Source organism: Dendropsophus ebraccatus, chromosome 10 (assembly GCF_027789765.1).
Source record: "Dendropsophus ebraccatus isolate aDenEbr1 chromosome 10, aDenEbr1.pat, whole genome shotgun sequence".
Lineage (NCBI taxonomy): Eukaryota > Metazoa > Chordata > Amphibia > Anura > Hylidae > Dendropsophus > Dendropsophus ebraccatus.
In genome coordinates this window covers 79,262,828-79,334,916 of record NC_091463.1, presented here as the reverse complement: position 1 = coordinate 79,334,916, position 72,089 = coordinate 79,262,828, and the positions used below count along the sequence as shown (strand labels likewise).

The following is a 72,089-nucleotide window of genomic DNA, read 5'->3' as shown; positions in this document are numbered from 1 at the left end:
GATAGAGTTGTCTTTCGATCTTCAACATGCCTGGGTCACCTGGTGGCCAAGTCTAATGCTGACAATAAGAAATACTTGCCAGTAGACCTATGATACTCCTGATACCTGTACTATGAAATTCGGAACCATATTTGAGGAGGGGGAGAGGCTTATGCAATACTCTACAATAATTTTATCTATCTATCTATCTATCTATCTATCTATCTATCTATCTATCTATCTATCTATCTACCGTATATATCTATTTCTTAAGAAAGATATAGGATAGGTGAGCAGGATGTCAGATAGCCAAGGCTTCAAAAAGCTCCCATTGACAGAGCGAAACGTTGCTGGTCTTCCTGTGTGTTCGCACATGCAATAAATTTTTCACCTTGTTTTTCACCTAAGTCTGGAGTGCTGCGGTCATTTTTTAAAGATTATTTGGCTACACCTGTGGATCAAGGTGGGACGGCAGGCACACAGCAGATACTCTCATCCTTGAGTGCTGCAGAATATTGTTTTTTCTAGATAGATAGATAGATAGATAGATAGATAGATAGATAGATAGATAGATAGTCAGTCAAAGGAATACTGGCAGCACTACCACGCAGCAAAGAAAGTCTCAGTGCCAGCAGGAACGGTCCTGACCAAGGACCCAATTCAGCTAAATTAAGGAATTTCCCACAGCACGTCTTGAAGTGAAGGAAGCTTGGTAATTAATTTCCTCTCACGAAGAAAACATAAGTGCAGCACAGCAAACCGAGGTATGATGCATCATATCATGTTTCCCCGAAAATAAAACACCCTCCTAAAATAAGACACCCCAAGTACTCTACCCTCTAGCCTAAAGTAAGGCAACCTCCCAAAAATAAGGCAACCCTACTCTAAACTAGGGCACCACGAAAAGAAGGCCGCCTGTTGCCACCCGCCGCCGCGACCAAGGACTCACCTAATTTCCTCATGGACCTCCGAAGTCGGCGGGCTGCAGGCAGCCTGGTCCATGGCCCCCACGTCCTCTGCACGTCCCAATGCACGACGCCGCTTGTTGGGGGGGGGGGGGGGGGCAGGGGGAGAAAAATAAGACATCCCCCAAAAATAAGACATTATAGTGCCTTTGAGGGGGGGAATAAGGCACTGTCTTATTTTCAGGGAAACACAGTAGCATAGATAGATAGATAGATAGATAGATAGATAGATAGATAGATAGATAGATAGATAGATAGATAGATAGATAGGAGATGTCTTCTAAAGGCCCTATTCCACGGAACGATTATCGTTCGTATTCGGCCGATATCGGCTGCTACGGACGATAATCGTCCGGTGGAATACAGTGCAACGATCAGCCGACATTGTTCATGTCGGCTGATCGTTGCAGTCGCTTGTTTTTCAGCATGTTGAAAAACAAGCGACTCATATAGCAGCGATCTGCTGCCGTTGCTCCGTTGAATAGGAGCATCGTCAGCAGACGCTGCTATATCTTATGGGCTGCCCGGACGGTGAGCGGGGAACGAGGAGCAAACGAGCGCTGAGAGCACTCGTTTGCTCCTCTAAACGACCTGTGGAATAGGGGCATAACCAGGGGTGATTCTAGCCTCTCTGCTGCCCGAGGCGAACTATAGAATGACGCCCCCCCCCCCCCCCCCCCGGTCAATCCGCCCACATTATAATCCACTACTGCCCCCCCCCCCCCCCCCCACTGCTGTCCCCAATAAACATAATGTTTGGTCCCTTGCTGCACAGAGGATGTCAGGAGAGGAGGGGGCTGACTTTATAGGAGAGGTCCCAGCAGCACAGAGGATGTCAGGAGAGGAGGGGGCTAATCCTATAGGAGAGGTCCCAGCAGCACAGAGGATGTCAGGAGATGAGGGTGCTAATCCTATAGGAGAGGTCCCAGCAGCACAGAGGATGTCAGGAGAGGAGGGTGCTAATCCTATAGGAGAAGTCCCAGCAGCACAGAGGATGTCAGGAGAGGAGGGTGCTGATCTTTTAGGAGATGGTCCCCCTCTTCCCCCCTTATAGATGGTCCCCCTCTTCCCCCCCTTATAGATGGTCCCCTCTCCCTTATAGATGGTCCCCCTCTCCCCCCCTTATAGATGGTCCCCCTCTCCCCCCTCCCTTATAGATGGTCCCCCTCTCCCCCCTCCCTTATAGATGGTCCCCCTCTCCCCCCTCCCTTATAGTTGGTCCCCCTCTTCCCTCTCTCCCCCCCTTATAGATGGTCCCCCTCTCCCCCCCCCCTTATAGATGGTCCCCCTCTCCCCCCCCTTATAGATGGTCCCCCTCTTCCCTCTCCCCCCCTTATAGATGGTCCCCCTCTTTCCCCCCTCCCTTATAGATGGTCCCCTTCCCCCCCTATAGATGGTCCCCCTCTTCCCTCTCTTCCTCCCTTATAGATGCCCCCCCCCCCCTTATAGATCGTCCCCCTCTTTCCCCCCTCCCTTATAGATCGTCCCCTCTTTCCCCCCTCCCTTATAGATGGTCCCCCTCTTTCCCCCCTCCCTTATAGATGGTCCCCCTCTTTCCCCCCTCCCTTATAGATGGTCCCCTTCCCCCCCTACCTTATAGATGGTCCCCCTCTTTCCCCCCTCCCTTATAGATGGTCCCCTTCCCCCCCTACCTTATAGATGGTCCCCCTCTTTCCCCCCTCCCTTATAGATGGTCCCCTTCCCCCCCCTATAGATAGTCCCCCTCTTCCCTCTCCCCCTCCCTTATAGATGGTCCCCCCCCTTATAGATGGTCCCCCCTTATAGATCGTCCCCCTCTTTCCCCCCTCCCTTATAGATCGTCCCCCTCTTTCCACCCTACCTTATAGATGGTCCCCCCCCCCCCTGCACATCAGATAAAACAAAAACAAAAAACAGCACACAACTCACCTACCCTCCGTTCCCCCGTCGAGCCTCTCTGGTCTGGTCCCGGCTTATGTGCGGCTGCCCGGGGTGTCCCGTCCTGTCCCCGGCAGCGCGCGCATCACAGAGCTCCCCGTGCGCCTGTGACTTCCGGCGCACAGGGAGCTCTCTGATGCGTGCGCTGCCGGGGACAGGACGGGACACCCCCGGCAGCCACACATCACCCGGGGGACTAAGGCTGCATTCCCACGTTCCGTGATCCGTCTGCATGTACTGGAGCCCCCCCCGCGCCCGGGCAGTATCTGTAATGAGATGCTGTGAGCGGGGGGGACTGTATTCATAAGCGCCGCGCTGTAGTATCAGCACGGCGCGGCTGATTTAGTACAGCGGGGCGCTTATGAATATAGTCTCCCCCGCTCACAGCATCTCATTACAGATACTGCCCGGGCGCGGGGGGACTCCAGTACATGGTACAATCAGTGGCGGATTATAATGTGGGCGGCCGCCCGAACCGCCCATATTATAATCTGCCACTGAATGCCGCCAGAGCCGTTTTAATACATTGGTGGGCCCAGTGCACAGCCCTCAAGAGTGGCCCCCCCCTTACCTTTCTGCACATTGTATAATGTACTGAATTTGCCCCCACACTGTATCAAGAGTCCCAATACATACAGTAGTTACCTTATAACACTATTTCCACAATACAGTGATTACATATTACATAAAAACTGCACTAAACAAAACAGAAAGATATTACCAATGATACCATTACATAATACCGCCACATCATGACCCCTAACACTACAATCCTATAACAGAGTGCAGTTACATCCAGTGACTCACCGGGGGTGTTTTCTCCAATCAGAGTCTGTCACCTTTTCTTTTTCTCTCCATCCAGCCTGGGCCACCTTGAAGTCTTCTCCTGGCTGTGAATCTTCTCTCCAGAATCTGCCAGACAAATATTTTAGGCTCCAACACATCCAGTAGTTAGGTCCCTTGTACCCCTATACAGTAGTTACACCCCTCTGTACTCCTACATAGTTACACCCCTCTGTGCCTCCATAGTTTTAAGGTGTCCCTGTAGTATATAGACCCTCATGTGCTCCTCCAGTTATATACAGCCCTCCTGTGCGCTCCCCTATTAGTATATAGCCCCCCTGTGCACTCTCCCCAGTAGTATATAGCCCCCCTGTGCTCTCCCACAATAGTATATAGCCCCCCTGTGCTCTCCCACAATAGTATATAGCCCCCCTGTGCTCTCCCCCAATAGTATATAGTCCCCCTGTGCTCTCCAATAGTATATAGACCCCTATGCTCTCCCACAATAGTATATAGCCCCCCTGTGCTCTCCCCCAATAGTATATAGCCCCCCTGTGCTCCCCCCAATAGTATATAGCCCCCTGTGCTCTCCCCAATAGTATATAGCCCCCCTGTGCTCTCCATAATATATAGCCCCCCTGTGCTCTCCCCCATAGTATATAGACCCCTGTGCTCCTCAATATGATATAGCTCCCTGTGCTCACCAATAGTATATACCTCCCCTGTGCTCCCCAATAGTATATAGTCCCCTGTGCTCCCCAATAGTATATAGCTCCCCAGTGCTCCCCCATAGTATATATTCCCCTGTGCTCCCCCATAGTATATAGCCCCTCTGTGCTCCCCAGTAGTATATAGCCCCCTGTGCTCCCCAGTAGTATATAGCCCCCTGTGCTCCCCAGTAGTATATAGCTCCCCTGTGCTCCCCAGTAGTATATAGCTCCCCTGTGCTCCCCAGTAGTATATAGCTCCCCTGTGCTCCCCCATAGTATATATTCCCCTGTGCTCCCCCATAGTATATAGACCCCTGTGCTCCCCAGTAGTATATAGCCCCTTGTGCTCCCCCATAGTATATAGCTTCCCTGTGCTCCCCATAGTATATAGCTCCCCTGTGCTCCCCCATAGTATATAGCCTCCTGTGCTCCCCCATAGTATATAGCCCCCTGTGCTCCCCCATAGTATATAGCCCCCCTGTGCTCCCCCATAGTATATAGCTCCCCTGTGCTCCCCAGTAGTATATAGCCCCCTGTGCTCCCCCATAGTATATAGCCCCCTGTCCTCCCCTATAGTATATAGCCCCGTCCTCCCCCATAGTATATAGCCCCCTGTGCCCCCCCATAGTATATAGCCCCCTGTGCACCCCCTAAACCCCCCCCCCCCGTAGTATATAGCTCCCCCTCCCATATAACATTGAAAAAAACAAACACTGTTACTCACCTAGGTCCTCGCGTTCCTCTTCTCTTCCCTCCTGTGGCCGCACTTCCTCCGGTCACAAGAGGCTGCACTCCCCTCACCCTCGCGCCAACGCTCCAGTGACGTCGGCCGCTAGAGGGAGAGTGCGGCCTCTTGTGACCGCAGGAAGTGCGGCCACAAGAGTGACTGACAGGGAGGGAGCCAATGGCTCTCTCTCTGTCAGTGTCGCTGCTGCTGCAGCGCTGAAGCGCCGCAGCAGCAGCGGACGGGGGCAGCGGCGGACGGGGGGGCCCTGCAGGGGGCGCCATGGAGGGGTAAGTAGATTACCCATCCATGGCGCTCCCCCCTGACAGGCTGGTGGCCGGAGCCCTGTGCGACCGCATTGGTCGCACATAGCAACGGCCGGCCTGCTCGGGGGGGGCCCCTTTAACCAGTGGGCCCGGTGCACGTGCACCATGTGCCCTCTGGTTAAAGCGGCCCTGAATGCCGCCCCCATGAAGATAGCTGGTGGCGCCGCCTGAGGCAGACGACTCAGGTCGCCTCATCATTGCGGCGCCCCTGGGCATAACTCACCTCTTCACCACTTTATTGAACATAAATCTCAAATTGAAATGTGCCTTTGTTCCTGACCTCTGACCCCACCCCGATCTCTTCTTATATAGTATATCCATATATACAGACGCACAAATGTGACATAGAGTACCTGCTGTTTGGACCACTTTATCAGTTACCTCCACCCATCCTGTTTATCCCTGTCACAGTAAAGCAGCACTTACTGCCACCGCCTAGACTGTGACCTTCACTGTGGGGAATGAATGTGTTTGTGCCGGGTGATGATTGGGAGCAATATTCTGATCTCGGGTGTATCCATATGCAACATGTCCAGCCAGTGACAGCGAGCTCTACAGGATGAAAAACGAGCGGCGCCAGCTAAAACTAGTGAGGCTGACAGGCTAAATTAATGGTTGGCTCTTAAAATTCACACAGCAAGCTGAAGGTCACACCTTGGAAAGTGGAATTGAGAGACAAGAGGTGCGGAATATACCAGAGATAATAATGCATGAATTAGCCATGGAGAGGTGGCTGCGTTCAGGACTTAATCGTAACAATAGCGAAATAATGATTCCAGAAAACCACAGAAATCTCATGACGGGGACCTGTAGAATGGCTGAGGCTCAGCACTTTCGAGGAATAAAGAAGCATCTAATGGCGGTGACACGTTAAACGTTTTCTACCCATCGCTGCTAAATACAATATTATATTGGACAGGGTATGTGAGCATAAAGAGTGGTCTGTAACTGTAGGGGATACACAGGTCACAGATGCAAAAGGGGCCTGGTGCTTTAGTAGCTGCCAAAGGCCTACAAGAAGGCGCCAGTATTATAAATGGCACATAGGGGAAGATTTAGCAAACTGGTTTAAAATAGAATTGTCTTAGTTGCCCCTAGCAACCAATCAGATCTTACTTTTCATTCCTCACAGATTCTTTGAAAAATTAAAGGTGGAATCTGGAGCAACTAAGACAGGGATTGGGTACTCAGAACAGTATATGGCTTTACACACACCAATGGTTCTTGGGCACCCATGACCTTGTTGCCAGTTTATCAGTTGTCCTTCCATTAGTAGGTACTAGCAAGTCTAAACTAGGAACACCCTATAAGTCCTATAGTTTTGGGGATACTCTGACTAAAGGCCCTATTACACGGGGCGATTATCACGCTAACAATCGTTATATCATTTGAATTTAAACAACAATAGTTTTGTGTGTATGCAGGCAGTGATGGAAAATACATTTGTGTGTCGTTGATTGCATCTTTTAAGCTGGCCATAAAATCATTGTTAATCGTTCGCTAATCTTTCAGTGTATGTTCGATAAATATTCGCTAATTGTACACATAGGGGGAGATTTATCAAACATGGTGTAAAGTGAAACTGGCTCAGTTGCCCCTAGCAACCAATCAGATTCCACCTTTCATTTTCCAAAGAGTCTGTGAGGAATGAGAGGTGGAATCTGATTGGTTGCTAGGGGCAACTGAGCCAGCTTCACTTTACACCATGTTTGCTAAATCTTCCCCTGTTACGGTGAACAATTTCAGGTAATTCCCAAAAGTTCTTGTTTGCAATTGTTTATCAGTATCAATAATTGTTAAAAATTGCTTCATCTAATAGGACCCTAAAGTCCCTGCTACACCAAGTGATTGTGGTTTAAAGATTGGCTGTAACGATCGCTGGCGATTTTATAGCAAACGATTTACACCTTATTGCTGTACTGAAAGCTCATTTTTGCGGTCGTTAAATGGGCACTTAATCGTTCTTTTTTATCTGTTTCTTTTTATAGAAACAGATTAGCAAATTATTATTGAAAGACCACTAATGATCACTAATGATCTCTTTAACGGGTTTTTGAACAATAATCGCTCTGTGTAACAATTGCTCCATACTAAGGCCACTAAGACCCTTAGGGCTTTTTCTCATGTTCCGTTAAACATGGAACCTACGGACGGGTAAGCTGTGTAGTGGACTGTATGTATTGATATGATGCCGGGTGGGGATACAATCCATTAGACAGCTTACCCATCCATAGGTTCCATGTATCACGGAACGTGAGAATAAGCCCTTACACCTGTCCATCCTTCCTTCTTAAAACATCTCAACTTCAAGGACTGACTAACAGGACTGCGACCACCACCCACCAAACCTTTATCGTCCCCTAATAAACACAACAAACATATTAACTTTTATGGGCGGTATGAAAAGGCCACAGCTTTATTTAATGTCGTAACTCTCTTTAACTGTTTAACTGCCGTTTAACTGCCAGACTGGAGGTTCTCCCCCAGGGTATGCCTGCCGCCGGTCCCGACGGGCACATCCGCCTTCACACCTCTTGGGTAACTTGAAATAAACCGCCAACAGCTGTGACTTGTTGAACATTTCTAACAAAAGAAACATGTGTTAACAAAACACTGACCACATAAGGGAGGGAGGGAGGGACGTCCTCGCTGTCTGGGCAGGAAGAGGATCATACAGGAAGGTGACTGCACTATACCTCCCACCACCTGCCTCTGATTGGCCCGCCAGCTCCCGCCCCCTTTACTCCACATCCTATCCCCAGCAGCAAAGGGGAGAGAGGAGGACCAAACAACATGACTGGGACGATTAACCCCTTGGCTACCCAAGCAACCTCCTGCCCCCCTGTTAGTCCTTGTGCCACCTCCTTACACAGCTCGTAGCCCACATGACAGGCACCACTGTCACAAGATAATCAATGTTATTTAGGTCATTTGGTTTTAATATTATGGCTGTATAAAAATTAAAAATGCTTGGGGTGATTGAGGGGTGCATGCTGCACTATTCTTTAAAAAAATGGCAGAAAACCCAACAACAACTACAGACTGGCCTTAATGCTCCTTTACATCATACTGTATAGATACTTTACATCATAGGTGTAGCTTTAGCTGTGACTGTCCAGGCATGATGGGAATTGTAGTTTTGCAACAGCTAAAGGGCCACAAGTTTTACACCCCTGTCATCCAATATGACTGCAGCAATTCTCCAATTACAAACAGCAGAGTTGGACTGGCCCACGGGAGAACTAGAGAATCCTCCGGTGGGCCCCCAGCTCAGAACCTGCAATAACACTGACTGACAGGTTCTTTCTCACTGGTTCTTCATTGGTGGACCCCAGGATCATTTCCCCTGATGGGCCCCAGATACCCCAGTCCGACACTGACAAACAGAGAACTGCAGCCATGCCGATAATTCGGAATCCCTTGCTAAATTAAGAGTCAATCCTTTTTCTTCCTAGATGTGCGCTGTAATGCGTCTCCTCCCAGGTCGGCTGTCAGGCGCAGAGTTAATGCTCCTCGCTCTTGTCCGCTCTCACAGATGGATAAGCATTTTTTTTTTTTTTTGGTCTTTGAGTCCTGTGTCAAAACACTGGAATAAAAACAGGCCTGGGAGAGGTGTGTGACAGATCACAATTTGTCTTCTGTGGATTATGTGCAGTGACATTAAGGCACAGTATGAAAGGACTGACACTCGGGAATCTGTCACACAATGGATAACCTTACACTGCAAAGAGCGCCTTTTAACTGAGCGCAAACCCCATACGTCACTGTCACATCTGTATAATTCTGTATACATCCGCCGCCCCGGGTGCTTTCTCCGCCTAATAATATTTAACATATTAAACAGCGGTAAATAGAAAAAAAATCTCCTTATTACGACCCGTTAATTCACTAGGGGGGCACCACGAAATGCCAGCCAAATGGAGCCTGCGCTACTCCATAATCTCCTGCCCGCTATGTATATTATATAAATAGCAAGATTATATTGTTTATTGCTTTAATTACTAATACGGACAGGGAACAGACCCAGAGCGACCAGAATTAATCTAAATACAATGCAGTGTAAAGAGGCTGAATGGCTGGATTAAAGGCTCAGTACAATGCAATGTGACACAGCGGATGTCTGGATTATTATTCATTCACAATGCAGTGACAGGCGGGAGCGTAGGGTTAATACCCAGATACAATACAGTGTAAGGGAATGCATTGCTGTATTGGCGCAATACAGGGGGATCACTAGATTAGAGGCGCTGTACACCGCACTGGATGAATTACACGCCGCACAATGCAGCATGGCGGAAAACATCTGTGCCTTACTATCTCTGCACGACGCACTAAAACTCTTCTTGATAGACATATACTGCTTTAGAGGCGCAATTACACTAAGGATTACCCATTACTTTGCTGGGCCCTGTACATGAACAAATGCAAAGGAATTAAATTAGGTTTTTTTTATACTGTTATCAAAGAGCATCCAAAGGAACCAAGTTTCTTAAACTCATGCCGTCAAAACCAGTGCCAATTTTTTTTTTCTCAGTTTTCTTAAAGGGACTCTCCAGGCTTCCTATTTTTGAGGCCTAGTATCCTGAATCAAACAACAACTGTTTTCCAATGACTTAATAATCTGTTACTTATAAGCATTCTGCTCTTATTGTAATAGAAATCATGGGGGAGATTTATCAAACATGGTGTAAAGTGAAACTGGCTCAGTTGTCCCTAGCAACCAATCAGATTCCACCCTTCATTCCTCACAGACTCTTTGGAAAATGAAAGGTGGAATCTGATTGGTTGCTGGGGGGCAACTGAGACAGTTTTACTTTACACCATGTTTGATAAATTCCCCCCCCATGTTTCCATGCAATGACTTCCTGGTGGGCTTGTGTTTATACACAGCAGCCAATCAGAGAAGGCAGAGCTGCAAAAGATGGGGTGGAGCAGTAGCATGAACCAATCATGAGACAGCAGGAAATACAGCAGCGGATAAGTACTGGAAGGTATATATATATACAGTATATATATATATATATATATATATATATATATATATATATTTCTGAAACCAGTTGATTGGCGGAGTACCTCTTTAAGCACTGTTCACAGTCCTATTAGGATCCCTTTCGCTGACTCTTTGCTATTCATGACAGTAATGCCTTTACTTATTACTTACTTATTGCTATGATGTCATATACATTGTTCATGTGATGCTGTAGCCAATCACCGGCCTCAGTGGTCACATGATATACCAGACCTGAGGCAAAGTATGTGACATCATCACAACAGTAATGTCAGGGGACACTAGAGCTGTGCCAATTGTAGCGGTAAGCAGAGATCTGTGCAACTCAGGCATGCTCAAGTCCGATCGTTCAGCATATGAATACCGATGCCACCCTAGGGAGTCTGGGAAAACATGGATACAGCCATAGACTATAGGCTTCATCCATGTTTTCCCGAACCTCTTCAGCTACAGTTTTTTAAATGCCGAACGATCAGACTCAAGCGTGTCCAAGTTATGCTCATCTCTAGTGGTGAGTAAAAAGAGCAGTTTTTTTCTTTCTTTTTTTTTCGTTTTTCTTTTAACCCTGCTCTAGCTGCAGGCAGGCAGGCTGTACTGTTTTAAAGGGAACCGTCCATCACTTTCATACTGCCTGAACCACAAGTCATTTGGGTGACCCCTTGAGGCTTCTTCTGCCCCCACCAGTTTGGAGTGACAAACACAAACAATAGGATCTATCACTCAGGAAGGACCCCTATGATGTCCTGTGGTTCGGGCAGCATGAAAGTGATGACCAGTTGCCTTTAAAACAGTACAGCCTGCCTGCATTTTATGACTGGGCTGCATCCTGCTCCATGTAGCCGCAGCATCTTGTAGCACAGCGGTAAGCGGCATGATTGTAGGGATTATTACCTTCAGAATCGGAGTGTGACGGAATAGCTGGAATATTATCTCGGTACAATTGTGTCACGATCACTGGACTAATTCCTCCGTACAATGAGGTTTGTCAGGAAACCTTGCATAGTGCTTTGGTGCATTTCAACGTGACAGAGTTATTACAATAATACAGGGAGGGCGAAACGGGCGCAGCATAGTGCAGCCCGTGCATGACAGGGTGGGTAGGAAGGGGTTAACTAGGGAAGCTGACGGCGAGCAGGGTTGCTATAGTGAGGGGGCAGCAGCCGGTCAAAAGTGCAGGGTGTAGGAACGGACCAATAGGGGTAGTGTTAGGAGCGTGGGGGAGGGCCATGGCTGGGGGGGTAGAAATAGGTTGGGGGGGAGGAGTTACCTTAGTCTGCAGCGTCCGGACCCGAGACAGGGAGCAGAATGTCACGTCCATCCGGCGCAGAAACTTCATTCCAAGCATCCCTGAGGGATGCTGCGGCACGACATGGGGCTGCCTGGCTGCAGGAGCAGCTCACACAAGCCATTCAGGAGGCGGGGGTAGGTCCGGGTACCGGGGGGGGCCGACCGCCCGCACGCCGCCGGCGCCCGCCGGAGCGGCTCAGTCCTGATGTGCCCCGCCGCTCCCGCCGTGTAGGGAGCCCTCTACAGGACCCTCAAGCCCCCTCTGACCAGCCTGCAGCTCCTGGGCCCAGGAGGGAGGCTGGGAGGAATCCCTCAGCACGACGGGCTTCCGGCCGGCGGGGGGGGGCTCACCCTGCTCCCTCCTCCTCCTCTGTGCCGGCATCACCACCTGGAGCAGTTGCGGCTGGCCCCTCACAGCAGCGCCAGCAGGGGGCAGTCCGGCATGTGAGACGCAGGGAGACTGGCTCCCAGAAGCAGCACAGGCAGGGGAGGCGGGGCTTAGCCCGGTCACGTGATCCCACCTTCCCTGTGCCTGTTCCTGACAGCCGGGGGGTTAATATTCCGCCCCTACCAACAGTGCCTGCACGAGGGGGGGCCCACAGATCTGCAGCCCGTGCAGAACAAGTGCGACCTCCCACAGCCCGCTCTCCTGTCAGCGTCCGCCCAAATGTGCAGGCGCAGGGGCGGCGATCTGCCTCTCCTGGCGCCCTTGACGTCGGGGTTGTCGTGGGGCCCGAATCCGGTGGAAGTGGCTCAGAGAGCCTGGAAGAAGGCGAAGTTTCGCCCAGTACCGTCCCGCTGCTGGATTCCACGGTCGCGGCTGTTCCGGCTCCTGTCCAGAGTCAGCCTGGTGAGTCTCTCCCTATGTCCGTGTCTTCTGTCTTGTCTTCAGCTGTGTCTGGAATGAGTGGCAGTGGTGTGTTAGGAGGTCAGGGGGGAGTGAGTGGGGGTCTGTTTCCGGGTGTGAGCGAAGCGGTGGTTCAGTTTTTGGCGAGCATGCGTGAATTTGTGCAGAATGCTAACCCTCAAGCTAACTTGCTAGTACCTGGGGGGAGTGCTCCTGGCGTGCCGGTCGTTGTTGGCGCGAATGTGGTGTCTGGTGCGCAAGCGGTGTCTGGCGCGCAAGTGGTTCCTGGCGTGCAAGCGGTGTCTGGCGCGCAAGCGGTTCCTGGTGCGCAAGCGGTGTCTGGTGCGCAGGCGGTTCCTGGCGTGCAAGCAGTGTCTGGCGCGCAAGCAGTTCCTGGCACGCAAGCGGTGCCTAGGGCGCAGGTGTTGGCTAGTACGCAGGCAGGTCCTGTGGCACAGGCGGCTTCGGGGCAGGCGGTGTCGGGTCAAGCGACACCGGCTTCCGCGTGGCTCGGGGGTAGTGCGGTACCGGGTTCGGCGGTTTCGGCGGCGCCCGCGGTTTCAACTACGGGGGCGGATGCTTCACTCCGGCTGGATGATTCGGCCAGGGGTGAAGTATACGTTTGCTTTGATGGCCCCTTGGGGGCGCACCTAAAGCAAGAAGTCCGCAAAAAAATCTGGCGCGATGAATATGTAGAAATATTCTCCCTTCTCCCACTGGAGAAGTTTAACATCGACAAGGGCAAGGCTGACGAAAGCAAAAAGGAGGAGGAGGAGAAGCGCCGGTATCGTTTGATACCCCGCACGTTCTCCAATTGGTTGCAGGCTTTCGCCATCCTCGCCAGTGTTGTTGGGGAAAGGGCCCCTCAGAATTGCTCGGCTCTGTTTTGCTACATGGATTCGATAGGCGAAGCCTATCGAGTCTATGGGGGTACAGCCTGGCTGAGATACGACGAGCAGTTTCGGCAACGAAAAGCTGTTCGGCCGTCGCTGCGCTGGGACCATAAAGATATTGCTTTATGGATGCGGCTCATGGCGGCGGCACGCGCGCCGTCCCAGCCGTTTCGTTGGGGGACCGGGGGATCGGCCACTTCGGCCGGGAACTCGGTCTCTCAGCGCCCAGGGTGCTGCTGGCAGTTCAACGAGGGTCGCTGCCGCTTCAACGCAGACTGTAAATTCAAACATGAATGCAGTATCTGCGGGGGTAATCACCCCCAGTCCCGCTGTTTCAAGAGACCAAAGGGGCGGCCCACTGAGGCTTCACGAAAGGGGTCGGACGCCAGTGAATATCGAGGCGATGCTGCCTCATCTAAGTAGGTACCCCGACCGGTCGGCGGCCCTACTCTTGCGTGAAGGTTTTCAGTTTGGCTTCCGGATCCCTTTCTCTCCTGGAGCACCAATTTTCCGCCCACCAAACCTGAAGTCGGCCAGGGTTCGGCCCGACCTGGTGAGTGAAAAACTGGCAAAGGAGGTAGCCCTGGGGCGTATGGCGGGCCCATTTGTGGATCCGCCGTGGCCTCACCTGCGGGTTTCTCCTTTAGGCTTGGTCCCCAAAAAAGAGCCCAACAAGTTCCGGCTGATCCATCACTTGTCCTACCCCTCTGGGGGGTCGGTCAATGACGGTATTGATCACGACACTTGTTCCGTTTCATATGTCTCATTTGATCGGGCGGTTGCCTGGGTGCGGCGGTGCGGACCGGGGTCACTAATGGCCAAAACGGACATTGAGGCGGCTTTCAGGTTGTTACCGGTGCATCCGGAGTGTTTTCACTTGTTGGGCTGTATGTGGGAGGGGCAGTATTATGTGGATTGTTGTCTGCCAATGGGGTGCTCGATCTCTTGTGCTTACTTCGAGGCCTTTAGCACTTTTGTCGAGTGGGTCGTACGCGAGGAGTCGGGTTTGCAGGCCGTCTTGCATTACTTGGACGATTTCTTGTGCGTCGGCCCGGCAGGGTCTACTGTGTGTTCTGTTCTGCTACATACAGTCGAACGTGTGGCGGCTAGATTCGGCATTCCATTGGCACCGGACAAAACCGAGGGCCCGGCGACAGTTGTTCGTTTTTTGGGCATCGAGATTGACTCGGTTGCAATGGAATGCCGCCTACCCCAGGATAAGCTGAGGGACTTAAGAACGGTAGTGGGCTATTTTTTGGGTTTGCGCAAAGTGCGCTTGCGCCAGCTTCAGTCATTGTTGGGCAAATTTAATTTTGCCTGCCGCATCATGCCGATGGGGCGCATATTTTGCCGCCGCTTGGCCTCCGCGACGGCGGGCGTCCGTTCCCCCCTTCATTTCATCCGGTTAACAGCTAGTCATCGCGCTGATCTGCAAGTGTGGTCAGAGTTTTTGGAGCGCTATAATGGCCGTTCGATGTGGATGGATGATTGGGTGGACAATGTGGATATGGAGCTGTTTACGGACGCGTCAGGTTCCGTCGGTTTTGGTGCTTACTTCGCGGGAGAATGGTTTGCAGGAGAGTGGCCTGAGGTTTGGCGTGAGTGTGGCTTCAGTCGGAACCTGACTTTGCTTGAACTGTTCCCGATTGTGGCAGCAGTGGAGGTGTGGGGATCCCGGTTTCGCAGCAGGAAGGTTCGTTTTTGCTGCGATAACCTCTCGGTAGTCCAGGCGGTTAATAGCTTGTCTGCCTCCTCTCCGCCCGTTGTTAACTTATTGCGCCATTTGGTTTTGCGTGGGCTTGAGTTGAATGCGTGGCTTTCTGCTCGTCACCTGCCGGGTGTTCAGAACTCCATTGCTGATTCGCTTTCTCGTTCACAGTGGGATCGTTTCCGCGAGTTGGCCCCGGGAGCGGATCAGCAAGGGAGGACCTGCCCGGATTGCCTGTGGAGCATAGTCTCAGGAACGCCTTCTGTCTGATTGAACGTGCGGTTGGCAGGTCTACATGGAAGGGTCGTGTGTCGGCATGGCAAGAATGGTTGCGTTTTTGCAGTACGGTGGGATCGGATGGTCTGAGTGGGGATCTTGTGCCGCTTTTGTTGATGTTTGTGGGAGATGCTTTTAGTGAAGGGATTTCGGTCTCCGGTTTGGTTCGAAAGCTTTCAGGTCTGTCTTATTGGTTTCGTTTGCTGGGAACGCATGATGTGACAAGGGACTTTGTGGTGCGGCAAGCGGTTGCCGGGTACAAAAAATCTAGAATGTCGCGGGATGTTAGACGACCGGTGTCTTTTAGTATTTTGGTGAGTCTCCTGGGCGTGTTGGATGGCTTGTGTACGAATGGTTTTGAGAGTGCGTTGTTTCGGGCCGCTTTTTCTTTAGCCTTCTTTGGGGCATTTAGAATTGGCGAGCTGATCAGCCGGTCGTGTCTGTCGGATGATGGTATGTTGTGTGCGGATGTTTCCTGGGCGTGTGATCGGGTGTCCTGCTTGCTTCGCCGCTCCAAGACTGACCAGGCTGGGAGAGGTAAGACGGTGGTACTTTACCCGGTTGACGGCTCCCCCGCCTGCCCAGTCCGTTGCGTGGGTGATTACTTGGGGTTGCGGCCCCGGGGGCGGGGCGGCTCCTTGCTCGTCCATCAGGACGGCAGGGCTCTGTCACGTTTTCAATTTATTGCAGTATTCCGACAGGGTCTGGAGCGGCTGGCCTTACCGTCCCGTGAGTTCGCCTCCCATTCCTTCCGGATTGGAGCGGCGACAGAGGCAGTCAGATGTGGTCTGGATGAGTGTGTGGTTCGGCGAATTGGGCGGTGGGAATCTTCACGGTTCCGTTCGTATGTTCGTCAGGATTTGCTGTGATAGCTTTGTGTTCTTTCTTCCCCATACTTGTATTCGTGTTGTGTGTTTTGTTTTTTAGATGGTGCCTGCTTGGTGTGGATACTCGGTCACTCATATGTGCGTCGTGGGGCCCGGCGCGCTGACATTCGACCCGAGGGCCGGCAGTTAGGCTTCCCACGAAGCGAGGCGCACATTCGATGGATCGGTATCGGGGGGATGTTGTGGCGGGGGGTTCTACCAGAAATTCATTTTTATGCCCGGTTAGATCGCGCCCCTGATATTTTAACATTGCATGTTGGAGGGAACGACTTGGGTGCCCGTTCCTCCAGAGACCTCATACGAGACATCAAATTTGATCTGCTTCGGCTGTGGTCCCTGTTCCCGGGCATCATCGTAGTATGGTCCGAGATGGCGGCGCGTTTTGAGTGGCGCCAAGCCCGGTCCGTGGATCGCCTCAATAGTGCTAGGGGACGGGTAAATAAGGAAGTCTCCCGCTTCGTGGCGCGCAATGGGGGAATTGTAGTCCGGCACAGGGACTTTGAGGTCCCTAAGTGGGGATTTATGGACGGGGATGGTGTTCACCTCAACGAGGTTGGCATGGACCTCTGGTCGTCTAATCTCCAGGATGGCATTGAGGCGGCGTTGAGGGTTTGGAGGGACTCGCAACCCCAAGGAGTCGGGCTTGCTCGCGGTGGCGGAGGGGTGGTCACGGATGGCCCTGAGTGAGTTGGCTTCAGGGGCCCATTTAAAGTGATGGGAAACCCCTGTTTTGTTATCTGCAGTTCGGTTTGGGATTTGGTGCAGGTGGTTACCGCTTAAGCGGTTATTCTGAGGTTCCATAGGAACCAGGTGGATAGCAGTACATGGCATATTTGCCATCCCTGAGCCGGCGCGGTGCGACTGGGGGTTCTATAGATTACACTTGTACTGCTTGGTTGGGCTATCCGTTACCTCCCCATTTTTGTGGCTACGTTTACAAAGTGCAATTGAAAGTTATATATATATAATGTTTACAGTTATTTATGTTTTCTACTTAATAAAGAGGCTGCTGTGGCCAGCATTTTCCAATGTTACTCAGTGTGGTGTCCGTTATTGGGGTAGGGGTGGGCAAAAAGGGAACTGTTAAAGTGAGGTGTAACGCTGGGTATGGGGGTTTGTTCTTCTACCCCGTAATCTGCCTTACCCGGGTCATGGGGTATAATGCAGGCTGACAGAATGGCGGTGCGGCTGCAGGTGACAGGATGGCTGGAGTAATGCTGAGAACATTGCAGTCTTACAGAATGAATATCTTATCACTCCCATACAGTGTGACAGTATCACTGGCGGAGGAAGATTTGTTACGGTATAATGTGACAATCGCTGGAGTAAGATCTCGGTACTGTGCAAATGTCTCTGATCCCGACAAGGTAATGCAGGAGGGCGGCCATCAATCACAGCCAGTGTGCGGGTGCAGCTTCTATGGGTATGGATATACAAGGTAACATGCTGCCCGCCCACAGTCACTACTAAAGTATGTGTACATAAGAAGTATTTCTGGCCATTGACTTCATATGCAGCCAGCTTAGTGAATGGTTGGAGACTAGCCTCGATGAGGATTCCTATATACTACATACACGCAGGGGTTCTGCTCTCCTACCTCAATGTAGCATACCTTCAGAAGTAGCAGCAACACAGAGGACATTATAGAGCAGTACTTAAACAGTCTAGATTCATAAGCTTATATCATTCATGTCTCTGTTTAATCCTCCCCTACTCCCCCTCCCCTCTTCATAGACTTCTATAAGCTGTGTAACCTGATCTCTCAGTGAAGCTGTCTTCACTCCAGTGTACAAATCCCCTTAGGGATGAAGAGATACTTTAAGTATCCTCTCTTGGCTGCAAATAGTTAGCATGTTATCTGTGTACCCTCAACAAAACAGTGAAGTCATCCTATAATGCCACAGTGTTACCAGAAATTGTCTGTGACTTTAGGTCACCATGGAGTAGTAGCACCAAAATACAAAAATAAAGAATCTTGGCAATGCCTTTTATAATCTCCTCCCATCTAATGATTCTAAGATGTCTTTTATAGTGATCACAGCTGTAAGATGAGTCTGGCTGTAAGGCACCTGACTACTGCAGAAGCCCTCCCTCACTGCACTGTCTGCTATAAAATCGGTGGCAGAAAGTTATCTAGATTTGGAATTTACTACTATTTAAAAATCTTAAGTCTTCCAGAACTTATCAGCTGCTAGATGTCCTGCAGGAAGCAGTGTATTCTTTCCAGTCTAACATGGTGTTCTCTGCTGCCACTTCTGCCACAGGAACTGTCATATGTTGCCGCCCATGGTGAGACTAACAATTCATTCCATACTTATGCTTGTACTTGTTATTATATATTCAGTCTCCTTCTCCCAGTTCTGAGTTGCTGCTTACTGTTTAAGAATGCCTTCACACACCTGATCCGCAGCGGATTTCGACGCTGTGGATTCACAGCGAAATCTGCTGCGGATCAAGTGTCAGTTCATCCCTATGATAATACATACTCACAGCAGGATTGACATCCTGCTGCGAGTATGTAAGTTAACCCCCCGGTGGCCAGAGCATACATCACCTCCTCCCCACTCCGGCTTGCTTCGGGTTCCTGGCATCTGCTCGTCCAATCAGCCAATCAGTGCGCTGCCCCACCGCAGCCACTGATTGGCTGAGCGGGACATCCTGCTGAGAACCCTCGAAGCAAGCCAGAGCGGGGTGGTGGTGATGTATGTTCCGGCCGCCGAGGGGTTAACTTACATACTCGCAGCGGTATGTTTTATCATAGGGATGCACTGACACTTGATCCTCAGCAGATTATGATGCGAATCCGCAGCGGGAAGTCTGCTGCGTATCCGGTGTGTGTGAAGGCACCCTAAGACACAAAAAACTGTGTGAGCTTTTCTCTGTCTCCCCCTCCTCCCCCTCCCTTCTGAGACAGCTGATATAAACAAGTCCCTAACTGGCTTTATCTGCAACATTGTAGCTTCTTTGTAATGCTGGGAGGGTAAATCACAGTGAGTTCATCAGCAACTTGACTTCAGATTAATCCTCCCAGCATTACAAAGAAGCTACAGTGTTGCAGATAAAGCCACAAAGTTGCAGATAGGGACTTGTTTATATCAGCCGTCACAGAAGGGAGGAAGGATGGAAAGAAAAGCTCATACACAGATTTTTGTGTCTTCAGCAGAAAGTAGCAGCTCAGAACTGGGGGTAGGAGACTGAATAGATAATAACAGCTATAAAACAAATTGTTAGTCTAACAATGGGCAGCAACATATGAAAAGTTATGTCTGAGTGGAATACCCCTTTAACACTGTTCTTCTCTATCCTCCATTTCTATGTTCACTGTTCCTTTATAGTCCAGTAAGTTTGTAGAATCCATCAGAACTGTAATTCCTCTGCGCGCTGACAATATAAGCCTCATCTTTATGCTTCTCTGCAAACATCGGCCAAACTTTGCGGCATGTAAGTAACCAATGACACCTGGATATTGATGCATGAGCATTGTGCGGACTGTCCCCTCATTCTTCCATCACCCCCTCTCTCGCTCTCTCTCTCTCTCTCTCTCCCCCCTGGATTTCCCTCCATCCCTCCATCAATCTCTCACTCTCTCTCTCTCGCTCCGTCTCCCGTCCAGTCTCTCCTAAAGCATCATTATTATAGAGATCAGCCTCACACAAGACATAAGTCATTCTCAGCTCCCACGGTTTACGTTGTCACACTAGTAAATTAAATTTTTGCACTCTGGCCCGGCATAAACAGAGCAATGAATCTCTATATTATTTACAAGATGCAGCCTCTCATCTTCCATTCTCCAGGGACAGGCGCGGCGGCGACACATCTTCGCTTCCCCTAAATGCAGATATCTTGTGTTCTCGAAAATCTTTCTAGATCAAAGCGGCATAAACATGTGTCTTTTTTTGCCAACCTGTCTCTAGCTGCTGTTCTTATCGTCATAGCAGAGATGGATTTACATATAGGCACAGTAGGCTGGCGCCTATGGGAGGCCCCTGCTGACAGTATTCCTATAGTGCTATGCATTAATATTTAAATTATAATTATGTAGATGGGAATTGTCGGGGTGCTGAGTATTGTGTTGTATATTCCATAGGCCGATAGACATTGTTTTATCAGTATCATGTAAGTATGACGTTTGTGAAGTCCTACAGGATGAGAAAACAGCCCCAACATCTATCCATAGGGTGTCTCCAACATAGCATCTCATTTGAAGTGAATAAGATAAGGTGCAATACCACCCACAACCTGTGGACAGGGATGGCGCTGTTTATAAAAGCAGTAGCTATGGACAGCCACTTTAAAGGGGTACTCCAGCAGAAATCTTTTTCTTTCAAATCAACTACTTCTATTTAAAAATCTCCAGTCTTTCCATACTTATCAGCTGCTGTATGTCCTGCAGGAAATGTTGTTTTCTTTTCAGTCTGACACAGTGCTCTCTGCTGCCACCTCTGTCCGAGACAGGAACTGTCCAGAGCAGTAGCAAATTCCCATAGAAAACATCTCCTGCTCTAGACAGTTCCTGTCTCGGACAGAGGTGACAGCAGAGAGCGCTGTGTCAGACTAAAAAGAAAACAACGTTTCCTGCAGGAAAGTACTGAAAGGCTTGAGTTGTTTTTTTTTTTATAGAAGTAAATTACAAATCTATATAACTTTCTGAAACCAGTTAATTTGAAAGATAATGATTTTTCACGGAACAACCCCTTTAAAACATGTCACTTTCTGATACATCACATATTTCTCTTTTTTACTTCATGGTCTTATAAGAAATTATCAATATATGAGCAAAGCAATTACACACTATAAGGTCGTGTTGATGCAATGTAAGATATCGGCCGTTCCGTGACCTGGCCGTGTCACGGAACAGCCGGTCTCAGAAAGGATAAAAATTATCTTGAGCACCGCAGAATTCTAATGCGGGTGCATCTGTGTGCGGCCGCATCAGGACTCCCCACTGCACACTATGGAGCGAGCGGCCGGAGCTGCTCGCTCCATACTGTGCACTGACAGGGTTTTCTGCGGCTGCTATTCACTGAATAGCGGCTGCAGAAAACTAACATGTCAGTTGTTTTCAGCGCCGCTAAGGATCCTGGCCGGCGCATATACCATGTGTTTACGTTCTGGCTGGTATCCCATAGACCGCAAGGTAACATATATTTTCGTAATAATCACGGCCATTGTTGCAATGTGCAACAATGGCCGTAGGTTTACGAAAATATACATAGTGTGAACATAGCCTTAAAGTGTTTTTTAAAGGTTGTTTTTAAGGTTGTTTCTTCCAAAAACAGATTCAGTGAGTGGAACTGGAAGCTGACAGCGCTGAACATTGTGTAGTGGCAATGCTGGGTTACTGCATTAGGCTGGGTTCACACACAGTATATTTCAGGCAGTGTTTGGTCCTCATGTCAGGTCCTCATAGCAACCAAAACCAGGAGTGGATTAAAAACACAGAAAGGATCTGTTCACACAGTGGATGAGTGGATGGCCGCCATATAACGGTAAATAACGGCCATCATTTCAATATAACAGCCGTTGTTTTAAAATAACAGCAAATATTTGCCATTAAACGGCAGCCATCCACTCAATTACAACATTGTGTGGACAGAGCCTTTCTGTGTTTTCAATCTACTCCTGGTTTTGGTTACTATGAGGACCTGACATGAGGACCAAATACTGCCTGAAATATACTGTGTGTGAACCCAGCCTTGAAGTGAATGGGAGATAAGGTGCAATACCAAGCATGACCACTACACAAGCTATAGCGCTGTCTTCTTCCAGCTCCATTCTTTATGTATGTAGGCTAATTCGAAGAGATGCCACTAATCAGATATTGATAGGATAGGTCAGTAATAAAAAAAAAAAAAAAAAAAACTTTTAACATAAAACAATGTATACTGTGTAACATTGCACAGTCTCTTCTCCATCTCCTCCTCCATTCTGCCCCCCTTCCTAACTAGCAGGATGACCCGCCGGCATATTATCAGATGTAACATTGCTACAGGGTATAACACAGTCATCAAAAAACAGCTGAATCTTCAAACGCTTCTTCAATGCCGCCATGTCAGTCGGGTGACAGATAAGAAGCATGTATCGGCCTTTCTTCTCCAAGACTTTAGTGCTGGAGTAAATTTAGATTCTCCCGGATTCCTCGCCACATTCCTACTGCAGTTCGCATCCTTTCCGCCAATTATCTATGGACGTCTTGTATTTGTGATGTGTGAGCCGTTTGCTGAAGGGTGAGAATCCATGCAGACCCATGACATGCGGTTTGCTATGTATTATTCTCCCGTGAAGCCAGGCAGCGGGCGAAGTGTGGGCGGTAGCATGGCGGGCAGATCTATATGTCTGCAAGAAGTCAGTAATAAAAGGCTTTCCTGCCTCCCTCGCCCATTGTCTTAAGACTCTCTCACTCTCTCAAACCTCTATAGAAACGTTCAATTTTTCCATTTGCCTGGAGATAGTAGGCCGATAGTAGAAAGAAGATATTGATATTTTGATATGATATTTTTCTCTCTCTCATGATGGATATAAAGTCCAAGGGAGTAAATTGAGATCTATTATCCAAGATCAATTCCTTAGGATTACCTTCTCTGCTGCAAACTGGGAAAAGAAATGTAATGACAGCGGCAGAAGCAACATGAGCGGTGAAAGCAACCTCCGGCCGTTGCCTTATGTACCAAGAAATGAGCTAAATGACTGCATATAATTTACTTAAAGGGAAACTATGAGCAGGTTAGACTAATCTCACCTGCTGAAATGTCCCTTTTGTGCATGGCGGGCTGAGGATGAAGGTATATCTCTTACCTTCATCCTCTGCACCATTTCCATGTAGTTTGTAGTTATAGCCTTAGGTAGTTTGGAGCACTTGGGGTGAGACTACTGCCCCCACAGCACTGATACCTCCCCGCTGGCCCACCTAATGAATATCAATGAAGCGGGATGGAGCGGTGCTCTGGGGGCAGTAGTCCCACCCCCAGTGTTTCAAACCGCCCGATGAGTCTAAGGGTCCTATTACATGGAGCGATTTTTAACGATTAACCACTAACGATAAACAATCGCAAACGAGATTGTTTATCCTTAAACTGAAATCGTTCACCATATTACACAGAACGATTAACAATAATTTTAGGTTCAAATCTAAATCAACAATCAACGACATATGAACGATTTTTTGATCGTTGCCTGCAATCACACAGAATGATTATTGTTTAAATTCAAACGATATAACGATTTTTCTCACGATAATCGTCCAGTGTAATAGGGCCCTTAGTATCTAACTAAAAACAGTGCCGAGGATGAAGGTAAGAAACTTACTTCATCCTCAGCACCCCATGCACATAAGGGACATTAAGGGAGATTTTGCCATCCTGTTTATAGTTTCCCTTTAATGTCTACCTATTGTCTCAAAAAGTTAAACAAAATGCATTGTTTTTATTAGGTTACCCCTTCAGAGTAGTGACAAGGACTACAAGTATTATTGAGCCCCTCAGAGCCTCCTCCATGGTGTACAGCTATTTGTTATGCTGCGTTTACACATAACGATTATTGTGCGAATTTGCGCGATAACAATCGAATCCGAACGATAATCGTTCGTGTAAACGCAGCGAACGATCAAACGACGAGTGAGGAATCGTTCATTTTGATCTTTGAACATGTTCTCAAATCGTCATTGATCGTTCGCAAAAAATTTGCAGATTGTCCCATGTGAACAGTCGTTCGCCGATTTAACCAATATGCAAGATAGGCTTAAGCGATCGCAAAACGAATTTTCCGTACAATATATCGTACCGTCTAAATGCTGATCGTTATGAAAAAAAATCGGTACTCCGACATCGTTAATTGTACGATCGGGCCAATTATTGCAGCATTATTCTCTTCATTTCAGGGTTGACCTGTTTGCCAGCAGTACTCACACAGGTTCCTCCTATAGCCAATCACAGCACAGCATTATATATCACATACTCCATGCTATGTCATGACATAGTGCTGGTGAAAGTGCTCTGAACAGGCCTTGCACTGTGCTGTGCATACACTACTATAGATGTTATGCAGAGGAAGAAGAGGTTACTGATGCACTGACTTTGCAAGGTCCTATTTGGGCAGGAATGCAAGAAGTAGCAGCATCATAGCAATCACTGAACACTAAGGCTACTATTACACCAAGCGATTTTTTGATGACTAACGATTAACAATAAACGATCTCAAACGATTGCTATGGTAAATGACCCGAAATCATTCGCCCTATTACACGGAACGATGATCGTTACTTATGATCCTTCTTGCGGTCGTTTTGTCGTCGCTATTGCGTACGTTTCAGCTATGACTTCTTATTCCACTGAACGATGAAGAAGTGGTTAGTGATGGACTGCGTTTTTAACTGCTATATAAGCAGAAGGGATATAAACAGCAGCAGCACAGCAAGAAAAGTGTTACACTAAGCCCTGTTGCTGCTGAGATGAAAGGGAAACCTTTACCCACTCTCTCTTTCCTGCTCAGGGATATGGTATGGTCATCCCCTTCTTCCTGTTATTGGTCTTTCTCAGGCTGATACTAGAGATGGATTTCTCCTGACAACAGGCAGTGGACAGTGGATTGCAGGAAAGGGAGAAAAATAGTGGAAAAGACATTACTGCTGTCCAGAGCATGAGCAAATCCCCATAGGAAACCTGCTCTGTACAGTTCCTGACATGGACAGAGGTGGCAGCAGAGAGCACTATGTCAGATTGGAAAGAATACACCACTTCCTGCAGGACATACAGCAGCTGATAAGTACTTAAAGGTTTGAGATTTTGAAATAGAAGTAATTTACACCAGTTTATTTAAAGGAAAAAATTATTCTCTGGAGTGCCCCTTTAACCCTTGTATACACAGCCATTTAGGGGTTTGCCTATAATTGTGAATTTCATGTTATGGCATAGCAGCGATCAGGAGGAGAATGATCTAATGGTCCCACTATTAATATTAATAGCTAGCTTTTCCCATGTATGAGCAGAAAAGAAATCGACTGCGATGGTGGTGTATGTATAACTTCTTATCCTGTAACTCCTAGGAGACATTTTTTTCTACCTTCATATGTCGGTGTAATTTTTGTTAGATGGGATGCTCGCTCAGTTGACGTAAACATATCCTTTTGCACGTCCCATTGGAAGTTGTATTGCACCTCTGGTAATAGCCGGGATTGAGGTCTGTATGCGGCACAGGGCACGTCCATTTACCAGCTGCAAATGTAACGCAGCAAACCTAAGCCTAAGCGGCAGCAGCGCTGTAATGTGCAATGTAAAATTCATCAGGTACACAATGCCGGCTATACCTGACCTTTGCTTGTAGACAACCACGTAGGGAAATGGTATTTCATAGGTAGCTCACCAGATGGAGGAGTTTGGGTTCGGTCAGAGGCGTATTAGCAAAATTTTGCATGTAAACTGATTCAGGCAGGATGGAAACTGCTGAGCCGGTGTCTAACATCAATTCAGTAGCCTGTGACTGCTCCGAAATAGCATCTACATGGAAGGGGCACCTAATGGATCAGCAACCCTCCTGGGTGCAGAATCATAATTTCTCCATCTATTCTGAAACTTCAACAAAATGTCCCTCTTTTTTTCTTTTTTTTTTTTCTTTTTTTTTTTTTTTTGCATTTGTCACACTGAGCAGCTTTTGCAGGATATCATCATGATAAAGGGGTAAGAAAAACAAGGCCTCATTCACTGGCGCCACCCCTGTCCTTAAGGCCCTATTACACCAAAAGATGTCTGACAAATTATCTGACAGATTTTCTCTGCCAAAGTCAGGAAAGGACTATAAACAGAGAACAGGTTGTAAAGAGAAGACTGAGATTTCTCCTCTTTTTAAAGCCATTCCTGGCTTTGGATGAAAAAATCTGTCAGACACCTTTTGGTGTAACAGGGCCTTGGTGTGTATGGTAGTAAAATTGACTATATGCATAGAGATAGTGTGCTTAAAGGGGAAGTTCAGCGGGGGATGGGGGGGGGCAAAAATTCATAATGGGGAAATAAAAAAAGAAATTATAGTCGCCAGCATAGAGCTGCGTCTCGCTCCGATCCCACTGGCTGTCTTAAGAGGTCTCCGCTGGCTACATCATGACTGGACTGACGGATGGCCCGCTCATACAGTCAGTTACTGGGGTGGGCCACTGCTGCAGTCACTGATTGGCTGAGCAGGCTAAATCCCAACCCTCTTTGACGTTGAGCCAGGGTCATGATGTACCAGGAACCCAGGAGAAGATGACAGCCAGCGTGTCCGGGAGCTCCGGAATGTGGCACAGCGCGGGCTCAGGGAGCAGTAAGCATATAGGGGGAGATTTATCAAACATGGTGTAAAGTGGAACTAGCTCAGTTGCCCCTAGCAACCAATCAGATTCCACTTTTCATTCCTCACAGACTCTTTGGAAAATGAGAGGTGGAATCTGATTGGTTGCTAGGGGCAACTGAGCCAGTTTCACTTTACACCATGTTTGATAAATCTCTCCCATTATCTTTTTTATTTTTCACCCACCTCCTACCCATAATTATTTTTTGCGGACAAGACTCGCTCCATAGTGCACACTGACATGTTAGTTGTTTGCGGCACTGCTAGGAATCCCAGCAGGAGCGTATACTATGTGTATACGCTCCGGCCGGGATCCCATAGACGGCAAGGTAACGTCTATTTTCGTAATAATTAGAGATGAGCAAATATACAGTAAGGACGAAGCGAAGCGCTTCGTCCCTATCTATATTCCGCTCATCGGGCTGCGGCGATTTGAAGTGTGCTTCGCTCCATGCCGCTTCTTCCCAGTAACTAGGAAAAGATGGATCCCATACTGGGAATCTTCTCCCAGTTTCCCAGGACGGAATCCATCTTTTTCCCAGCACCTGGGAACGAGCGGCACTGTGCGAAGCACACTTCAAAGCGCCGCAGTCCGATGAGCGGAATACGGATTGGGACGAAGCGCTTTGTTTCATCCTTACTGTATATTCGCTCATCTCTAGTAATAATTTCGGCCGTTGTTGCAATGTGCGAAAATATACGTTGTGTGAACATAGCCTAATAGTAGATCATTCTTGTACTATTACCATGCAATGATGATGTAGGGACAGAGTCTGTACCTACACCAACACATGCAGATGTTGGCAGCATTATACAGCTGACACTCTGCTCCAATGGCTGGGATAGGAGATAACTCCGATCCCAGCTGTTATATCCATCAGGCTAGGTCTACATCACAATTTCAACCCCACGTCAGAAATGTATGAAAATAGGATGCTGAAGTAAGCCCGACATGAAGTCTGACATGGGGCTCCATCAACTTGTATCAGCGGGATGTATGCATTTTGAGACTATGCTCTGCCCATTTACCTGACGTATACTTCTGTGCAGGACTCAAAAGGATGGAAGACCACTGCACATCGGTCTTACTTCAGCACATTTTTTAATACATCCTGATGTGGAATATAAAACTTGATGTAATCCTAGGCTTAGATGTCAAGGTCAACCGCAACCATTGACTGCAGGATGGTAATGGATTACCATGGCGGTCAGGGACATAATAATTGCCTCTAAATCTGCCATGTATGTGAGTATTTGGCACTACCAGAAGCAGGGTCTAAAAGGTTGCTGTCAGTCTAAAGCCAGCTTTACACAGGGGTCTTAAGACCTGTAGTCTGGCTGGCACCAGTAATACAGATGCTAAAAAAGGACTTTAACACTTTGTTCAGCAAGATTACTGCAGTGCACTACTGAAGGAATTGGAGGACTACAGGATAAAGCCATCTAAAAAAAAAATCCCCATACAAGGTGTTTTGTTACAGCAAAAAGTATCATTACAACATTAACAACCTGTACAATAACATTGAAGGGAACCCATCACCATGAAAATGCTACCTAAGCTATCGGCATCATGTTATAGAGCAGAAGGAGCTGAACAGATTGATATATATCTTTATGGGAAACTATTTTATATAACTTATGATTTATTGATTGAAATCTCTCATGTTTCCATGCTAAAGAGTCCAGTACATTGAATAACACCGCCCACTGGACTCCTTATCACAGAATGTGCAGGGATTTCAATCAACATTGATCAACAGTTATACTGGATCATTTCCCACAATGTTATATATCAATCTGCTCAGTTCTTCCTGCTCTATAACGTGGTAGTGATAGATCAGATAGCATTGTCCTGGATGACAGGTTCCCTTTAAGAAATGGTTTACACTGCATGATAATGCCATACAAAAAAAAAACTACTCAACCATACCAGAGTTGTTGTTTCTTGTTCTTCCCTCCTCCCTCAAAAATAAAGAAATGTTAATCAATAAGTCCAATGAAGCCACAAATGATACCAATGAAAAGTAAAAAAAAAAAATAAGTAAGGCCTTATATAGCTATGTCGATGGAAAAATAAAAATGTTACGGCTCCTGGAATGAGGCGACACAAAACCAAATTAGGTTTAAGAAGTGTTTCCAATGCGCAAGAGTAGCAAAACATTTAAAAAATACAATATAAATTTGGTATCGCCATAATTGTAACAACCCATAGAATAAAGCATCATGTCCTTTATACTGCGTGGTGAACGCAGTGAAAACAAATCCTATAAAGTAATGGCAAAAATGCCAAAAATATTCGCCATACATATCCCAAAATGGTGCCATTAAAAATACAGCTTGTCCTGGAAAAAGTATGTCAATAGAAAAATAAAGTTAGATGGATAAAAAAAATCAAAGTTATTTAAAAAATAAAATATTAATTGAAAAATTTAAAATTTTATATTTTAAAGGGATTATATCACCAAGATTTTCTTTTTCAGATTAAAGCCAAATACTGAAACATTCTCCTTTTTTTTAATCTATTTCTAGGTTGTGAATTTAATTTTTTTGCCCATTATTAAGGAGGCGGCCATATTACCTGGGCTCCTTATTCGTTAACAGTAGAGATGAGTGAACAGGGTTCGGGTTCGAGTCGATCCGAACCCGAACGTTCGGTATTTGATTAGCGGGGGCTGCTGAACTTGGATAAAGCCCTAAGGTTGTCTGGAAAACATGGATACAGCCAATGACTATATCCATGATTTCCACATAGCCTTAGGGCTTTATCCAAGTTCAGCAGCCACCGCTAATCAAATGCCGAAAGTTCGGGTTTGGATGGACTCAAGCATGCTCAAGGTTCACTCATCTCTAGTTACCAGCATTTATAGGGATGCTTTACAGCAGCTATATGGTCATAGGAAATAATTGACTGGAGGGGAACAATATTGGTGCACTATGGTACGTGTCATGTCACAGGACTTGGTTTCATTCTCTGACATGTATCTACTGTGTGTTATAATGCATTGCCTGTTGTTAGTTTGACCCTGCTGTCTTCCTGTACCCTAGCTGTGATGTTAGCTCCTCCGCTCTCCCTCATGTGTGCAGCCATTTTCTTCTACAGTTCAGTACAAGCTTACTGTATCCTGCTGTTGACCCTGGTCATTATAAATTCTTTTCACAGCATTTCTAGAAGATTTCTGCATGCAATAAACCTGAAATCATCATACAATGCGGCTGCAGTGGAGTTGAGTCTATCTGACAATAAGTGACTTGGTGTAAGTATTGGTTGAAAACAGATACAAGGACTATCTCATAAACCCTACACTTACAGCCAGGTTATTGAGTTAGAATAGAACGTCTCCTCATCATTCACTCCAGCCTCTAGCCTTCAGCCTCTCCACAATGAAGAAGCCACTTTGGCCATCAGCCCATCAACCAGTGGCGGTCTTTGGCACCAAGCACCCCAAGCGATTGCTTGGGGCCCCCAACATCCAGGGGGGCCCCTACGCCCCGCTCTAGTGCTCAAGACCGCTGGACAGGGCTGCTGCCCCGCTCGCTGCTGCCATCTGAACTGTAACTATGAGCACTCGTAATGAGCGCTCATAGTTACATGCAACAGCACTGACAGGGCGGGAGACATTGGCTCCCTTCCTGTCAGTCACTCTTGTGGCCGCAGGAAGGGTTTTCCCTGCGGTCACAAGTGGCAGCTTTGTCCTTGTGGTGCCGGCGCTCCAGTGACATCACTGGAGCATCCGCGCCAGGACAAGGGGAGTGCGGCCTCTTGTGATCGCAGGGAAAACCCTTCCTGCGGCCACAAGAGTGAAGAGAAGAGGAGACGCCCGGACCCAGGTGAGTATAAGTGTTTGTTTTATTGTGTTATATACTATATGGGAGGGGGAGCACACAGGGGTCTGTTTAACTGGGGGAGCGCACATCGGGGGTCTATATAAATGGGGGGAGCACACAGGGGCTATAGACTACTGGGGCTTCACAGAGGGGTCTATATACTACTGGGGGCAGCACACAGGGGGTCTATATACTACTTGGGGCAGCAGAATGGGGTCTATATACAACTTGGAGAGCACACAGGAGGTCTATATCCAAGTGGGGGAGCACACAGGGGGGCTATATACGACTGAGGGAGCACAGAGGGGGCTATATACTACTGGTGGGGCACACAGGAGGTCTATATATTACTGGGGGAACATACAGGGGGTCTATATACTACTTGTGAGGCACACAGGTGGTCTATATATAACTGGGGGAGCACACAGGGCTCTGTATACTACTGGGGCAGCACACAAGGGGTCTATATAATACTGGTGGGGCACACAGGGGGTCTATATATAACTGGGGGAGCACACAGGGGTCTGTATACTACTGGGGCAGCACGCAAGGGGTCTATATAATACTGCTGGGGCACACAGAGGGTCTATAGACTACTGGGGGAACCACACAGGGGGTTTATATACTACTGCAGGAGCACACAGGGGTCTATATCCAAGTGGGGGAGCACACAGAAGGTCTATATCCAAGTGGGGGAGCACACAGAAGGTCTATATCCAAGTGGGGGAGCACGCAGGGGGGCTAAATACCACTGAGGAGCACACAGTGTGTCTATATACAACTATGGCAGCACACAGGAGGTCTATATACTTCTGGGGGAGCACACGGGGGGGCTATATATAACTGGGGGAACACACAGGGGTCTATATACTACTGGGGGCAGGACACAAGGGGTATATACTATTGGGGGCAGCACAGAAGGAGTATATATTACTGGCGGTAGCGCACAAGGGGTATATACTACTGGGGGCAACACACAGCGGTCTATTGTTTTGGAACGCGTGTCGAGGGGGGCCCCAGACATAACTTCGCTTGGGGCCCCAGAAATGCCAAGACCGCCCCTGCCATCAACTACCTAGTAACACATGGACCGCCTGTACTTACCACCTTGGTACTAAACCGCTCCTCATTTTCAGTTCCTCAGTCATAATGCAGGCACCCTTGTCTTCCTGGGACTACACCAATCCTGGTATCTACGCCTGTTACCCATCATCTAAGGGTACTATTACACGGGCATTTTAGTAAATGAGTGCCGATCTGCAAGATCACGGCCCGATAATCAGGCAGTAAGGGTTGTATGGTCATTGGCAGTGATATCCATGTAGCCCTTGCCCAAACACCTGATACCTTACCTCTTCCTGCTCCCGGTCTTCTCTCCTGTGCACAGGAGAGAAGACCGGAAGTGGGGAGACGTAAAGTGTCAGGTGTTCGGGCAATCGTCAGCCATGCACCACTATTACACATATCGATGAGTGGTCGGTGCCCATCGATTTTAGGTCCAAACCTAAACCAACAATCAGCCAATGATCGTTTCATCGACTGATGGTTGTCTCTATTACACAGAGCGATAATCAGCCAAATCGGGCCGATTTGGACGATTATCGCTCTGTGTAATAGAGACAACGATCAGTCGATAAAGCGATCATCGGCTAATCGTTGGTTTAGGTTTGGACCTAAAATTGCCGGGCACCAACCACTCATCGATATGTGTAATAGGGCCCTAAGAAACCACTGTTCTCACTGCCAGCTTCTGTAATGGTGTCACCATCATCATTATCATTACTTTCAATTCTACCAGGACCTCAGTATGTACAGCCAGTGCATGCTATATATGAAGCAATATTACACATACAGTATATACTTATATATGTACAAGGTAAACAGCAACAAATGGGCAGGAGCCGTGCTGTTTCAAGAAGAAAGCTGCCGTGTCATTGTAATCCTGCCCAACCCTTCTTTGCCATTGGACATGTCTACAAAAAGAATCAAAATGTGGAAGGTCTCTATTAACTTGTTCAGATCTCCATTAGGATAAGTATTAAGCATTTATTGTTGCTTGTTTTACCTTGCCAGCTGATAGACAACAAGGTCTTTATGTCTATGACTCATTTTCAAAAGTCAATTTGTTTGTTTCTAAATCTGCTGTAATATAAATGGTTCTTTAGTGCTTTCCTTTTGTGCAATATGAGCACACTGTACTTCCCTATTGAAGAACATCTGACAATACATCGCTGAGTCAATGCCATAGAGTTCTGTGTTACGGAAGGCCCTGAGTCTTTTAACTAAACTTCTGTCAATCTGAGTTTGTATCCTCTTCACATCAGGACAATGCCCATCCACATTCAGCCTTATATCCACTGGTAAGAGGGTCTTCTGAGTAATACACAGTTGTTAACGTTTCACAGGTAACAACCTCACAGTGTGGCTAGTAAACCAGGGTCAGCAGTGGTCCTGCTATGTTAGGCTGTGTCAAGATGAATGCAGGGCATACAGCAAGTCTTAGGGGCCTATTCCACAAGAGTGATAATCGACCGAATCGGCCCGATTTGGCCAATTATCGTTCGGTGGAATTAAGAAAACAATTAGCTGATGATCGTGTCATCGGCTGATCGTTTATTTAGGGCCAGACTTAAAATCATCAGTCCCCCACCGCGCATCGCTACGGTGGAATAGCAGAGTGCGGCAGGCGACCGACTATTTGATAAGGAGCATACATTACCTGTCCGGGCTTCTCCTCCTCCCGGTTCCGCGGCGCAGCATCAGCAGCTCCGGAGCGGCCTGACTGAGCTGTCAGACCGCTCAGCCAATCAGAGGCCAGGACCGCCGCGGCCAGCAATTGGCTGAGCGGTCTGACAGCTCAGACAGGCCGCACCAGAGTTGATGCTGCGCCGCGGGACCGGGAGGAAGGTGGAGCGGAGGAGAAGCCCTGCCAGGTATTGTATGGTGCAAGGGCTGCAAGGACATCGCTCAACAATCATCGGGCCGTGGAATAGGCCCAGTAAATGAGTGCCGATCTAGCAGATCAGCGCTCGTTTACATCGTTGATCGGGCCCTGCTCGGCCCGTGGAATAGGACCCTTTCTGTTTTGCAGTGAGTATGTAGATTGCGACTGACAGCCATTGAGGCCTTGTGCCGAAATTTAAAAAAATGGAGCTTTCCCCATCAATCTGCACTCAACACCACATTATAAGAATTTGAAAAGAGAATGTTATAAACACCTATGTCGATATAAGGTCTCACAGCTGACAATGTATATAAGGGCAAAAAACAGTCCATGAGGAGGAAACAACTGCCTGTAGAGCTCAGAGACAGAACTGGGTGGAGGCACAGATCTGGAGAAGGGGATGAAAATGTCTGCTGCATTAAAAGTTACCAAGAGCACAGTGGCCTCCATAATACTTGGAAGAAGTTCAGAACAACGACTCTTTCAAACTAAGGGCCTTGGTAAGAGATGAGACCAAGAACCCAATGATCACTTTGGCTGTGCTCCAAATGTCCTGTGTGCAGATGAGAGAAACTTCCAGAAGGTCACCATCACTGCAGTCTCCATCAATCTGAGCTTTACGACAGTTTGACCAGAAAGAATCTCAGTAGTGTTGAGCAGAGAGGCTGAACTGCTTGGGTTTAGCAATGTTCCCTGAACCCAAACGCTCGCAGCTGGAGAAGTTGTATGCCACCCTAAGGAGTCTAGCCTATGGCTGTCTCCATGTTTTCAAGGACTCCCTAGTCCTTAGGGCTGCATCCACGGGGAGTCAAATGGCGAGCGTTTAGATTCTGAGAACCCACCCGAACAGTTCAGCCTCTCCACTCCGCTCAGAAAACTAAACATGAAAGCCCTCTGACTTTTGCAAAAAAGCACCTAAAGAACTCTTGAAACAGAAAGAAACAAGATTCTTTGGTGTAGTAAAACCTAGATTAAACTTTTTGGCCTCAGTTCTAAGCGTTATGTCTGGAGGATACCAGTATGAACCATACTAACGTCGCATTCACTCAGAGGACATTTGACCACTGGTACCTCCCCTGATCGGCTAGTGGATAACTGTGATGGTGACAATTCTTCTGTAGGTTAATACACAGATGGGCGCTCTAAATAGAGTACGAGTAATGAAATGTATTTATATAGATAAATATGATCATCTCTAGATGATCAATGATAGCAACAGGATCTTCTTAGGAGGGTGCACCGACTTAGATGGTGGCTTGTGCATAAGAGTACCTAGTAAGTCCAGCTCTCCAAGACGTGTATCCAATATTAAAAAACATTAACTTTAATATTGGATACATGTCTTGGAGTGCTGGATTCCCTACCTTACTTCATATACTAAGGAAATATATGGCAACCATAACCATATTCCCATCCGTCCAGACCAGAATGCTCTGCAAAGATCAGGGATCAATGGCTTCTCTTCACCAAAGCTTAGGGAGGACCCGTCATGGTGTCCTTACAGTCCCCTGAACCAGCGGCTCTATAACAGGCCTCAGATATGTATAAACAGATGGACGGCAGCCAGATGTTCACACTTTAATCTTACATAGGGCCAGAAAACAGAACGTGGGATTCTGTACGTCTTCTACAAATATCACCGGCTATAAATGGAACAATGCAAACACACTTTGAAATCTTGTAATGTTTCTTTCGCGATAAGGACAAGGTGGTGTTTGTCTTTCATGGAAACGCGGCGCACCTCCTGTACATTACACGCTGGAACAAATTGGTGACACAATATGGGGTCTAATTATCAGAAAGCAAATTGCTCCGTTAATGGATTAAGGATTAGATTTTGTAATTATTCAACTATTTATCCCGTGTAGTAAATTGTTTGTTATGGTTATCAATCATTTTCATTATCATCATCAAACCCAAAGCAGATTGGCCTCAAATTATACAGATCGAGGGAAAGCATGTTATAGGAGATGTATGCCAACATTACTGGGGATCTAGGGCTGTCAAGGGGTAACGTAGGTAACCCTGGTGGACTAGGGCTGTCAACAGGTAATATTGGTATCCCTGGTGGACTAGAGCTGTCAAGGGGTAATGTAGGTATCCCTGGTGGTCTAGGACTGTCAAAGGGTAATGTAGGTATCCCTGGTGGTCTAGGACTGTCAAGGGGTAATGTAGGTATCCCTGGTGGTATAGGGCTGTCAAGGGGTAATGCAGATATGCCTGGTGGTGTAGGACTGTCAAGGGGTAATGTAGGTATCCCTGGTGGTCTAGGACTGTCAAGGGGTAATGTAGGTATCCCTGGTGGTCTAGGACTGTCAATGGGTAATGTAGGTGTCCCTGGTGGTCTAGGACTGTCAAGGGGTAATACAGTGTCCCAGAACCTTGCTTTATATGCTGCTGAATGTACTAATGTATAGGGTGGCAATGTCTAATGCTTTATTCATATTTTCAGGTGTATTCTGTGTGATTTGTATTGGTTATGCTGCATTTCTGTACACTGCGCTGTGGTGACAAATATTCACTGACAAGTAGCATGTGCTGAAGGATCATGCAAAGGGTTGACTTGTTATCTGAATTCTATCATGTGCTAGTCTGCCACCTGCTGGTTGGAGCTGGTCTGTCTGGATTTCTTCACCTCTCTAAGCCTATCAGGGCTAACCAATCTCCCTATTACCCTAAGCTTATCAGCACACTAGTTACCTTAGGCCTCTCTCCACCAATAGGGAAGCTCCCATTGACTCTATAAATAAAGGTGGAGAGGGCCATGTGGGCTGTTCAGTCTAGTGTGATAGTAGTGAAATATAAACTGTTGTGTGTGTTCCTGTTTCCTAAGAAACTAAAGTATGCAGTTCTAAACCAACAGGTATGCGCCTACCTCTAAGGAACCAGCTTGTGCACAATGTGAGGGTCATCATCTTCAGTCCTGCAAACCACAGAAGTACTACAAGTCCAGTCAGGGGTTGGCGAAGTTGCCTCTTGTCAAAGGGTCCCCCTGCTTCCACAAGTCCCGTTTCTGGGTTAACACCCAGGTCGGCTTTTACCAGCTTCCAGATTGGAGCTAAGTGCGCCTGCATGCGCCCCACAGGTGTTATGTGACAGCAAGGTCAGATTTTCACAGGTTTTTCTGCAGCCAAGAGATGGCTGTAAAGGCCCTCACCAGCGGAGTCCAATACTTTCTGGACAGTACCCTCAGTATTTTCATGTAGTCGCCCGTTCCCCTATGCTGCCAAGTCTTCTTACCTAAGTACTTTAAGTCAGAGACTGTCCCTAATTCTTCAGTGTATCTTCAGGTACAAACATTTACAGGGCATGTATACCTGACAGACACACTCCCAAGCTATTGCACCTTGTGGAAAAAGTACTGTACATTGGGTGCTGTATTCAGACAGTTTATTACCTGTTTATAAAGACTCATGAGATTAAACAGCAGAAGATTCTGGATTTATCTTTCAATAGGTGACTTCTATATTATTTTATCATATTATATATTTTGTCATTTGCCGGAGATTGCCGAATGACTAAACTGAAGTGACTTTCTTTCATGTTTTGTAATTTGAAATTTTAAGTGAATCAAAGAGCTCTATACCGGCAGACCTTGTATGACCCGTTGTCTTTCTGCCAAGCTCCTCTCTGCTTCTTCTTTTTTTATACTTTGTTCCAGCACCAGGCATAATGGAACGTGTTGTGTAATCACTTTTCTGTTCTAGTTCTAGTGATGCAAGCAAGTTTTTGGCTGGATCACCATAAGGCCGCTGCAACATGGCAACTTTGGATGAGCCATGGATCGCTGTGCAGCATTGCTGCCACTGTAAGGACTGGTTTATATCACCACTATGCCACTGATATGTCACCATGTGATGTCATCAGTAATGACATCACAGGGATTCCCTGTGCAGGGAGGACATAGAGGCAAGCAGAGAAGAAGCAATTTGTGTCCTATTTGCATACCTCTCTGTAGCGATCCCTGGTAAAAGTGGCCATAGACTTTCAATAGTTGTCATCACGACTGAACGCTCATGAAGAGGTAATCTGTTGCCAGACTGCTCTGGTGTCAGCTTATACCTCCAAAAGGGGTCAGGCAGAAATAAATCCAGCATCTTCATGGTCAACATCCATCGGTGGAGAGTTGGTAGGAATCCATACACCAGTTCTCTCCCCCGTCCTCCCCATACACATGAACATTCAGCATGGCCTCCTGCATTCTTTATGGGGAGGGGTAATCTGCTTTACTGCTGGTGCACTGATAACCCCTGACCTCTGCACATTTTCCTTTCCTACTTGATTGCCAGCTGGAAAACAGAGATCAGAGGTTATCAGAGCAGTGAAGCAGAGATCTCTGTCTTCTGCTTGTTAACCCTTTTTTTGTGTTGCAGCATGTAAGTAAACATTGGGGCACACTGCAGTACATAAGGGGTTAAGCAGCAGGACACAGCTCTTACCTTCTCCCCCGGGCCCCCCTCCAGCACAGGCCCCATAGCAACTGCCTACCCTGCCTCCATGGTAGTTACTCCACTGCTGTAGACTATTGCAAAAGCAGTGAGGTTGCAGCGCTTGCTGCATCATTCAGCACAAGGCAGCATGTTGTTATTACACTTCATTCTGCCTAAGTCCTAATATATATATATATATATATATATATAAATATATATATGTGTGTGTGTGTGTGTGTGTGTGTGTGTACATGACAGGGAGATGGTGATATAGGCTGGAGGGGCTGGTCAGAGATGGTAATATCACTTAGGGGGTGGGGCTAGGGCTCAGAGACAAAAATCCAGCCAAGCCTCCTGTGACATCAGAGGATGATGTGTTGTCTCCAGAGAGATGGAGGAGCTGGAGACAATACATATGTTGTACTTCTTCCATTTACAAACCAGTACCATTAGTAATAACAAATATATATATATATATATTTATTTTATTATTATTTTTTCAGATGCACTACCCCTTTAACACATGACATAATAAAGTCCAGAAAATGTAAAATTGTTTTCTGATTTTTGCCCATTTTCCCTTCTCTGATTATGAAAGGGTTAATATGGTAATTCTATGAATTACATAATAGAAAAACATCATTTAACAAAAAAAAAAAAAAACCTACACAGTAATACGCCGCCGTCCATCCCCGGCCTCCAGCACTGGGTAGGTAGCAATATAACGCGTCATTAAATAATATCCTGAAAATAAAGAGTCTTCAGGGATCCGGCACTCTATGCAGACGCGCTGATCTCCAGCGATGCATCTACAGCCGGCATCAGCATTTTGCAGATCATAGCACAAATAATTTCTCTTGGAAGAAATTACTTCTGAAAATGACACAGATCGACTCCAGTGATTTATATGCGCCGGTATATCCGGGATACTGGTATGTGACTGATGTTATTACCGCCTGCGTATAATAGAGATGGTAATGCACAGCAACGTATTATTATAGGGTTAATGAATGAAGCAGTTACAAGACAAACAGCAGAAATCCTCCGTCCCCCCCTAAATCAATGTGAGACCCCTCGGAGTTGTGTATCATCCGGATTGTTGCAATCAGTATGACTGAGTCACGTATTGACCCACATGGACTCATGCAGGGATTTTCTGCCAATATTGTACATTCCTGCCCTGCCTCTAAAGAGCCTGTCTATACGGATTTCTGTGTGTCACTCTGTCGCCCCCTGATGTCAGAAGTGTAAATGACAGGCTGCACATAGGAGGAGGTCAAATGGTAATGATTAAAACATATTTTGCTTCAGAAAATTTTGATAAAAATATTAGAGAGATGGCAGATTTAGTGGTACTTAAAAGGATTAGTGAAAAAAAAAATGGCTGCTTTTTTTTTCCCCCAGAGACAGCACTCAACTTGGGTGCAGCTCAATTCCACTGACGTGAATGGAGGCCAGTTGTAAAACCTCATCTCTATATATAACCTCTTTAAGGCACCTTAGTTAAATTCGAAATTCTATCCCTTTAAGGCACCTTCGTCAAATTCTAATGCCTCCTTTAATGATAGCTAATGCACAAAAAAAGCAACACTTTACTGCCATAGCAGTGATACTATAACAATAGTAATTACGATTGGGGGAGTGTTATCAAACATGGTGTAAAGTGAAACTGGCTCAGTTGCCCCTAGCAACCAATCAGATTTGACCTTTCATTCCTCACAGACTCTTTGGAAAATGAAAGGTGGAATCTGATTGGTTGCTAGGGGCAACTGAGCCAGTTTCCCTTTACACCATGTTTTATAAATTTCCCCTAATGAGTCCACAATAGATCAAGGCTTAAATAAAAAATACATCTAGTTTTCCCCAACCTTATATAAAACATCTATCAGAACATATGATTGGGATAGATGGGTTCTGTAATTTGTGGTTAGTTTGAGCACTTAGCAGAATTAATGGGGTGCTCGGCAACATTCTTAAGCTTATATTCTGGACATTTCATATCTTACCGTATTAAGGATTTCTTTGTGGTCTCTCCCCACAAAAATGCGTGTTATTGTTGGTGGACAGTGTCATAGGGGCGGGGCTTAACATCCTTGAAATCCCATATCTCCGTCCACATTGGTGCCGTAGGCCCCCTCCGTGATGTCATTGGCATCTAGGCCCTGCCCCCTCCACATCCATTGGAATGGGCTGACCTAGAGGCCTAGGCCCCATCCCCTCTAATTCGGCTGTCACAGAGAGCGCGAGGCCTAGACGTCCATGAAGTCACTAAACCGGTGGGTCTACTGTGTGGGCGGAGATATGGGGCACTGAGGCCATTAAGCCCCACCCCTGTGACACTGTCCACCAACAATAACATGAGGGGAGAGACCACCAAGAAATCCTTTATACCTCAAGATATGAAATGTCCCCAACAATATAAGCTTAAGAATGGTGCTGAGAACTCCTGATATGGATGGGGGGGGCAGTATCACTTTAATGAAAAAGTATATAATAATACGACATACGTAGACTTCAATGGGGCCACACTATGCTGCCCTATGACTCCTATTTCACACATTGGTTTCTTCTTCTGTCAGATTCATACAGAATCACAGTGTCTGCCAGCAGTTAATAACCCCATGGTATAGTGCTGCATGTAGCACCATATGGCGGCACACATAGTACAGAACCACAGGGACTCTATGGGCCACCGTCTTATAGCAGCTATAAATTAATATGTTCTATCTGTCAGACAGAAATTTGGGATTTGGCGGCAAAGCTGCGGCAGCAAACAGATGACAGCGGCGGATCTTCATTCTCCTAGGTGACCAACAGGAGTGTTAGGAGGGGCTGGCTGTCAGCTTCTCTACAGGAGAAGATGGCCGCCGCTGCCCCACATCCCTGCTAGTGGTTGGACGCCGTCTCCCTGCCAGGGGATTTCTTCACAGCCAGCGTCAGGTTGATCACATTTTCTAGGCCATAAAACAAGAAGCTGATGTGAACTCACATTACTAAAATCTATTTAATTTGCTTTTTGCTGCACACAGCAGCTTCTTCTCATCCACTCCATTATTATAGATATGATGAAAATAATGGACAATAAAATTAGGCTAATAGAAAAAGTGGTGAAAAAAAAGAAGAAAGCTCCCGACACAAGGATCATGCATCTTAAATGCACCAGGAGAATAAGGCGAGAGGAAACTAATAAAAAGTGTGGCATTTGTTATGTGAGCGTCTGCAAAAACACACTTAACATTTTACTGTTTACTTTGATTATGGCTCATAGTATAGTGAAACGCATGGCTGGTGTAATACTGCCACCTAATGGTAACTTGAGGTATGATGTGTAATTAGTAACGCTCCTTTATCAAATGGACCTGGATCATGAGATATTCTGGATTACCATCAAAATCCAAATCTCTGCACACATTATTACATGGCTATCAATATCTGTTCAGTCTTGGCTCTTTACATTATAAACATGGTGGTGTTATATTACATGACTAGGTGGCAGATCACAGTCCCATTATAGAGGGTATAGTCGTGTGATGCCATTATGCAGGAGTCAAACTCAGGCCCTCCAGCTGTTCCAAAACTACAATTCCCATCATGCCTGGACAGCCAAAGCTTTAGCTTTGGCTGTGCAGGCATGATGGGAGTTGTAGTTTTGGAACAGCTGGAGGGCCTGAGTTTGACATCCCTGCACTATACCATGAGGTAAACACTAACTGGTGGCGAAAGACAGAGTCACTTAGTAATAGAGGTAGTTGTGAAAGTTTTATAAAGCTTATAGGGGTAATCCCAGCATCAAAAATCACCTTCTATCCTCAGTATAGGGGAACAACAAGCTGATTGGGAGGGCCCTAAGAATGCAATAACATTACCCCCAGGACACATGTGTAGTCAGATTGGGGAGCTCAGCTATGTACAGAAGCTTATTGGAGTATGGACATAGCACTGTCTGTGCCCCATTCTCAGGATTTGTATGGGTCCCAGCGACCAGACCCCCATGATAAGCTGAAATTCACCCGATCTGAGTCACAGCCTATATTATACTGCAGAGCTGCATTCATACTTCTGAAGACGTGAGAGCTGAATGCTGTCATAGGGTATGTGCACACTGAGTAATTTTGACGGATACTACGTTGCAGATTTCTCAGCTTGTGCCCGCTCACGGACTGTGGGGGGCACACGAGTCTCCAACCGTGTCATAGACTCCATTCTACGCACGGGCGGATTCTTTCATCCATCCAAAGAATGATCAAGTTCATTCTTTGGATGGATGAAAGAATCCGCCCGTGCATAGAATGGAGTCTATGACACGGACGGAGACTCGCACGCCCGCTGCAGTCCGCAAGCGGGCGCGAGTTATGAATTCCACTACAGAGTTTCCGTCAAAATTACTCAGTGTGCACATACCCTCATAGTCTGCAGTATCTGGCCAGAGCTTAGGAGCTGTATTATACAGTAAAGAGCTGCATTCATATTTAAAAAAAAAAAAAAAAAAAAAAAAAAAGGCTTCAGAGCCAAAAGTACTCAGAAATCCTTGCAGGCTTAAAGTTTGTAATACCTATTCAAAGCTAAGTTTAAAGGGGTTATGCAGTAAAAATCTTAAAAATCAACTGGTTTCAAAAAGTTATTTAGATTTGTAATTTACTTCAATTTAAAAATCTCAAGTCTTCCCATACTTATCAGCTGCTGTATGTCCTGCAGGAAGTGGTGTTTTCTTTTTAGTCTGATACAATGCTCTCTGCTGCTACCTCTGTCCATGACAAGAACTGTCCAGAGCTGTAGCAAATCCCCATAGAAAAACCTCTCCTGCTCTGGACAGTTCCTGGCTCGGACAGAGATGGCAGCAGAGAGCACTGTGATAGACTGAAAAGAAAGCACTACTTCCTGCAAGACATCCAGCAGCTGATAAGTATGGGAAGACTTGAGATTTTTAAATAGAAGTAAATTACAAACCTATATACCTTTGTGAAACCAATTGATTTAAAAGAAAAATATTTTTCGCTGGACAACCCCTTTAAAGTATGCTTGTCATGTGGAAAACCCTTTCATATGTCGCTGCTGAGACCAATCAGAATAAGCGTGAAGAAGCGCACAGTAGCACATTTGACGTCATGCTGTCAATATTTCCTGTCCAGTGGCCCAATAAACTTATAATGGACAGATCACTGTGAGAGTGAAATGTGCTAGTGCTTCTTATGCAGATCTAGGGGGTCTCAGCAGTGGGACCCTCCGACCGTTCAAAACTTTTGACAAGTCCCTTTGACATGCCAAAAGTTTTCCTAAATTACAGCGCCCATATATCATATTTTTCTTGGAAATATAACTTACTGTTCCATTATTATTTACATTCCCAGGACCCCAAATATAAGCTGACCACCTCTCGCCCTATCTCCCCACATAGACATGGTAATGAAAAGCACAACCATATACACAGCAGATGGAGCTTTATTGAGCCATCATCACCATTGCCCATCTGGTCTCAGGTTATGTACAGGTACAGTAATAGGATTGGATGGAATCATTCCAGTTTCCGAAAAGTCCATTAGAGTAGTCCTTCAGCTGGTAGGCCACTCCCGCGTTAAAGGAACGGTTGTTGCCCGCCTTGCCCGATTTACTCCACACTTTCAAGGTGCAGCGATTTCCGACCACCAAGGATGAGATCTTGTTTCCCCATCCAGTTGGCATGTAAGGGAAGTCATCTCCACCCTTGGCATCTAGGTATTTACCACCGCAGGACTGTTCAAAGTACATGTTGCTGTGTTCAAACATCCGGGCACAGAGCTTCTCCCCCTCTTCATTCACCAGGCTGGCTGCTGAGGGGCACTGAGCCAGAAGCCCCCCAAAGAAGAAAGGCAGCAGGAGCGCGGAGTAGAGCAGCTTCATGGTAGCGGCAGGCATAAATCTGACGGCTCTCGTAGCATCTAGGACATATAAATACTCCACTTTTGTTTGACAAGCCGCCCAAGGTTATGGTCGATATAGATTGTGTGGCTGACTACAAGGTCAGGTTACATGATAATATATGGGAGAGAGAACATATGAAGGGTGGACGAGGGGAGGGGGATTCAGGTGGACTCATTCCCACATTGTGTTTTTCTAAGAGTTCAAGTGCTGCCTCTTGTGCTTTAGGATCTCGGTGGGGGTCAGAACCAGGTCCTTGTCACACACATCACAGTGATAGGTCTTGTGTAGCGAGGTCACAGACAACACCTTGCTAGTGGGGTCCTCAGCCTCTGCTGGACAAGAATTAATCTTTTATCAAGAATACTCACTCCTTAAAGGGAATACTTGAGATATTACACATTAGCTGGTGCTAATGTCCTGTATACTGCTAAATACGCGTAACATACCCTGAGAAGCGTCCTCTTCGGCGCAGCTGTTCTGATGAGCCATACGTTCCAAGGGGGTGAAGGGCATGTACAGACCACAGCGAGGACAGGTCCAGAACGTGCGCAGACAGTCGCTGTAGAAATCTGTGTCACTCTACGACAACACAGACACAAACATAATATCACTGTTAGGGTGGTATTACACGGGCCAATGGGGGCCTGATAATAACTGTAAACAAGCCTATTACACGGCCAATAATAGTTTAACAAGGGCTTCATGGACATCGTTAAACTGGCATACATTACCTATCCATGGTCCAGGGCTCCTCTTGCGGTCCACTTCTCCCCAGGTCCCGCACGCTGCAGCTTCAGAGTGGCCTGTCTTAACTGACAGGCCGCTCAGCCAATCACTGGCCGCGGCGGTCCCAGCCTGTGATTGGCTGAGCAGCCAGTCAGCTAAGACAGGCCGCTCTGTAGGCGCAGCGTGCGGGACACAGGGAGAAGTAGAGCGCAGGAGGAGCCCTGGACCATGGATAGGTAATGTATTTACTTTGCAAATCGTCAGCCGCTGGCCGCGCACCGCTATTACACGTAGCAATGTGCAGTCAGCGCCCAACAATTATAGGTCCAAACCTATATCAACAATCAGCCGACGACAGCTATCATCGGCTGATCGTTGTGTTTATTACACAGAACGATAATCGGTCGGATAAGGCCGATTATCGTTCCGTGTAATAGTACCCTTACACTCACTACTAAGCGGGCAATATACACAAATGGTCAAATGATGTATAGAAATATCTGGAAGAACCCAAACACAATTAATCTGGAGTGCCTTGTGTAAGAAGGTATTATACTGGGCACAGACTGCCTGCAACAGAGGAAAGTGACCTATAGCAGTATATAGGCTATGCTTGAGGCCCCCTGAACAGAGCTGGATTAAATATGGCAGAGGTCTCTAGGCAAGAGGTTTGGTGGTGGACCTCATCCCTTGCCTTGGACCCAGACTCTTCTGGACTTCTGGAGAGAATCGAGTTAGTGCCTCTCCTTAGGTATGTTCACACATACGTAAAGGGGTTTGCCATTTAATAGTAAAATTATTCAGTGTAATGTATTGGTCAATGTACACAGTGCAACTACTGACAATTCCTCCCTGTGTGCCCCGTACTGGAGATATCAGATGCCCCTCCACCAGGTTGTGCCCCCCTACTTTGTATGCTAAATGGCGATCCCATTCACAATGTCTGAGCATGGAGAAACATGTGACCAGGCTCCTCCACAGGCATATACAGGCTGAGTAGAGGGATGTAAACTACACAGCAGGACACACCCTTGTGAAGAAGTCTAATGGTGCGTTTACAAAGACAGATTTATCTGACACAGCCAAAGCCAGGAATGGATTTCCAAAGAGGAGAAATCTTAATCTTTCCTTTCTGACCTGTTCTCTGTTTATAATCTGTTCCTGGCTTTGGCTTAAAAAATCAGTCAGATAAATCTGTCTGTGTAAACGCACCCTAACATTATAAGATTTGGTCTAGCTATCCATCATCTCCTGCCCTCATCTCTCCACCACACTTCTGTCACAGAACACTACTATCATATATGATGGTGGAAAAATCAGGGATGGTGGAGATGGAGGTATAAAGAATTTACTATTAGATTTATGTAGGCTATGACATACACAGCTCCATGCCTCCATCCCCTCTGGCCCTGACCCCTGGTCTCCATATGACATACACAGCTCCATGCCTCCATCCCCTCTGGCCCTGACCCCTGGTCTCCATATGACATACACAGCTCCATGCCTCCATCCCCTCTGGCCCTGACCCCTGGTCTCCATACATTACAAGCAGAATTAGGCCTTACAGAACACTATACATAGATATGACAGGATAATTTCTCACCTCCTCCTGGGAGAGAAGCAGTAGGGAAAGGAGCGGTACCTGCAGCCAGAAAGCTTTTACTGCGGGGCTTATCTCTCCCAGAACAAAGGGGTTGCAGTGATTTTTCATAACACCCGACCCCTATCTCCACCCACATCATGAGCAGTGGGTACGGCCGTCTAAAGTATATGGGGGTCTTTAGAGACAGCCCCGCAGCCAGGGATAAAAGCAGGATACTGTCTATTCGTTATATTTTACAGCAGGTTTCAGAATCCCCTATGTTTTAGGTTGTTTCCTTTAGTTACAGGTTTCTGTCAGACCCCATTATACTGTATAACACTCTGTGCCTCTCACTGGCTACCACACGGAGAGGGTTAAGAGTAGGTCACTACAAATCAATAACTACTCCTCCCTGACTACCCGACCTCCGCTCACCACTCCTGCACATGTCTTTAGTTGCCGGCTGCCTCAGACACCGTTGTACTGTCTAATGGAATCTAAAGGTGCCTGTAATAAAAGGGGAAGAGAAAAACATTTGAGGGAGTTGGGAAAGGAGCTGACAAAGCATGGATCTATAGTCACCTGTTCTTAACCTAATCTGTGCTGCAGCCTATAACATAGTGTTATACAGACACAGAAAGGGTTAAGAGCAGGTCACTGCAGATCAATGCTTCTTGGATCTCCACGAGTCTCCAGAATCCCAGCCTAACATAGCATTCTGCTGCTGTATTAACGACACATTAAAGTGACACTGTCCCCCCCCCTTTGTGCATTCTGACTTCTCTACACAGGTGTAAAGGGTAAATTTAGCAGTTTTCACACCTTATTTTATATCATACGTCATGGTGCTTGTTCCAGAAAAAAGTGATCTTTTATCATCTGCAGATTGGGCTAAGTGGGTTGGGCTTCACGGCAACAGCGCCACTTAGCCCCACCCCTCCGTGACGTCATCGCCACCTAAGCCTCGCCCCTTGACGCCTATGGTATGGGAAGACCTAGAGGGGGTGGGGCCTAGACCTTTAGGCCAGCCTGTTCCATTGGTCTGCGAGGGGACAGTGCCTATGTACCTATGACATCATGGTGGGGTGGGGCCAACTGTGGTGCTCTGGGCGGGGCTAAGTGACATTGTTGCTGTGAAGTCCCGCCCACTTAGCAAAATCTGCAGTTGATAAAAGATCACTTTTTACTAGAACAAGCACCATGACGTATGATATAAAATAAGGTATGAAAACTGCTAAATTTACCCATTACACTTGTGTAGAGAAGTCAGAATGCAAAAAGGGAGGGACAGTGTCACTTTAAGTCATCTCTACCCGCCCTGATCTCTCCACCATGGTCAGTTGGTAGTAGAAACATAAGGTGGTGGTGACACCAGGACATATGGGACTTTAGATTGGGGAGCCGGCATGTAATTCTGATTGTAATATGGTAATGTGACCCCCAGCATAGGGGTCTGTGTACAAATGCAGTGTCTGCTGTAGGTTATGAAAACTGATGGAAAAGTTCCTTCCACTTACCCGCAAACAATTATATGTCAAGAAGCTTGTTACGCTGTAGCCTCCTTTCACAGGATCTGGCTTCATCTCCTTGGTACTGAACAAGCCCTTTATGCTGTGACTATCTGTAACAGTCAGAGGTCCCACATAGAGGTTCTGGGCTTCTAATACGGCCAGACGCCTCATGCTGTATTTTACCTGCAGAGCAATCAGCAAAAGTACAGGGTTCAAACCACAGGAAAATGTATTGTATAGAGTAGGTATAGTATATGTGTAATACGACCAATAAGGCAAGCTGATGCCACTCAATAATATACAGTGGTTCCTTGGATTACGAGCATAATTCGTTCTGGGACCGTGCTTGTAATCCAAATCCACTCTTAAACCAAAGCAAATTTTCCCATAAGAAATCATAGAAATGCAGAAAATTGGTTCCACACCCCAAAAAATATGTGATAAGTTACTGTACAGTAATGGAGAGGATGGGAAACACAAGGACTGACAGAGACTGCAGGGAGCATGAAGGAATGAGCAGGGCAGATGTGGGCACATACATGCAGCACTCTCTGTCCGGGGAGAGAGGGGTTACAGCTATGAAGAGATTACCTCCACAGTCCTGTCCCCTGATGTGAGCCCCAGCCTGAAGTGGATCTGCTATGATTTGGAAGGTGAGGGAGACTTCCTGGGTCAGAGTACAGTGCTGTAGACCCCGCTATGCAGACCATGCCCCTCCTCCACTCACGCTCCCACCCAGTACAGGGAGCTCTTATACCAAAGCTATGCTCTTAAACCAAGTCACAATTTTGAAAAACTGTGAGCTCTTAAATCAAAATGCTCTTAAACCAAGTTACTCTTAAACCAAGGTACCACTGTACTTGTATACAGATGCAGGAGAGCTGAACTTGTCATTTAAAGTGTCCATGTCATTTGCAAAGACTTTCTACATGTCAAAAGTTTTCATCTGTTAGGGTCTTGGCTGTGCATTACTACTTGGTTACATCATGTATTAAAGACCTTAAAAGAGAACTCCAGTGATTTTTTTTCCCTTTCAAATCAACTGGTTTTAGAAAGCTATATTGATTTGTAAATTACTCCTATTCATAAATCTCCAGTCTTCCAGTACTTATCAGCTGATGTATGTCCCACAGGATATTCTTTCCAGTCTGATACGGTGCTCTCTGCTGCCACCTCTGTCCATATCAGGAACTGTCCAGAGAAGGAGAGGTTTTCTATGGAGATGTGTTACTGCTTTGGACAGTTCCTAACATGGACAGAGGTGGCAACAGAGAGCACTGTGTCAGACTGGAAAGAATACACCACTTCCTGCAGGACATAAAGCAGCTGATACATACTGGAAGACTGGAGATTTTTTTTTTTATAGAAGTAAATGACAAATCTCTCGCACTTTCTGACACCAGTTCATTTAAAAAAAATGATTTTCGCCTTTAACTCAACCCAACTCCAAGATAGGAGATGTCTGCCGTACTTACATAATGTGGTAATATATAGTAAAATTACATCATCAAATCCTATATTACCTCTGAGCGCACAAACTCCACGAGCCGTCGACCTAAATCATCTATGTCTCGTCTCCTCCTCCGACCATCATCCTTGTCATGGTCTTGCCCAGTAGATGTGTTCTCCAGCCGGTAGCGCAGAACTTCTTCCCAGGCCAATCGCACACGGACAGCCTCCGAGATGAGATGAAGCGCTCCTTCAGGGTCTTCCACATTCACCTCTATCCAGCCGTCACATACAATGCGGCAACAGTCAGCATTAGTGTCCAAGGAGCGGGCCAACAATAGAAGACCCTGAGTCCATGAAAACATTCAGATACATTTTATTACTTGTTTCTCAAATAGAACCATAATACAGCTGAACAACAGGGTATATGCTGACCCTAATATAACATATGGACAGGGGAAAGAAAATTGATGCAAATTGGAAAATTTTAATCTTGTCGGGGGGGGGGGGGGAAATCCCATTGTTTTGTCACCTAGTATGCAGACCTATGTGTCTCCAGGGTGAGAGACAAGAGACAAAACTTCTGTCGAGTCATAGTTATCATAGTCTCTTCCATCGGTCCACACTTCTTAGTGACATATGGGATGGGTGCAAATGTGTATGCGAGTGGCAATGCACACATGCATCAACACTCAATGCATTCCCTGGGCCAGACAGACAGCAGTATTGCACACAGTACTGTATGCATCACTGCTTACTATACATTTATGAGGCTAGATGTTCTGTACCTTGCCCAGTGAAGGGGTACCCCAACATAGGGATGGCCAACAATGCTGTATGGTCTGCTGCTCCCTGTAGAAGAGCAGGAAATCTGGCTTGCAAAAGAAGTTACTGCTCCTATAGGTATTATCCATGACACATTCATGTGAGAAACAGACCGACACAGCTCCGTTTATCCTCATAGAAGACCTTTCTTCCACTACCATGTGGATTATCGTATACACTGGTGCATTGGTACTATTTCACTAGTGTGAAGTGCTCAGCTTAGTTAAGACAGTCCATTAAAGAGTTGGCGGCACTCACCACTTTTGTCATGCACAAAGCTTTTTCCGTTATATCATAAAGTGCAGATGCCAGCATGTTGATAAGTAACACAAGGTAAACCAGATTGACTTGCTGACACCTGCAACCAGATGCACCCAGATGTAAATGCACTACATGGAATAAAGGCAAACGTGTTTTGCACAACAGAAGTGGTGAGTGCCGCCTACCCTTTTGAGGGTTTGTTTGTAGTCTGTTACCATGGAGACTTCTAGAGTCAGTAGGCCTCACCTGCAGAGCTGGGAGTCTCACACAGTTTACTAGATATGGTTTGTTTGTCTCCAGAAGGGACACAAAACCCACAATCTGGTGCTTGCTGCTGCGCCCCTTGTTTTTAGGGTCTATGGGAAGAAAACAAATGAGTGTTTATAATTTATACATTATAACATTTCTATGTATCTAGAAGTACAGATGAACTATGTCTATGTACGTTCTGGCACAATAAACAAGTCTGTTATTCCCCAGTCTTTATAAAGGATCCAAATGGCTTTGTTATATTTGTAGCCCCCTCCCATGTCCCCAACTGTCCTTATAGTATCTGACAACCAGCTATACCCATCCTATACACCTGCTTCCTAGACCTATACAGTATCTAGATCTATAGTGTTGGGCCAACCCTCACACTTCAGAACTGTTTCCACAAGTTCCCACCAACAACCTCACATTACCTGGTATTAAAGATGTTGTCTTTTGCAATGGACTTATGCTGGGGTACAATAAAACACATGTACTTACCTACATGATCCTTTACCACTTTCATTTCAGTGAAGCCCTCTGCAAAGCACTTCTTGGTCTCAGTCTTGACACATGGAGGTGCCTGATCGGCCTATCAGTGACCAATATGGTGATGCTAAGGGGCACTAACTTGTGTCCAGACCAGGAAGTGCTGCACAGCAGAACTGGGTTCCATCAGAAAACGTCAGGGGTTTGGGGCAGGTGAGTACTTTCCCCAGCACCAGCTCATATTTTTACCCCATTACACAGTATAAAGTATTCCCCAGCCAACCCATTTCAACAACAATGCAACAACTTTTCATTTCAAACACCTGGATTGTCTGCACACAAGATGCCATTTCCTTATCAGTTCTTCTTTCCATAACTTTTGCTAGCTTTATGTTGGTGTCACCTACTAGTTTTATAAGTTACCTCTCAGTCATATGGTGTATAGAAACTGGAAACTTACCAGTTGCAGTGTCCTCTTCTCTATCATTCTCTACTTGAAGCAGTTCAGGATTACTAGAGAAGACTGAGGTGGGGTGTAAGACAATTCCCTGCTTAGTCCTTGTGTGAAAAACCTGTAAGCAATAAAGTACAACTATAAGCAAGAATGCTTGTGCGTTTTGGTCATGTGACTGAATGGTATTGCAGCTCAGCTGGAAATGAGCTACAAGATCCAGATAGAAAGTCTTGTAGTGTCAAGGACCCCCAGGAGGAGGGACCCCCAGCACTTGCAGGAGTGCAACAATTTACTAGAAGAACCTACCTGATCTGAGTCCTTACGGCAGCTGTTAAAGATGTCAGGGAGTGCCAGCTGCGGGTACAGGCCGTGGCACACAATAAGCTTCAGCAAGGACAGCTGTTTTGCAGATAACTCCTCCCCCGCACCGGACACTTCTCGCAGCTCATCGACATTGTGACGGAGCTTAAACTTCACTTCCTGCAAACATTATTAACAATGGAGGTAATAGACAACATTGATGTCACTCTGCTACATGACAAGAGTACCTACTGCAGCGTGGGTTGGTATGGTTGGAGGATTACTGGGTTAACATTTTCCTTAACCCTTTTAAGACCATGGGTCATTGATGCCTCAATGCCCAGGTCAAATTTATCACTTTAGCCAAGGGAACATAATGATCCCATATGCTGAATTGCTCTTGCTGCCCCCTCCCCTCTCTCCCCTGCCGCTGTCACAAACTCCTTTAAGCTGGCGGCATCTTCAAATCTCTTACTGTAATGACAGTTCTGACATTGCAATAGAAGCATCATAGGAGCTTCTATAGCCATAACAGGACCGATCGGGTTCTGTCATTGCAGTACTGAATTTGAAGATGTTGCCAGCTCAGGGAGGCTTGTGACAGCGGCAGGGGAGAGAGGGTAGGGGGCAGAGACCGTGGCAGTGCTTATCAGGTTATAACATAACCTAAAGAGCACTGGCACAAACTCTGCCCACCCTGCCGATCAGCTCATCAGTAAGAAATCCGGTGTCCATGAACCACTGTTCTTGCTATAGATGCTGCAGTTGCACTGACTGCAGCATCTATAGGGTCACCTGCCGGGATCTGAGCGCACTGCCTCTGCGCACCTGTCATCCTCTGCGTGTAAATAAATGTCACCACAGCAGTAGGAATGGGCTGCGGCAACGTCAATTAACTGTGCAGCGGCAGGAGGGGGTTAACTACAGTCACATTGCACAATCTGAGGCTACGAAACTGATGACACACCTGGATGTCTACGCTGTCCTTCCTGTCTTTATGAGATCTTCTATCATCATCGCTGGACGATCCCCCATCTTCCTCGTGGAGCTTGAGCACTTTCCGTTTTCGTTTTTCTGATTGCTCATGCTCCCTCTTCAGCTGATGAAGCTCTTTACGCTCCTTGTGCTTCCGCTGTCGGCTGTAGCGGTCCACCACTCGGGTCTCTGTATCAATCAACATCCTGTGGTCCTTTAGCAGACCCTGGTAGAAGGCATCAAAGCAAAGAACATGGTCACTTAGGGGTTATATGAATCATCCAGACAAGGGCACTGAAAAATATTAGATCTGAGTAATAGTGAAATCTAACAAACAGGACTGTACACCTGTGAGATGTAAGACTGGGGGAACATGGCCACAGGTAAACTATACACAGACCTGATTACACAATAAGACTGGAGGGCAAAGGCTTATGCTAGCTATATACATAAGATAGCTGTCTAATAAATGTTCCTTACTTATCTCTCCTTATACCCCCACAGACATGCATGTTTGGCTTGGCCAAATATACATGTGTTCTAAATGCACAGATGAGATTCTGCTGCCAGACTCCTCTGGTGGTTTATCTCCCCGAGAACAAAAGGGATATAAACCAACATCCCCAATCATTCTCTTCCCTGACATTTTTTGGTGGTAAAGAAGAGAGAACCACCATATATATCAGATGTTCAGTCTGTCTCCCTTGGATCCTGTGGTTTTGGCTAATGTACATCTTCAGCTGCTATGGAACCAATGGATAAAGGGGGGCAAAGGAGCAGTTGCTTGAATTGCCTTTGCTAATGGATAGCATATACCAGTAGAAGACCCCTTCACTTCATGTTCAGCAAACATAAGGTAAGGACTGGGCACAAGGGGCATAAAAAGGAAGCAAACCGGTATCTTGGCTATGGGACTTAGTAGTAATTACATAGAAGGTACAGATATCCCGAAACCCACAAGATCTTCACAACAGGACGTCAGGATGTATTGCCCCCTTACAGAACGGTACAGAGGCCTAGGACTCACTTTGAACTGCCGCCGGAGATTTGTCATCTCGTAGAGTCTTTGCTCCTCCAGCCCTCGCCGGCGACACCACTTCCTGGAGTTATTGGAGCGACTTGATTTAATCTGATTGACAAGATGGAAGGAAATAGACAAAACTGTTATTTCTATAAATGAGAATTTACACATGTAGATAAATGTGGAAGATGTATCTGACATAACTGAAAGGAAAATCTGATACTGCTTGTCTGCCCAAAGCCTGACCGCAGCCGATAAGCACATTTACTAGTTTCCTGGGTATAAAGAGTATATTAACCCATCAGGTTTTATCCTTTACAGTTTCCAATGTTTACACACAAGTCATAGTGACTGTAGCCTTCAACATGCAGTAACTGGGTTGGAAAATAATGCAACTATCCCATCCGAGGAAGACACAGCATTTCTGATCCGCTGTGAGTATCCTCTAAGGCTAAAATCACACTGGACGTATCCGCAGCGGATTTCACGTTGAGAGTTTGCAGTGAAATCTGCTGCGGATACCTCCCCTGTCATTTCCAATGTGATTACATACTCAAGGCAGCCTCATTAACCCCCCGCCGCAGGGATAATACACTACCTGTTCCACGACCCGCCGCATCTGAGGCTCCCAGAGGTCCCGCGCAGCCAACCAGTGCATGTCCCCGCCACAGGTCCCCGGAACAGGTAGCGTATCATCACTGCGGCGGGGGGTTAATGAGGCCGCCGCGAGTATGTAATCACATTGGAAATGACAGGGGAGGTATCCGCAGCAGATTTCACTGCGAACTCTCAGCGTGAAATCCGCTGCGGATACGTCCAGTGTGAATTTAGTGTAAAGTTTACCATCAGCCCTCTCACCTGTATCCATTCATTGAAAACATTGAGCAAAGTGAAGGGGTCTCCGTGGTCACTTTCTAAGGGTTTCCTTGCTGTGGAGCACTCTGGGTTGTTGGTAGCACTTCGGACAAAGGGAGACTGTACGCTAAGGGCTGCGGCAACAGTCAAGATCGGCTCCACCAGGCTGAATAAAGAACCTAAGATGAGCATCTTACCTACAAGGCAACACAAAATTAAATGATTAAGGGTTTGCACTAATTATACATCCAGATCACTACAATTCAACAAGCTGGGGAGTCTTGTCAGGGAAAGTGGATCAGATCTATTTCCAGAAACAGCTCCACTCTTGTCCCTGGGCTGTGTCTGGTATTGCAGCTCAGCCCCACTAACTGAAATGGAGATGAGCTGCATACCAGTCACAACCTATAGAGTGGGGCTGTTTGCTTCTAAATCTGGACAACCCCTTTAACCATCAGCCTTACCAATAACAACATCCACTGGTAGTTGTGCCAGGAGATTCCCTATGGGTGTGAGTTCTTCACTGCCATCTAAAGCACCTTGGTCTCGCAAGTAGAAAATGGCGGTCTCAATGCTGGACATGGGGGGCTGTTCAATAAAAGGAAAGGTGCGCGGGTCTCCTAGTCCCATACTTTTCATCTGAAAGTAACATAGACAAACTGTTCACATGTCATGTTATAACTCTAGACACCACATCTGCAGTTACAATATACAATACATACTTGCAAGACTAACGCATCCAGTGCAACACGCTGAATTTCCGGCACAGGGTACGGGGCAAAAGCGTCATAGTCTGACTCTGCATACAGGCGATAGCACACACCGGGGCCCGTCCTACCAGCTCGCCCTTTCCTCTGCTCAGCACTAGCACGGCTGATCCAAAACTCCTGCAGTCGCTGCATCTTTGCTTTGGGGTCAAAGCTCATCTCCTTAACTTTCCCTGCAGTCATAAAGCAGAGGATTGAGAATGGGTAAGGTGGAGAATGATGGCATCATGGTGATGGCATTACCCTGCAAAGCTTAGGAGCCAGGAAAAAGCAAAATGGAAGTCACAGATAGAAACATCACTGTCCTCTTCCTAGGAAAGTGGAGCAAACATCTTACCCGAGTCGAGAACAAATCTGACACCATCAATGGTCACAGAGGTTTCGGCAATGTTGGTGGAGATTATACATTTTCGGACACCAGGTGGGGCCAAGTCAAACACCTATATTACGGATGTACAAATAGATAATTTATGTCTCAGTCCTTTAAGTATCACAACTATTAGGACCCTATATATTAACAATGCTTGGAGGATCATTAGTAATACTAACGTTGGATAAGTGTCAGCTAAACCAGCTGACCATCCAATGTATATGCACACTCCGAGCAGCCAATCATACATTTGTATAAGGTAATTGGGAGAGATAGCTGTTAACTGGACGAGCAATAAGCTGACAGCTATCTTATGTGAATGGCCAGCTTAAAAGGGGTTATCCAGGATTCGAAAAATCATAGCTACTTTCTTGCAAACAGCACCACCCTTGTCCTTAGGTTGTGTGTGGTATTACAATTCAGCTCCATCCATTTTAATAGAACTAATTTGCAGAACCCACCCAAACTTAAGACAAGAAGGCTGCTGTTTTTTGGGGGGGGGAAAATGGACATGTTTTTCTAAGCCTTGAAAATTCCTTTAAAGGACAAGTGCCATGAAAAACTTTTTCGCAGTAATTGAAGCACATTACAAAGTTATATAACTCTGTAATATGCTTCAATCACCTATCTGCCTCCCTTCCCTGCCTTTTCCCCCCTCCACCCCCCACCAGGAAGTGTCCTGACTCACACAGACCTGATTACTGTCGTCACCGTCACCAGGCAGCTCCTTCTTGTGAGGATGAGTCATCAGCAGGAGGGCTGCTCTAGCTCCTGTTACACCAGCCTCCCCCTCCCCCTCCTTGTCAGGTGACTCTGCTTGCTCAGCTTATCTTCTCTAGTGACATGACTCCTTCACTGAGTCCACGGCAGCAGGAGAGAGGGTATGAGGGGAGGGGGGAGCTGCCTATGTGCCGGAGTCAGTCTGAGGGAAGATAAGCAAGTGAGATGTGACAAGTGATGGCTTGCAGTTGTTAAGCCAATGGGGGCTGAGCAAGATGAGTCACCTGACAAGGCAGGGGAGGGGGGAGGCTAGTGTAACAGGCGAAGGAGCTGAGAGAAGAGCTTGGTGACGGTGACGACAGTAATCAGGTCTGTGTGAGTCAGGACACTTCCTGGTGGGGGGTGAAGGGGGGAAAAGACAGGGAAGGGAGGCAGATAGGTGATTGAAGCACATTACAGAGTTATATAACTTTGTAATGTGCTTCAATTACTGGGAAAAAGTTTTTCATGGCACTTGTCCTTTAAGGGTATGTGCACACGTACTGTATCCGCTGCGGATACCTGTCCATTCACTTCAATGGAAGTATGTCAAAGTCAGCGCCTCTAACCCCCGTGGCCCGGGTACATACTTTACCGGGTCTCCGCTACTGTTTCTTTCGGGGGCTCCCGATGTCTCTTGACGCTCAGCCAATCAGTGAGCTGCCCCGCCGCAGCACACCGATTGGCTGAGCAATGGGAGCCCCCAAAGCAAACCGGAGCACAGACCCGGTAATGGGGGGTTAAGGGAGCTGCCTTTTACATACTGGCAGCGGGATGCCAATCCGTAAAATCCGCTACGGATGCAGTAAGTGTGAACATACCCTAAATGGGTTTTCTGGATATTTCACACTGATGGCCTAGATAGCCTATGCGATTAGTAGGGAACCAACACTCCTAACAATCAGCTGATCGGCAAAGCCACAGTTTAGGCATATACACAATGAATGAACCCAGAAGCAGGTGGCTCTGTTCATTGTGTAGCAGTGACACTGGATTTTCAGGTGTTTTCTATAACATATATGACAAGTGACACAAGGATGTAAATATACAGCAGGGTGGATTTGTTTTAAATCAAACTGATTTAAATCACGATTTAAATCACGATTTAAATCACTAGTCCGGAAGGCTTGATTTAAATCAGTGATTTAAATCAAAGTTTCTACCTAAACTAGTTCTTGCTACTTTAACATGCAAGTAGATGAAGATTTTTAGAATCACTTTTTATATTACTTTTTTCTCCCCAGTTTAATGGGTTAATCATTCATATTTGGACACCACTGTTCTGTTGTACTTAGGAAGGAGAAAAATAATCCTGAACTTAATAACAATTTAAATGGATTTATTCAACTGAAACAATAACAACATTACAGCATACGTTATTTGCTTAAACAAACATCCATGTTAACTAATTTGGCTAAACAAAAAAAAAAAAAAAATAGTCCAAACAATCAGAAACATATTGTCTAACTTCTTGGACTTGGTACTGAAGGGGATGATTCTGTATTCATAGGTTTGTAGAACAATAGGATTAAGGTCTTTTTCTCAACTCTGTTCATGTTGTAACATTTGAGAACATATACAGCCTTTATTCTACTGAGTTAAACAACTCCGCTTTATCTCATGATGGAAGAACCTTTGGATGGTAAAATATTTTCCTCAAAAAGCAGTTTATTGAAAAAAATCCGATTTAAATCAAAAAAATCCGATTTAAATCAAAAAAATCCGATTTTTTTGATTTTTTTAAAAAAATCATTGATTTTTATCCACCCTGATATACAGTATAAAATGTAAAAGCGATACAGAACAATCCCTAGTCTCCGAACATACCTTATCTTGTTCAGCAATGGAGAGGGTACTGTGTAATGGAAGGACAATCCAGCGCTGAGTATGGGTGGCGTACACTTGCACAGCTTCCTGCACGCTGCTGATTTCTGTCACACCACTGAGGAATATAAGCAGATCCCCCCGCTCGTCCACCGGATACTTGTGATCAATGGCTTGTAACACTCGGAGGTAAGGTCTGGGGTCCAGCTTCTCAGACTTAGATGTTGTTTCCTCTTGGGGGATTGGCTGGTAGATCACCTGTGATATGAAATTTAGTAAAAAAAAAACAAAAAAAAACTGTGAACATTAATAGGTTTAATTTTTCTGGAAAATGTATCTGGAAATTTTTATGTGTCCTCTTATTTCTTTTTCATGCAAATTATAAATAATAAAGAATTAAAAAAAATAAATAAAAAAAATCACTGAACATTTGTCTTGCGCATTTAGCAGAGCGCACAGTATTAGTTCTACTACCTGTATAGGAAAGAGTCTCCCTGGGACTTGGAGGACCGGAGCTTGGTCGAAGTATCCAGAGAAAAGCTTGATGTTTATGGTGGCCGACATGAGAATGACTTTCAGATCTTTCCGTAAAGCAAGAAGCTGACGTAAAACTCCTAGCAGGAAGTCGCTGTGAAGGTGTCGTTCATGAACTTCATCTACTATGAGGACCTGGTATTGTGGGACCTCCGGGTCTCTCTGAATCTGACGCAGTAACAGACCTTCTGTCAGGAACACAATTTTCGTGGCTGGTGACCGGCTGCTCTCAAAGCGGATCTGGTAGCCAACCTGACGATACAAAAGTCAATGGCAGAATTTAGTGATGACACTGTTCAATATTTTATTGGATTCTTCATGTGAAACCCACTTCTTACCTTTGATCCATACTGGTTGAGACTCTCAAACCCAACTCTCTTAGCTAGTGAAATACAAGCAATCCTACGGGGCTGGGTACAAGCTATATGCCCAAAGCCAGCTGCCAACAGGTACTGAGGAACCTGCGTAGACTTTCCACATCCAGTATCTCCGGCGACCACCACAACCTGATGATCTCTAACCACCTGAATTATTTTTTCTCTATACTGGAAGATGGGTAAGCTTGACCTCTCCTTCCGTAACTTGGTCAACTTCCCAAAACTCTGTCTCTGGCAGAAGTCCAGGTAGTGAAGGACGGCTTTCTTAAATTCAGTCAGAGCCTCCTTAGGCACGCCATTGGAGTCTCGAGATCTATGCCCCTTGTCCTGACGTCCTTGCAACATTTTCTCGACGTCCCTGCCCAGAACAATCGTCTGGTTGATGCGATATCTGGGATCGTACTCCTTAGGAAGGTCCAGGAGATCATGTCTTTGTCCTTCTTGACGCTCCCCATCATTTGTCTTACGAATATGTTTTTGAAGAGTTTGAAATCTTTGGAAACGTTCGAAAAATGTCCAAAATTCTTTACTTTCTTCTGAATTAGGTTTGATGTAACCGTGAGGACCGAAGAACAGATCTTCTAGAAGAGTTCGATTATGGGGGTTACTCCAGTCCCAGTGCTCACTCCTGTCTCTCTCCATGTCATCTTATCCAGGCTGCAAAAACAATTGGCAGAGGCTTAAAAAAATTTGAAAACATGGGGGGGGAGATTTATCAAACATGGTGTAAAGTGAAACTGGCTCAATCGCCCCTAGCAACCAATCAGATTACACCTTTCCTTTTCCAAAGAGTCTGTGAGGAATGAAAGGTGGAATCTGATTGGTTGCTAGGGGAAACTGAGCCAGTTTCACTTTAGGCTGCGTGCACACTACGGAATTGCCGTGTATAACCCGCGGCGTATTCCGTCGCTCGTCCCCGCACGCGGCGGCGCGCTTTTCCGCCGGTGCCATAGACACTGTTCTGTGCACGGGCGGATTACGCGTTCCGTCGAAAGAATTGACATGTCAATTCTTTCAACGGAACGCGTAATCCGCCTTACACCATGTTTGAAAAATCTCCCCACGGTCTCTATTTGGTGTTCTGTAAATCTCTCTGTCATGCTGCAAATACAACCCTCAACCATTGAGTTCCCCACATATTACGATAAATAACATTCATGGCAGCTAGAGATGAGCGCAACTCAAGCCAGCTCAAGTCTGATCATTTGGCATTTGAATAACTATGGCTGTATCCATGTTTTTCAGGACTCCCTAGGGCTGCATTCAACTTAATTCACTGGTATATAATTGCTCAATGATCAGACTTGAGCATGCTGGAGTTGTGCTCATCTCTAGTGGCAGCTAAATGGTTAGAGAGGGGGCAGGCTCACACTGTCACTCATTGGCCTACCCCAATGGGTTGCCATGGCAGCCAGAAGTCTACAGAAGACCCCTAGGTCTGCCATATTTACGCCTAAATGACCCTGCTGGAGACAAGACATAAGAGGCACTCTATTACATTTAAACTGGTAAGCCCAATACACTGCAACACTTAAAAGTACTTAAAGGGGTATTCCACTCAAACATAACTTTTCATGTTGCTGCCCATGGTGAGACTAACAATTCCTTCCATACTTTCTGCATACAGCTGCTTTCTGCTGCAGACAAAAATTTGTGTGTGTTTTTCTCTATGTCTTCCCCTCACTTCTGAGACAGCTGATATAAACAAGTCCCTGGCAGGCTTTATCTGCAACTTTGTAGCTTATTTGTAATGCTGGGATGGTTAATCTGAGGTCAGATTGCTGATACACTTACTGTGATTATCTCTCCCAGCATTACAAAGTTGCAGATAGGGACTGGAAAGGGAGGAGGGGGAGATGGAGAGAAATAAAATAGACAATGAAACCTAATGGGGTCGGTCGGGCTCCATTGGTCTCCAGTGTGTATTGTACAAACCCTGGTGTCCACATTCTGTATTACATTATAGTACAAGGTATTATCATCTGTATATGCATGTTATATGTGACATAAACACACGTGGGGCTCCTCCAAAGGACATGTGAAGGGATCTGGTATCATGCACTCAGCCAGTCGCCTCCACATCGCCCGGCATCTCACTAAGAGACACTACACTCATCTATCTGCATCATGTTATTTACCTGTGCACATGAAATTCACCAAGATCTCACACACTTCCGGGATTGCGTTCCACGTCTTCATTTTCCCAAAGCGAGGCTTGAATATACACGTCACTTCCTTTCCCATCGCTGTGCGTTTATCAACGTCCGACCAGAAACTAGTTAGGTAAATTCTAGTTCCGGTGTCTTAGCATGAAATAACGCACAGGAGTAAACTAGTGAAGGAGGAGGAGGATAAAAATATGTATTGACGCCCAACATTTGTCGCAGGCAGTGTTTTACTGCAGTACACTCCATTTATTCCCCTACCAAGTGTGGTTATTTGTATTGACCAACAGGAAACGTTGTGTTACGTGTATTGTTGGACGGCTAGTGAGAGTTTATTTGCAGTATGTGTTTGCAGCACTTTTTATGTCAGTGTTTTAGTGGTCCTCTCCTAAGACTTCCTGCACTAGATAGAAAATAAAGCTGCCCACCCTGAACAATGTGCCAGCTACACAGTGTGCCATGAAAGTTATCCCCCATACACATAATAGGGGGGGGTGACTGTCCCCCACCAATCCTTAGACCTCATGAAAACTGTGGCCCAGGAGCCTCCGACAATGTTCTGTAATAGAGAATGAATGGACTACCTGCTGCTCATGCACTTCCAGGCTACCATTTTCCTGGAGTCTCTAGATCGGTCGGGGGTCCTGCAGTCAGACCCACAACTAGTCACTAGTCTTGAGCTTATAGGTGCTTCTGTACCTCACGTTTAAAGTGACTGTACCAGCAGGCCCAGGCTGAAGCGCTGGAGGCGGGCCGACCCACCCTTAGTGGGAAGAAACTCCAGCCCCTCCATGACGTGAATCCATTAGAATCAATGGAACCCTATCATAGAGGGGCTAGGTTTTCCTCCCACTCAGGGTGGGTCGGCCCGCCTCCAGTGCTTCAGCCTGGACCTGCTGGTACAGTCACTTTAAGTGTGGTTGGGTGCTCGGTGATAAGGGTCCCTCATCCCCATTGTAGAATATCCAAGTATCATGACACTCATATATGCAGGTAAAAAGTTTATTCCAGTGCACACAGACATATTCGAACCAGACAGCAATGATAAGAGGCAATAGATAGTACGATTGGCTACTTGTGGCGACATTTCGGTCGGACCTCTAACCTATTTCAAGCCTATGTGGCTCTGGATGGCAGGAGTGGCTGGAGTCCATACAGAGTCCACACATACTGTCTGTTGCCTCTTATCATTGATGTCTGATGTCTCACTGTGTGAACTGGAATAAACATTTTACTTTGCTGTATTTGAGTGCTGTGATCCTTGGATATACTAGTGTTGAGCAGACCTCTCAAATGTTTGGGTTTGGCAACATTTTCCGAACCAGAACACTTGTCATTTGATTCCACGCGGTCGCAGAATTTAGATACAGTTCTCCAGGACTCCCTAGGGCGGCATCCAACTTCTGCAACACTGGGAACGCTGACCATTTGGGTTCGGATAAGGTTGCCGAACCCAAACAGTTTGACAGGTCTGATCAACACTATTCACTAGTTTTAACATTGTGAAATGAGATTCAGGGGCGGATTAACTTTACCATAGGCCCGGGGCTGTTCACCAAGCCTGGGCCCCCCCACCCCCCTTTAACTATGGCAGCACTAGCCTGGCGTTCATAGTACAGGACAGATAATGTCATGATGTCCTGATTTGTGCAAAATTGCCATTAAAAAAACTGTGATTTTTGCAAATCATGTTGGAAGTGTAGCCAGGAGACAGTACACCACAAGTCTTTTTGGGTGGTCATGGGCCCCCCAGGAGCTCAGGGCCCCGGGCTGCCGCCCGAAATGCCCCTATTATAATCCACTACTGATGAGATTACTTTATTAAGGGGGCTTCCCACTAACACCACATTACCCATCCGTGGGATAGACAATAGGCATGTGATTGCCAGGAACCTCACCTCTGAGAGCCCCATCAGTCATAAGAGTAAAGATTCCATGTCCACATATTTAAAAAGATATATGGTCTGCCTTCAACAAGAGGATAGAGATGACCTTGTAGCTGTAGAGCGCAATTATATTTATGAATAGTGTGCTCCATCAATACCACCATTGCAAATTTACGCCATAAAATTTCATGGTTATTTATGACACACCCGAGTGTATATAGATCCACTGTATTGCCCTTAGATCAGAAGAATTATATACTTTCTATGGAATTAAAGGGGGTTATCCAGCGCTACAAAAACATGGCCATTTTCCCCCTCTCATCTCCAGTTTGGGTGGGGTTTCAAAGTCAGTTCCATTGAAGTAAATGGAGCTTAATTGCAAACCACACCTGAACTGGAGACGAGTGGGTGAAAAGTGGCCATGTTTTTGAAGTGCTGGATAACCCTTTTAAGGCTGAGCCTTCTTGGCTGTTAAGAATATCATAAAGTGCTTGTGATTGTACAGATTTTTAGGGGAGAATGTATCATCTGCACATCTATTTTGGCGAATGTGGTATAAACTAGAAATCTAGCTAATTTGCCTTGATAAAAGTTGTGCATAAACATGTTTATACATATGTCTCTTATACTCTACCCATCAAAGTATCTATACCACTGACACATACTTGATACAGTGTGAACAGTGGTTATTTGGCAGGCAGAAAATAAAGGGGCTTCAGTCATCAACCGGGTAAAATTGTTGCAATAAAGTTTATTGAGTTTGCTTTGTGACACAAATGGGTAAATTCTGCTTAGTCAGCATTACTTATTTACTTATTTAAAGACAGCAAAACACAGCAATAAAAGAAAACATGATTGTGTCCCTTACATATGGTGGACACATATAGGTGATGGCTAAAATACAAGCACTGGTCAAAAATAACAACTATAACAAATATACCAAACGCTATCTAATGTGTACAGTACTTTGTAGAGGACAATGTAGATCAATCCAGCGGGTATTGATTCTCCTTGCAGAGATCCAGCTGGTAAGGAGTGTTTAGGGCAATGCTTCCTGGGAAAAATATGCAAAATAGCTCTTCTTCACAAGTATGAAAATTGTCTCTCGTAAAACCTATAGATTGCTGCTCTGTTAAACATTATCTGACACTATAAAGAACCTTGAAATATGACTTGGATCATCAGCCAAACCAGAGACCCCAAAAGGCAGCACCACTGCCAAAAAAAAAAAAAGTTTCTAGCAACTTTTGTTGAATCTTTACTAACTGTTAATTCAATAGTGTCTCCAGTGACTTGCTAAAACCCATATAGCTAGGTAGTTGTAACCGTATAATTTGGTTTTCAGATGGAGACTCTACAGGTCTTGTTTTTATGTAGACTAAACCACAAAGGCAGCACAATTTTGGCTATAAGACTGGATAATACTGACAAAATTGGACTTCATCCATATGCAGTAACTACATTGTGAATCACTATGTGGATGTCTCTGTGCTCTTTGTTTCGGATGTTAGATTTGCCCTATTGGAGTCAAAAGAGGCATTGGTGTCTTCTTCTAAGACGCTCTTTAGAATCACTTTGAAAGACCTTTTAAATTTACTCTTAAGGTCTCGACCCATTAAGACATAAATGATGGGATTGATACAACTGTTTAGGAAGGCCAGGGCGATGAAAATGTTAATAATATCTAGTGTGGGCTGGTATAATGGTGAACTGACTGAATGTAAAGTTACGATGGCTATTGCCACATGGTAAGGAAGCCAACAAACAAAGAACCCAATGATCACCACAATGGCTACTCTAATTGTCTTGGTGTTTTGTGTGAATCGTAACTTTACCCTATACATCAACATTGCATAGCAGCCAATGATGACCAAAAATGGGATGACAAACCCAATAAGTAGACGACAAAGTCCAAGGAAGTCTTCCACCGTTTTTCTGTAATGTCTTAGCAACTTAAAGTCAATTACACATTCTTCTTTTCCATTGCATGACCTGATGTTTCGAAGGATTAAGCTCGGGCTACTTAAGATGACAGCAAGCATCCATATTACCACACATGCCACATATGCCTTTCTCAAGGTCCTGTTGTTCTGACACCATACAGGTTTCATCACCAGGAGGCACCGATCAATACTGATCACAGTCAGTAGGAAGACGCTTGCATACATGTTGATCAACAGGATGGAAGAAATAAACTTGCAGGCATAGAGACCCAGGGGCCAGTATCGCAGGGTCATGGTCATCATATTAAACGGTGCAGAGAGACAGCACAGGAGATCGGCCACTGACAGATTTAGGAACCATATAGTGTTCACTGTGCGCTTCATTTCAAAGGCTGTTATCCATACCACCAAACCGTTCCCAGGAACACCGAGCAGGACCACCAGGCTGTACTGGAATAGGGCAATCCAGTCAATAGCTGGACTTTTTACAATCCCAATATTAATTGGAGGTGCTGTAACATTACTATCATAGTCATAATAGTCATAGCTATCATTCGTGTACTCCATGGCCATCAGAGAAATCAGTATGTGTGATAACCTAAAAAACATAAGAGGAAAACGTCCACTCACTTTCCAATATCATTCAATATTTGAGGGGTCATCCGACTGTAGAAAAGAAAGACCCAATTAAATTAAATTTTCCTTATGTATACCACACAAAGCAGTATACTGGTAGGTAGTCAAGATGAGCGAACGTCGAGCATGCTCGAGTTCGCCCAAACCCGAAAGCTCAGAAGTTGAATGCAGGGCCGTCTTAACAGCATTATGGGCCCCTGGGCAGAGGTGCGAATTGGGCCCCACCCCCCGCGGCCGCCGCCATCAAAACCCCCCCCATCTTTGCAACCCCGCCCCTAGCCAGTACAATTACGTACAATAAAAAATACTAATTATTGTTAACATAAACTTTAATTCACAATACAGTCTTTCAGCAGCGCAAAAACAAAAAATAACCGTGCGTGCGTGCCTCACCAAACCAGACCAGGTTGGCTTCAAAGTATCCAAAAAACGCAATGGAGACAGCACTTCCAACAGCAATCTGCAGGGTTTATTGTCACACCAGTGCAACATGTCTAATCTATACAGAATACAGGGAAACAACATGGTTCATATATAATATAATAGTCATGTTGTTGCCCCTCTGTCTATATGAGACATGTTGTTTTGCCCTTCTCTATATATATGCCAGATAACAAGCAACAAATATTACCACCGCATACTGACTAACACCACCGCTGCTACTGACTAATCCACTGTACACAGATCACTATCACCTCATCCAGTCATATAGAGGTACCCAGCTCTACACAGGTTCTGTACACCATATACATTACAGTGCAGATACATCAAGTGACTCACATGAGACGTCTTCTCTGATCGGAGTTCTTCCCTTTTCATCTTCTTTTCCATTTGCCCTGTGCCGTTATGAGAACTTCTCCGAGCCACGAATCCACAGAATCTGCCAGACAGACATATAAGGCTCCACACTCTGTCACCATCCTCATCTCTCTACACACTGCACATCTGTATTGGCCCCTTATAGATAGCTCCCCCTGTATTACCCCCTTATAGATGGCTCCCTCGTATTCCCCTCTTATAGATGGCTCCCCCGTTACCCCCCCCCCCTTGTATAGATGGCTCCCCCCTGTATCCCCCCCTATAGATGGCTCCCCCCTGTATCCCCCCCCTAATATAGATGGCTCCCACCTGTATCCCCCCTTATAGATGGCTCCCCCCTGTATCCCCCCCTTGTATAGATGGCTCCCCCCTGTATCCCCCCCATAGATGGCTCCCCCCCCTGTATCCCCCCCCTCTCGTATAGATGGCTCCCCCCTGTATCCCCCCCTATAGATGGCTCCCCCCTGTATCCCCCCTATAGATGGCTCCCCCCTGTATCCCCCCCTATAGATGGCTCCCCCCTGTATTCCCCCTATAGATGGCTCCCCCCTGTATCCCCCCTATAGATGGCTCCCCCCTGTATCCCCCCTATAGATGGCTCCCCCCTGTATCCCCCCCTATAGATGGCTCCCCCCTGTATTCCCCCTATAGATGGCTTCCCCCTGTATCCCCCCCTATAGATGGCTCCCCCTGTATCCCCCCTATAGATGGCTCCCCCTTATCCCCCCCCTATAGATGGCTCCCCCCTGTATCCCCCCTATAGATGGCTCCCCCCTGTATCCCCCTATGGATGGCTCCCCCGTATTCCCCCCTTATAGATGGCTCCCCCTGTATCCCCCCCCTATAGATGGCTCCCCCTGTATCCCCCCTATAGATGGCTCCCCCTGTATCCCCCCCTATAGATGGCTCCCCCTTTATCCCCCCCTATAGATGGCCCCCCCTGTATTACCCCCTTATAGATGGCTCCCCCCTGTATCCCCCCCTATAGATGGCTCCCCCCTGTATCCCCCCCTATAGATGGCTCCCCCCCTGTATCCCCCCTATAGATGGCTCCCCCGTATTCCCCCCTTATAGATGGCTCCCCCGTATTACCCCCTTATAGATGGCCCCCTGCACAGCAGATAAAAAAAACAAACACCCAACTCACCTACCAGCGCTCCCCCGTCGCTGCTTCCTCTCCTCTTCTGCCCCGGCTGATGCGTCGCTCCCCGGGGGATTCTCAGGGAGCGCACACATCCGGAAGCTCAGTGTGCGCCCAGGCCAGGACTTCCGGTACAGGAAACCCCAGCGACGCGCACTGAGGTTCCTGATGCGTGCGCTCCCTGAGAATCCCCCAGGGAGCGACGCATCAGCCGGGGCCGGATTTCCTCTTGCGATCGCAAGCAAGAAAGTGCTTGCGGTCACAAGAGAAGGGGAAGGGGGCGTGCGCAGGGCCGTCTTACCAATTGGGCATGGGAGGCGGCAGCCTGGAGACCCTTGCGTCCTAGGGGGCCCCTGCCCGCTGTGACAGCGGGCAGGGGCCCCCTAGGACGCAAGGGCCCCCGGGCAGCCGCCTACCATTCCCAATGGGTAAGACGGCCCTGGTTGAATGCAGCCGTAGGGAGTCCTGGAAAAACTGGATACATCCTATGGCCCATGTCTGTATCCATGTTTTCCTGTCAGCCTTAGATAAACTTTTTACTTGCATATATTTGAGTGCTGTGGACCTTGGATATACTAGTGTTGAGCAGACCTGTCAAATTGTTCAGGTTCAGCAACATTCTCCTAACCCGAACCTTCGACATTTGATTCCCCGCGGCTGCAGAAGTTGGATGCAGTTTTCCAGGACTTCCTAGGGCAGCATCAAACTTCTTTAGCCACCAAAAATCAAATACCGAGCGTTTGGGTTCATACAAAGCCGAGCACTCGAGTTTCACTCATCTCTAGTAGGTATATGAAAACACACCATACAACGTATTTCAAACAACAGTTCTTAACAGAGTATTTACTGGGTCAGACATCGGTTTTCTAAACTAGACATTTCCTTTACAAGTCTGTAATTTATGGCTGATCTGGGATACCAGGTATCTTTGATATATGAGAAATGAATCCTCTTTTGCGTACAGCAATATAATATAAAATTCAAGCCAAAAATCTGCCACCAACCTTAACCCCTTAAGGTCAAAGCCAATTTTCATTTTTGCACTTTTGCTTTTTCCACTTTATGTTTAAAAGGCCATAGCACTTGCATTTTTTCACCTAGAGACCCACATGAGCCCTTATTTTTTTGCGAAACCAATTGTACTTTGCAATGACAGGCATTATATTTTCATAACATATGCTGCGAAACTGGAAAAAAATCATTTGCGCTGTCAAATTGAAAAAAAAAGGAATTTGTTTTGATTTCGGGGAGTTTTGTATTTACGCCGTTTGCCCTATGGTAAAACTGACTTGTTATGCATGTTCCTCAAGTCGTTTCGATTACAACGATATGTATTTATGGATAACTTTTCTTTTATCTGATGGCTTGTAAAAAATTCAAACCATCGTTAACAAATATATGTTCCTTAAAACCGCTCCATTCCCAGGCTTATAACACTTTTATCCTTTGGTCTATGGGGCTGTGTGAGCTGTCATTTTTTGCGCCATGACATGTACTTTCTATTGGTACCTTGATTGCGCATATGCGACTTTTTGATCACTTTTTATTACATTTTTTCTGGATTTGATGCGACCAAAAATTTGCAATTTTGTACTTTGGAATTTTTTTGCGCTTACGCCATTTACCGTGCGAGATCAGTAATGTGATTAATTAATAGTTCGGGCGATTACACGCGCGGCGATACTAAATATGTTTATTTATTTGTTTATTTATTTATATTTATAAAATGGGAAAAGGGGGATGATTTGGACTTTTATTAGGGGAGGGGATTTTTTATTAATAAAAAAACATGTTTACTTTTATTTTTACTTTAACTAGAAGCCCCCCTGGGGGACTTGTATATAGACAGCACTGATCTCTCATAGAAATCAATGCTGTGTATATACACAGCAAAAATCCATCAGATCGGTCATAGATTGATATGGCCTGCTGCAGGCTATAGCAATCTATTGCCGAGCCGGGATCAGCGTCATTCTGACGCTGAGGCCCAGCACGGGCAGAAGAACGGATCTCCCCCCCGCGATCGCATTGCGGGGGGAGTTCCGTCCCACTAGGCACCAGGGACAGGGAGAGCACAGCATCTAAGTGCAGCTGTCAGGTTTGACAGCTGCACTTAGAGGCTTAATTAGCCGGCGCGGCAACGGGACCCGCGCTGGCTAATAGAGGCACTGCCCGGCCGCCGGGACCCCGCTCTGAACACCCCCTGCGGCACCATGACGTATCAGATACGCCATGGGTCGCTAAGGGGTTAAAGGAGAAGTCTGGCGAAAACTTTTATTAAAGTATTGTATTGTCTCCTAAAAGGTATACAAATTACCAATATACAATTAACACGGGAAATGCTTATAAAGTGCTTTTTTCCCTGCACTTACTACTGCCTAATCCTCGTCTGTGCTGCCTGCCTTTCCTGTTGCCGACTCGCATTGTCTGACATGACCTTTTGCCTGTCGACTAAGATACCCCTCTTATTCCTAGTACTCCGCTTACACTCCTGCTGCTGACCTGGCTTGCTGACCAAGTATACCCCGCATGTTCCACGGTGCACTTTGGTTCTTGCGAACCCGCTGCTGCTCACGCCAAGACCACACTTGTGGAGCGACCTGGTGTCCTCTAGCCACAGAAGTCCAGCTTCTGCATCCTGGAGTGGGATAAAGGGTGAAGACCTAGAGGGCAGGTGGAGGTAGTTTAAAGAGGTGTAGGTGGCCCAACCGTTTGAGTAGCACAACAGATCCACACTTGCTGTCTTTTACAAGATGTGCACCAACCGACTGGTGGATAAGCACTTCCAAAAATGCACAGATTGTTCTAACAACTGATTCAGCATTGCAGCCTGCTTATACTTTATATTTAAAACATGCAGTCAAAAAATACATAAAAAAGCACAACTCAACTTCAATATGAGAACATGACCTTAGGAGTGCAACATATGATTCTACAAAGAGGGACAGTATGGCTGTGTCAACCAAATTGAGCAACTTTTAGCAATAGGCATTATTATATCCCCACTGCACCAACAAAAGTATCAAAGTACCAAGACACTATAGTATCAGATGCCATTATGATATCCCAATGAGCATTAGCTATTAGGATGGGGGCATATAGGGTTGCAAAAAATTTATGTTTTGTTTTTTTTTCTGATGTCTATATCTGATAGGAAAAAAACTGTCCCTGAGTATTTTACCATTTTTCGAATAAAAAAATCTAAAAACATAAACTTCGGTATTGCCGTGTGCAGAATTGTCCGAACTTTTATAATATAAACTACTAGAATTATGTTTGTTTGCTCACATCACATCCCGGAAAAAAATAATACAAAAATAATCAAAATGCCTATCTGCATTATAATCGCACCAATAAAAAGGAAAGAACGCAGTGCAAGATATGAGCCCCATGTTGCTTCCAAGCCAAAAAATTAAAAAAATATATTGGGTATGGTTGTGATCGTACTGACCTGAGGACTCAAAAGGCAAAAAAAATTAAAAAATATATTGGTTATGGTTGTAATCGTACTGACCTGAGGACTCAAAAGCAAAAAAAAAAATTGTACCAAAGTACTAAGTAGCCTGCATTCATGTCATGTACTTTAGAGATGTAACATAAAAGTAAAAGTAAGAGGTGTCGATCTCTGTACGCCACGACGGTATATGGCATTATATAAAACAGGAATAAATATATGAGTTCTGTCGCTTACCCAAAGCCAAGCTTCCAGGTCCCTGCTGACTTCTGACTAGTAGGAGAAGAATACAGTTTTCTGTTTGTGTGGTAGATGTTATTCCAGATAATATTACATCACTGGCACAGTAGGATGTTGTGCAACTATATATGGCCACTATCATAATTTTTTTTTTTTATTTCATAGAATGTATAAAAAAAACTTAAGCAGCTTCGCAATAATACTCAAAAAGAATTCCCTAATCGGATTCTACGGCTTCTATGGTGGACGACATTGGACACATAAGATTTGATGATTTTGGACTAGCGGCAATCAGTGCATTTGGGTTGCATCTGTTTGCCTTTGGCATCAACATCATCATGATTTGTATTTAAGAGATAAGTGAATCTCGGGCCCACTCGGATTCGTCCAAACCTGAGTGTGCGGCCATTGATTACTGGTGGCTGCAGAAGTTGGAAGCAACCCCAGGGCTGCCTGGAAAATATGGATACAGCCATAGGCCATAGACTGTATCCATGCTTTTTAGGTCTCCCTAGGGTGCATCCAACTTCTGCAGCCATCAAGTGTCGCACGCTAGGGTTCAAATCGACTCAAGCGTGCTGAAGACTGGCTCATTTCTATCACTGATCAATCTTTCTACAGCTATGGTACAAGGAGGCATTATAATCTATCACTGTAGGGGAAGGAGCCATGTTATGCAGCAGAGACGTCCCCAGATGCCATCAATAACATGCAGTAGGATGGTAGGATCATTTGGGAGGAATGAGAATA

At 46.2% G+C, this 72,089-nt stretch overlaps 2 protein-coding genes and 1 pseudogene across 3 annotated transcripts; all 3 read right to left on the bottom strand.

Moving 5' to 3' along the window:
• Positions 1-43,307: 43,307 nt before the first annotated feature.
• LOC138766438 (syncollin pseudogene) lies at positions 43,308-43,706 on the bottom strand (annotated as a pseudogene).
• On the bottom strand, positions 43,628-61,255 carry DHX34 (DExH-box helicase 34). 2 transcript variants are annotated; one of them, XM_069986829.1, is made up of 17 exons: positions 61,194-61,255; positions 59,017-59,712; positions 58,619-58,930; positions 58,148-58,402; positions 55,529-55,631; positions 55,147-55,364; positions 54,889-55,063; positions 54,428-54,621; positions 53,576-53,677; positions 52,541-52,774; positions 51,580-51,753; positions 51,280-51,391; positions 50,328-50,437; positions 49,070-49,342; positions 47,553-47,729; positions 44,174-44,306; positions 43,628-44,059 (listed from the first exon to the last, which is right to left on the bottom strand). In XM_069986829.1, the coding sequence occupies exons 2-17, from the start codon at positions 59,695-59,697 to the stop codon at positions 43,920-43,922; spliced, it is 3,393 nt and encodes a 1,130-aa protein (XP_069842930.1). In that variant the 5' UTR covers positions 59,698-59,712; positions 61,194-61,255; the 3' UTR covers positions 43,628-43,919. The 2 variants fall into 2 exon arrangements, with proteins under 2 accessions (XP_069842930.1, XP_069842931.1); XM_069986830.1 differs by having other exon boundaries at positions 43,628-44,056.
• A 2,645-nt stretch (positions 61,256-63,900) lies between these two features.
• On the bottom strand, positions 63,901-65,642 carry LOC138803013 (C5a anaphylatoxin chemotactic receptor 1-like). Its single transcript, XM_069986828.1, has one exon. The coding sequence runs from the start codon at positions 65,620-65,622 to the stop codon at positions 64,579-64,581; it is 1,044 nt and encodes a 347-aa protein (XP_069842929.1). The 5' UTR covers positions 65,623-65,642; the 3' UTR covers positions 63,901-64,578.
• Between the last annotated feature and the right edge of the window lie 6,447 nt (positions 65,643-72,089).

What these genes read in the sequence shown, in the direction of transcription:
- DHX34 (XM_069986829.1), bottom strand. Translation starts at nt 59,697, where the DNA reads ATGGAGAGAGACAGGAGTGAGCACTGGGACTGGAGTAACCCCCATAAT. An exon ending in TCAACCAGTATGGATCAAAG is followed by an intron (nt 58,931 to 59,016) that starts GTAAGAAGTGGG and finishes TTGTATCGTCAG; the next exon opens with GTTGGCTACCAGATCCGCTT. An exon ending in TGAGACTCCCAGCTCTGCAG is followed by an intron (nt 49,343 to 50,327) that starts GTGAGGCCTACT and finishes TCATGGACTCAG; the next exon opens with GGTCTTCTATTGTTGGCCCG.
- LOC138803013 (XM_069986828.1), bottom strand. Translation starts at nt 65,622, where the DNA reads ATGGCCATGGAGTACACGAATGATAGCTATGACTATTATGACTATGAT.